This window comes from Lolium rigidum, chromosome 3, assembly GCF_022539505.1.
Source record: "Lolium rigidum isolate FL_2022 chromosome 3, APGP_CSIRO_Lrig_0.1, whole genome shotgun sequence".
Taxonomy (NCBI): domain Eukaryota; kingdom Viridiplantae; phylum Streptophyta; class Magnoliopsida; order Poales; family Poaceae; genus Lolium; species Lolium rigidum.
Window position 1 is genome coordinate 394,928,229 of NC_061510.1, and position 72,089 is coordinate 395,000,317.

Below are 72,089 nucleotides of genomic sequence, written 5' to 3' on the forward strand. Positions count from 1 at the left end.
CGCCGCCTCGTCGCCCTTGGGCTTCCGCTCCACAGCCCGTCGTCGAGCAGCCACGGCCATCGCGCCGGCACATGGAGCCCGACCGCGGTTGAACTCGCGAACGGCGCCGCGCCTGAGAGCCTTTTTCCCGGTGACTCCTCCTTCAAGGACGCCCCAGGCGGGAGTGGCTCTCGTCGCCGATGAGGAATCAGCGCTGCATCAGCGGCACGGAGGGAGCTGCGTGGTGGTCGGCTGGTCGCCGCTGTTCTTGCGTGTGTCCTGGATTGGGGATTCTACCTTATCCTGACCACACCGCTTCTAAAGTGGTTATTTATTTTAGAGCGGTGGAGCAACCCATGACGTCTGTACATGTACAGACTTTGTATTATTAGCAAATCTCCAGTACTAACAGTAGTTTAATTTCTCTTTTAAACTATACCTATTTTAGTACTCCCTCCTTCTCAGTTACTAGTCCTCCCCGTATCTCTAGGTCGCCAATTTGACCTATATAATTTAAATTATATAATGCAAAAATTATATTATTAGAAAATAGAATATCTAAACTTTCTAATGATATAATTTTTATAACATATAATTAATGCTAACTTGATTAAATTTGTGACCTAGATGTACGTGCACGCCTTATAAACTGTGAGAGAGGGAGTACTGTATTTCTGTAGAGTACTTTGGATTCTACATGTGTGATGTAATATATTTCCATGTTTGCCACATGTTGAGATTAATTACGTCCGTTATTTGCAATTGAGATTTTAATTTCTTGCAAATAAGACAATCAATTCATCTTAATTGGCCTACTTTTGGTTCAATACGAGCAAGAATTGATACGTGAAATTCAAAGTGATTTCTTCAAATTGATGTTTTGGGATCACAAGGTAGTGTGTAGATCTACTGCATTGCAGACTATCACCACTACTGTTTAAGCCTATTTTTGTCAGATTTGACATTATGGTTGCTTAACAAAGTGCTATCCCACACATTTTATTAAGTTATGACATAAGGTACTAGAATATGAGCATCTACTGATTTCATCAGATTATGCTCTCTAGTACTAAGAGATGGACCCTGAAATTTCTTTTAGGGAGTATCTATAACGTGTCAAACTTAACAATTTGAAGTTCACACTAATAATTTCAAGTCAACTACTTGAAAATATCATTAATTTTGCAAAGTTCATTCCAACATCACCATGATGGATTTCAATATTCTCTGGTGCGGTGTTGCAATAGAACATAACTATTGTTGTCAGTTATATTGTATCAGCACTTTGATATAATAGAGATTGTATACTATATATTCAAATAAGGTTTTCTCACTGAAAATTCTTCATTTTTATATATAGCTTTCTACGGGGACAATCCGATGGAAGAGGAATTATGCCTTGTGGACAGTGCTACCACAAACTCCATACTGAGGGAGTTAAAATATTTTCAGACTCTGAAAAAGATGAATGGAGATATTTTAACTATCGCCGGACGCGATACGGTAATTGTTGGCACCGGACGTGCCATATTTACCCTCCCAAACGGTACACAAGTGGTAATTGAGGATGCCTTGTTGTATCCCGATTCTTCACGTACCTTAATCAGCTTATCGAGATATCCGTAAGAATGGTTTTCACATCGAAACCCATGAAGACAACAAAGAGGAGTATCTACTCTTCACAAAAGATTACGGATATGGCAAGCAAGTACTTGAAAAGATTCCTTCTCTGTCGTCCGGACTGTACTATACGTACATCAAGCCCGTAGAACATGTTGCTTACAAGGTAATTTTCCAGAATGTTGATGCATTCCAAACCTGGCATGATCGCCTAGGCCATCCTGGTATCGGGATGATGAGGAAGATTACTAGCAATTCCATTGGTCATAATTTGCATGAGTCTAAATTTCCTCAGTCATCGGATTTTGTGTGCACATCATGTGCCACGGGAAAGCTTATTCTGAGGCCTTCGCACCTCAAGATACAAGCTGAACCACTTCAATTTCTTGAACGAATTCAAGGAGACATTTGTGGTCCCATCCAACCATTATCTGGACCATTTCGGTATTTCATGGTTTTGATTGACGGATCTACACGATGGTCACATGTGTGCCTTCTATCCACACGAAACCATGCATTTGCCAAGATAATGAGGGAAGTAATTAAGTTACGGTGCCCATTATCCAGTAAAGTCGAATTAAATCAATTCGCATGGACAACGCTGCAGAATTCTCTTCACGTGCCTTCAATGACTATTGCATGGCCCCGGGGATTGAAGTTCGAGCACTCGTTCCATATGTCCATACTCAAAATGGTTTGGCCGAGTCCCTTATTAAGAGGATCAAACTCATTGCAAGACCTTTGTTAATGAATTGCAGCTTGCCAACCTCGTGTTGGGGTCATGCGGTTTTACACGCTGTCGACTTAATCCAATTGCGACCTACCGCATATCACAAGTACTTCCCTCTCGCAATTGGTACGTGGAAATCCACCCAGCATTTCCCATCCGCGTAAGTTCGGATGTGCTACATACATCCCGATCTCACCACCTCAGCGGACATCCATGGGTCCACATAGGAACCGGGGATCTATGTGGGGTACAAATCGCCGTCGATTATTAAGTACCTGGAACCCCTTACTGGGGACCTATTCACAGCCCGTCACGCTGATTGCATATTTGACGAGGAACACTTTCCGGCATTAGGGGGAGATTTCAAGTACTAGAAAGAATGCCTGGAAATTGATTGGAATGCTCTTGCCATTTCAGCCTCCGATCCACGTACCCAAGAGACCGAACTCCAAGTTCGAAAAATCATAAATTTGCAACATCTTGCAAATAATCTGCCAGATTCATTTACTGATCTAAAAGGTGTCACAAAATCCTTGAATCCGGCCAGAAATGCGCCCGAAAGAGTGGAGGTACCAACTAAAACCACTCAACTGCCCGTTCTAAAAAAGAGGGGGAGTAGTACGGCCTCTGACCAGGATCCTGCTTCTCGCAAGCAGCAAAGGAGCGTGAGGAAAAACTCCTCAAAGTCAGTAAATGCAAGTCAACTCAACGTTGACAAACACCTTATGGGTAGTATACACCCAGTGGAAGGGCAGCCTCCACAACCCAGCTCCAGCTTGCACACACTGGCTGGGACATCGGAACACCTAGACTCACGCGTATTGGGAAATCACGAAGAGTTATCAACGGTGCATGAGATATCCATCAACTATATCGATTCTGGAGAATCATTCAACCGTAAGTCTACGATTGTCGACACTTATTTTTCTGCTACAATTGCAAATACCCTTCTTAATGATCATGATCCAAGGACTATCGTTGAGTGTGAAAAGCGCTCCGACTGGCCTCAATGGAAGGATGCAATACAAGCAGAACTAGCCTCGCTTAACAAAAGGAAGGTATTCACATAAGCAATACCAACACCTCCCAGTGTTTTCCCTGTGGGATTCAAATGGGTTTTCCTCCGGAAACGGAATGAGAACAATGAGGTGGTGAGATACAAGGCAAGGCTCGTAGCACAGGGTTTCACGCAGAGACCCGGCATTGATTTCAATGAGACATATTCTCCAGTTATGAGTGGTATCACTTTCCGATATTTAATATCTTTGGCAGTGCAAAATCGTCTATCTATGCAGTTGATGGACGTCGTGACCGCATATCTTTACGGGTCACTAGATTCGGACATTTACATGAAGGTTCCAGACGGAATCTCTGTCCCGGATGCAAGCGCAAAACGCAACATGTATCGTGTAAAACTGAACAAGTCTCTATACGGCTTGAAACAGTCGGGACGGATGTGGTACAACCGACTTAGTGAGTTCCTTCTTCGCAAGGGTTACTCCAACAGTGATGACTGCCCATGTGTTTTCATCAAGAAGTCCTCTTCAGGATTTTGCATCATTTCGAGTAGTACGTCGATGATCTCAACATCATTGGCAACACACAAGATATTGATGAAGCACGCAATCATCTAAAGACAGAATTTGAGATGAAGGATTTGGGTGAAACCAAATTTTGCTTGGGTCTCCAACTCGAGCACCTTCCCTCAGGAATAATGGTACACCAAGCTGCCTATATCCAGAAAATATTGGAGAAATTCAATATGGACAAATCCTATCCGTCTAAAACTCCCATGGTGGTTCGATCTCTAGACGTAGAGAAAGATCCGTTCAGGCCGAGGGATGATGGAGAAGAGATGTTGGGACCCGAGGTTCCATATCTCAGTGCTATTGGAGCGCTTATGTATCTTGCAAATTGTACGAGACTCGACCTCGCATTTGCAGTGAATCTACTTGCTAGACACAGCGCAACTCCTACCAAACGCCATTGGTCGGGAGTAAAGAATGTCTTTAGATATCTCCAAGGCACAAAGGATCTTGGCCTATTCTTTCAGTTTCAGAGAAATCTGGACACCAATATGATTGGATACACAGATGCTGGCTATTTATCAGATCCCCATAATGCCAGATCCCAGACCGGCTTTGTGTTCCTACATGGTGGAACTGCAATATCATGGAAGTCTTCGAAACAGACTCTGGTTGCAACATCTACCAATCATTCTGAAATAATTGCATTATATGAGGCATCACGTGAATGCGTGTGGCTTCGCAGGATGATAAACCAGATACAACAGTCATGTGGAATTGGTTCTATCGAATCACCTACCATTATCTATGAAGATAATGCGGCTTGTGTTGCACAGATGCAAACAGGATACATCAAGAGCAATATCACTAAACATATTGCACCTAAATTGTTTTATCCCCACGAGCTCCAAAAGAGTGGGGAAATAAACATCTTGCAAGTCAAATCATGCGATAATCTCGCTGATCTATTCACGAAGTCTCTACCAACTTCAACATTCCAGAAATATATTCACGGAATTGGTATGCGACGGCTTCGAGATTTGCAAGAATCAGGGGGAGTATCTTCCTGAGTTGTTCCTGTTCAAAGCATCATATTACACTCTTTTTCCCTTAATGAGTTTACTTTTTAGGTTCCCATTAAGGTTTTTAATGAGGTAATATCAACATAAGATCATATGTCATACTATCCCTTTTCCCCACTGGGGTTTTTAGGAAAGTATATACACGACATATATTGTTCTCTAAACTCTATGGGTTTTCCCTTTTACAAGGTTTTTCTCATATTGAGTTAACAAGGAGGCAATACCAATTATATGTTGTATCATTTTCTCCTTATTTTCCCACCGGGTTTGAAGGAGTTTTAACAACATATCCTACCATACTCCTCACATTTTTCCCACAAGGTTTTTGGAGGAGACTTAATCAAGATGATGGATCCTTATGCAATGAAGCGGTGATTAGGGGGAGTGTTAGAAATAATTAATTCCGTTAATTATGGGATAATCCCCGCATGGTCCCACACTTGTAATCCCACGTATTTGGGAACCGTCGTAGCGGTTAGATCCTGGAGCGTCGCCTCCAGGGAACCGCCTCTGTAAACGACGCATCTGTTCGTGGTGCCTATTCATGTTGTATATAAGAATTCTATCTCTATCAATAAAGCACACTTGATTCAATCATTTGTTCAATCTCTCGTTCTATCGATTTCTACTTTTAACAATCTAGTTAGTGTTCCGAATATCTAACACATCCAAACGAAAATATTGGCATATGCTCTCAATATCAGTATCGTGGGTATTGGACATTCAACCCAATACAATGCCATAGAGATTTCGATATATGAATAGTTACATTATTGTTGAAATTTTTGTTCCACATTGAATAATGAATCATTATTACATTGGTTTTGCAGTTTAAAATAATTAATAGAACATAGATTTTTCACAAAATTTAGATATTTTATCGGAAAGTCATTGGTGACAAGAAAAATATAGAGAGTTTTCAAAGTGGACATATGGATATGTAAGTTTGCCGCTTTAGTCGAATGTGTTATAATGACAAGAGCCACCGCTCATGTTGTGTTTAAAGAGAGAATGGAGAAATGCAACTCCACAAATTGATTAATTTCGGAGAGTATTCTACGCGACAAATGTTACATGAGACATTTCCATGAAAAAATAAAATCAAGCCGTAGCAAGGCACGGGTAAATGAGTGTCTGCCAATGGAGTTAGTTTACCGGCGGGAGGGAGAGCTCAAAGCCCACACCGTCAGATTGGGGAGGAGTGAGGCGTTGTAGCGAGATGAAAGAGAAGAGATCGGCCGGGAGGTCGGGGTCGGGTGCGAGCAGAGAGAGGAGAGGGATTTGGTGGGAGGACTGGATGGAGAGAAAGGGAGGCAGGGATAGAAGCACAAAAAGCTAGGAGGGATTAGTGGCTAGCTGTGACGCCCCGGAACCGGTACCATGAGGATTCCAGCGATCCCGCTAAAATCCGCACGATATCGATTCAAAGACGCCCTCCGACACAACGTGTGCGACAAATCACACACGTGATGCCAGGGGAATTAACACGAGCGGTTACATTACAACAGGATTACAATACAGCCCACAAGAAACATATATTACAACAACGACTCCAACGAGTCAAGATACAAATATATAACTCAAGATCCAAATCATACAGAGATCAAATACATCCGAGTACGGACAAGATACAAATTGGACTAAGAGTCCTGAAAATAAACGATGGCGTCCATAACCCTGCCCAGGCCAAGCCGGAAGGTAACCTTGCTAACGTCGTCTTCATTGAACATATCTTCATACCTGCCCGGTTATGTCTCAAAGCAGCAACAAATACGGATTCGTACTTAACAAGACTTCAAGACGTATAAGCATTCAACCAGTCGTCCTTTGTACTTGAGGCACGCAGGGCACTTAGAGGACGCAAGAGGAACGTCATAGGCAATATGGTGGGGTTAAGCGGCAGCGCGCAAGCACTAAAAACCTATAGAGACACTCTACAACATTCGTCTATCAGAGAAGGTGAGAGAGCGCATAAAACTAACAGTTATATACTCTGCGAACATAACCCGACCGATGTGTTCCCCCCTCGTAAGGAAGTACTTACAAAGGCACTCGCACGGTGGACAAGTTTTATTAAGTAACCGTTGTAGTAATCCTAATTTACTACGCAAGTTATTAGCAATTTATTCGCAGCAACATAAATGTGTAAGTTGTTCTATGATCGAGCTATACAATTCCAAGTCATCCATAACCGCGGACACGGCTTATCGATAAGATGTACACCCTGCAGGGGTTGCCCAAATGTAACCATACGCATGATCAACCACACCGAGCGACAGTGAAGTCTCACAACAAGACCGTTCCTAGTTCAACAAGTAAGTTTAGGGGGGCACCCGGCTAAGCTACACGTATCAAAGTTCGGCCGTGCTCCAAAGCGGACTCAGGGTTTGCGACGGCGGCTAGGCGTGCGAACCACACGCTTCGCTAAACGTCCCGCGGGGTACATTACATAATGTAAACACCCGAAGGCAACATGAATTAAACACCCGAAGGCAACAATAAGTAAAGCATGGCATACATGGCATATGCAAATAAAACCAACGTTGTGGCCCCCTTTTCAACTGACTTGATAAAAGGTAATGGGCGGCGGGGGGGGGGTCCCAGTAGTAATCCTCACGTACGGGTAGAGTGCTCAATCTCGGAACAGATAACAAGAACTCAGGTCCTAGGGGACATTAGCGAGTCAAAGTTCCGATGCTTTCGCAAAGAGGCTCACAGATGCCTCTGCTTACAATTTTAGTTGTTAACAATTAAGTAAAGCATGTGTATCTCCAACAAATATATCCATAAGCCATGTGTCATGATTCCCCAACAGATAACCCGATAAGGTAACAACAACGATAACGAGATATAAACAGCACTAGCATGCACTACGACTCGCAAGGCAGACACGATAACCAAACAACAACTGTAGGAGGGTGGTGGAGGCAATATGGGCTGCTTGAGGTAACAAGTGGATAGGACACGTGACAAGAATGCAATTCGAGGCTAGCATAAGAGAGAAGGCAAAATAAAATAGGTGAGCGACTCCTGCAGAGACAGGAGTTTAGGAAATGCTTGTCTGTTAAAGATTGTCGAAGAACATCCATAGGACTTGTTGTATCTCACATCACCACTTCGCGATCCTATCCGGGAAGAAGCAAATGCTGGAACACACAACGCTTGCAAGTCTTACTACCACGGATAAAGAAGATCCAACATGATCAAGATGATATGCATGACATGGCAGCGATGGTGCAATGCAACTTATTCATATTAATCGGAGTCAGAACCCCAGACAAACAATTAAGGTTGGAGTTGCATTTCTACCGACAAAGTTAAGTGTTGATTAGCATGGTACAACATGGCAGGGGTGCACTATTTCAAAATTAAACGGAGCGGGGAAACCTTAGATGGATATCTGAAAACTCCGCATATATGTGAGGTGGAAATGCGAAACTATCAACGTGCGACATGATGCGAGATGCAAACAGATGAATGGATGTCATATTAATGTTCAACATATTTTTCTGATCAATTTTCATATATAAAACATTTTCATTTGAATTACAGATTAAAAGATATGAATTATCAAAGTTTTATGCATTTTCTGGAATTTCTGAAAAACAGAGAAAAGAGAAGTACTTTTCTCACCCAAGCAGAGGCTAGCCTGAGCAACTGGCGGCGGGCCTCAGGGACGCTGACTAGGCGGAAGCTGCTGACAAGGCAGAAGGGCCGCGGGTTAGGGAAAAGAAAAAGGTAGGGGCCTATCTGCAAAGAGCCAGATCTGGATCTGGGAGCATTTCTCACCCACGCAGAAGCTAGCCGGAGCCGCTGACGGATGGGCCCCACGATGCCAGTGTGGCGATGCATCTGCGGATGCACACCAACTGTTCGATGCCGGGCGCATTCCAGAGGACGGTGGTCACCGCGGCGGTACGGACGCGCGCGGGCAATTGGAGGCATCCCAGGAAGCGCGCGTGTGCTCTTCAGATGCGCCTCATCGGCGCGGACGTGAAGGAGGTGGAGCTATCGTCGGGGAGTCGCCGTAAGATCGCCGGCGTCGTGTACCTGCGGCGGCACCGGTAGGTCACCTCGGTGGAGAAGGAACTAGGAAGCAAACGAGAGGGAAACAACGTCTACAAGATGCGCGGGAATACCCTGAGGCTCGAGGTGAACTCAGAACGGCCGGAGGAGGTCCACGGTGTTCGGAATCGACGAAAAATGACGGGGACCGGCACGCACGAAACGACGAACTGGTGGTGGTAGAAGGCCTCCCGGGGCGATTAACTTGGCGAGGAGGATGAGGAAGGTACGACGCTCCTCCTGGTGGCGTCGGTTGGAGGCGGGGTAGTCGGAGACGACGGGGAACCGGTGAGGAGGCACGGTGGTGCTCTGTGGTGTGCGGGAGTGCTCACACAGAAGAAAGGAGAGGGAGATGGGGCCGGCGGCGCGAGGAGGGAGGATGAGAGGGGGGGCTAGGGTTTGGAGGGGAAGATAAGGAGAAGGGGAAAACAAGTGCGGCGTGGGTGGAGGTGACGTCGACCACGGGAGGGAGGGGGGCTCACGCCTCTTGATACGTCTCCAACGTATCGATAATTTCTTATGTTCCATGCCACTTTATTGATGATACCTACATGTTTTATGCACATTTTATGTCATATTTATGCATTTTCTGGAACTAACCTATTAACAAGATGCCGAAGAGCCGATTCTTTGTTTTCACGCTGTTTTTGGTTTCAGAAATCCTAGTAAGGAAATATTCTCGGAATTGGACGAAATCTTCGCCCAGGGTCCTATTTTTGCACGGAGCTTCCAGAAGACCGAAGAGGGAAGGAAGTGGGGCCACGAGGCGCGCACACCATAGGGCGGCGCGGCCCAGGCCCTGGCCGCGCCGACCTAGGGTGTGGGGCCCTCGTGTGGCCCCCCATGTTGCCCTTCCGCCTACTTAAAGCCCCCGTCGCGAAAACCCCAGTACCGAGAGCCACGATACGGAAAACCTTCCAGAGACGCCGCCGCCGCGAATCCCATCTCGGGGGATTCGGGAGATCGCCTCCGGCACCCTGCCGGAGAGGGGATTCATCTCCCGGAGGACTCTTCATCGCCATGATCGCCTCCGGAGTGATGAGTGAGTAGTTCACCCTTGACCATGGGTCCATAGCAGTAGCTAGATGGTCGTCTTCTCCTTGTTGTGCTTCATTGTTGGATCTTGTGAGCTGCCTAACATGATCAAGATCATCTATTTGTAATTCTATATGTTGTGTTTGTCGGGATCCGATGGATAGAGAATACTATGTTATGGTGATTATCAATCTATTATTTATGTGTTGTTTATGATCTTGCATGCTCTCCGTTATTAGTAGAGGCTCTGGCCAAGTTTTTGCTCTTAACTCCTAGAGGGAGTATTTATGCTCGATAGTGGGTTCATGCCTTCATTGACACCTGGGATCGTGACAGGAGGTTCTAAGGTTGTGATGTGCTGTTGCCACTAGGGATAAAACATTGATGCTATGTCTAAGGATGTAGTTGTTGATTACATTACGCACCATACTTAATGCAATTGTCTGTTGCTTAGCAACTTAATACTGAATGGGGTTCGGATGATAACCTGAAGGTGGACTTTTTAGGCATAGATGCGAGTTGGATGGCGGTCTATGTACTTTGTCGTAATGCCCGGATTAAATCTCACTATATTTATCATATCATGTATATGCATTGTTATGCCTTTCTCTATTTGTCAATTGCCCGACTGTAATTTGTTCACCCAACATGCTTTTATCTTATGGGAGAGACACCTCTAGTGAACTGTGGACCCCGGTCCTATTCTTTACATAGCATACAATCTACTGCAATTGTGTTTACTGTTTTCTTTGCAAACATCTTCCACTCGATACGTTTAATCATTTGTTACAGCAAGCCGGTGAGATTGACAACCTCACTGTTTCGTTGGGGCAAAGTACTTTGGTTTTGTTGTGCAGATTCCACGTTGACGTCGGAATCCCTGTTGTTGCGCCGCATCACATTTCGCCACCATCAACCTTCAACGTGCTTCTTGGCTCCTCCTGGTTCGATCAACCTTGGTTTCTTTCTGAGGGAAAACTTGCCACTGTGCGCATCAAACCTTCCTCTTGGGGTTCCCAACGGACGTGTACATCTACGCGCATCAAGCCTGTTTTCTGGCGCCGTTGCCGGGGAACTGAAGAAAAGCTACACCACAAAGATTTCTAACTCCCACGTCAACTACACGCCAAGCAATCGTTTTACGGCGCCGTTGCCGGGGAGATCAAGACACGCTGCAAGGGGGTCTCCACTTCTCAATCTCTTTACTTTGTTTTTGTCTTGCTTTATTTTATTTACTACTTTGTTTGCTGCACCTAAACAAAACACAAAAAAATTAGTTGCTAGTTTTACTTTATTTACTGTCTTGCTCTCTATATCAAAAACACAAAAAAATTAGTTACTTGCATTTACTTTATCTAGTTTGTTTTATTTACCGTTGCTAAAATGAATACTCCTGAAAATACTAAGTTGTGTGACTTCACAAATGCAAATAATAATGATTTCCTATGCACACCTATTGCTCCACCTGCTACTACAGCAGAATTCTTTGAAATTAAACCTGCTTTACTGAACCTGGTCATGAGAGATCAATTTTCTGGTGTTAGTTCTGATGATGCTGCTGCCCATCTCAATAATTTTGTTGAACTTTGTGAAATGCAAAAGTATAAGGATGTAGATGGTGATATTATTAAATTGAAAGTGTTTCCTTTCTCATTAAGAGGAAGAGCTAAAGATTGGTTGCTATCTTTGCCTAAGAATAGTATTGATTCATGGACTAAATGCAAGGATGCTTTTATTGGTAGATATTATCCTCCCGCTAAAATTATATCTTTGAGAAGTAGCATAATGAATTTTAAGCAATTAGATACTGAACATGTTGCTCAAGCATGGGAGAGAATGAAAACTTTGGTAAAGAATTGCCCAACCCATGGACTGACTACTTGGATGATCATCCAAACCTTCTATGCAGGACTAAATTTTTCTTCGCGGAATTTATTGGATTCAGCTGCTGGAGGTACCTTTATGTCCATCACATTGGGGGCGGCTACAAAACTTCTTGATGATATGATGATAAACTAGCTGTATGCCCGCGCGTTGCAGCGGAACATTAAAAGTACTAACTTGAAATTTTTTTAAAAATAACACATCGAAATATACTTCGCATTTTACCTAGACGCTTGAGACGCTGACATGTTTTTTTGTTTTTGTAATCTGTAATTCTTAGTTTTATCTAAGCCATTTTATAAACTCCTTAATATAAAGTCAAACATGCCTATTCTAGCGTTGTGCAATTCTTCAAATCAATCTAACTCATAACTTTTTCATTCAGAAGATATAACATAGCAAGGTGACACCCATACTAACCATTGAGCTGAAGATATTTAACCATTCACACCTTGATAGCAAGATAAATTGCAATAGAATTTGGCAGTATATACCAGAGAATTGTTACTCCATACTATTTACAACGCCGCACATACATCATTCAGCCAGACCAACATGTACTGACCTAAGCAGAACAGATACCCAACAACAGTAAAAGATTCTGTTATGTATAAATCCAAATTCAGAGCACAATTCATGATTTTGGTGTGAGCAAACTATGTTCCGATTTATATTTCTCCACGTTTTTTGGTCATGTATCGGATTGAGTGGAGGTACCTAATAAACCACTCGTCTCCCCATATGAGAGCAAGAAGGGGAGAATTCTGATCATATGAGACTAAGTTCTCTTTGTTTTTGTTGGAACAAAAGAGATGCTCCTACCCTCCCATGCTCCTCCCCACAATCCTCATTGGTAGGCATCGATGCTGATACTCCCACCCAACGTCGTCTCTGTGGAGGTCGGGAGGAGGTCGTCCAACAGGCTGGAGACGGCCGCAGGTGGAGGTAGTAGTGGTGACCATGAATGAAGCAACCTAATTGTGTGCCCCCGCCATGTTGAGACGGCCCGTCACCTACCTGCCCCGCTCCTCCCGCCGTCCTTGTCGGCGGTCACCGACGCTCACAATCCGTCCCATCGCCGTCTCTATGGAGGTCGCCCGACAGGATGGAGAGGGCCACGGATGGCGGTAGCCAAGAGGGGAAGGTTAGATGGGACACATCGATAGGTTCACCGCCGACACATCCGCAACCGGGAGACTGCAGCGACTGCATGGGGACATCGTAGCCGTGGAGGGCCAGGCCATGCCAGTTGCCTCACCAAGGAAAGCGCGCCGCCAGTTCATCGGCCATAGGCATAGAGGGGAGATCGCATCCAGCCAGCCACTACAGGAGAAAGGCAAAACTTCAGTGGTGCGGCTAGTTTACGTACTACAACCCTGTAATCTGTGAACTCGTAGGACGACACTACACCAATACCAAAAAAACATTGGAAGGCACTGTTGCAGATCGGAAGGCACTGGGAGCCCTGGTTTTTTTGACGGACGAAAATTTGTACGGTCAATTGTCTTCTCCGTCCTTTTAACCGATCGTCTTCTTTTTCTGTCCTATCACACAATCGTTGCTAGAGTCGCCGATTCTAACGCGCAAGCGACCATCCAGGTCTCCACGATGGAGTCAATCACGCCGGCGCTCGGCAAGAGACTGGGTAGGCGAAGTGCCCATCACTGGAAGCGTCCCGGACTCCCAGCTCGATTCCTTCTACGCAAACATGCAACTCAACGAGGCGGAGATGGTCGGTGGTCAGCTGTAACCGGGAACGGCTGGAACGGTGGCGCTACAAAGAGGCCAACGGCGGAACGGCCGACATCCGTCTCGGCGCGGAAGCTGCTCGAGAACACGCATCGCTCCTTTTGTTGGCAAACTCCGGCAATGTCTGAGCCTCACGCGGTGACGCCAGCCGTGGTGATTGAACTAATCCCTTCCCCATCCTCGTGCAGCAACCAGTCGGCGTCGCCTTTTGCCGCTGGCGGGCTCGACCCGGCTGCCGCTTGTTTCACACATAATTTATAGATTGCCTGGGCCAGTTTATATAGAGACATGATGCGTATAGAAACATGGACGATCGTAGCTAGCTAGGCTGGTCTCATACTCTTATCCCGATTGTACTCGTGCGATCAAGGGACTCATGCGGCAACCGGCTCGTAATCAGCAACGCAACGTACATAACCAAACTTCACGTACGAAACCAAACACGGTGGACCAAAACTGACGGTTTATTTGACGGACGAAAAATTAACCGGTTTTTTTGACCTACCAACACCACCGATCCGTAACTTATTAGTAGAGATTACTCTGAATGGCACACGGAAAGAGCTCCACAAGGTAAGAAGGTAAATTCTGTTGAAGAAACCTCTTCCTTGAGTGATAAGATTGATGTGATTATGTCTATGCTTGTGAATGGTAGATCTAATGTAGATCCAAATAATGTTCCTTTAGCTTCATTGGTTGCTCAAGAAGAAAATGTTGATGTGAATTTCATTAAAAATAATAATTTCAACAACAATGCTTATAGGAACAACTCGGTAATAACTATAGGCCATATCCTTCGCTAATGGTAATGGTTATGGTAATTCTTATGGGAATTCTTACAATAATAATAGGAGTGTACCCTCTGGTCTTGAAGCTATGCTTAAAGAATTTATTAGTACACAAACTGCTTTTAACAAATCTGTTGAGGAAAAGCTTGATAAAATTGATACTATTGCTTCTAGAGTTGATAGACTTGCCTCCGATGTTAATCTTTTAAAATTGAAAGTTATGCCTAATAATGATATTGATAATAAGATTACTACTACAGCAAATGCCATCCAAGTTAGAATTAATGAGAATATAAGATTAATGGCTGAGTTGCGTGCTAGGTGGGATAGAGAAGAAAATGAAAAACTAGCTAAAGAGAATAATGTAGCTAAAGTTTGGACTATTACCACCACTAGTAATGTTAATGCTTCACATGTTGCTGCACCTCCTACTATCAATGGTAAAATAATTGGTGTTGGCAATGTTTCTACTCCTAGTGCAAAGCGAACAAAACTGCCTGAAATTGCTAAAACTGCTGAAACTGCTTGTGATAAAACTGCTGAAATTTTTTCCAACCTTGGGAACAATGATCCCATTGCTGTAGCTCATAATGATTTAGATTTTGATGATTGTCACATCTCTGAAGTTATAAAGTTCTTACAAAAACTTGCTAAAAGTCCTAATGCTAGTGCTATAAATTTAGCCTTTACAAAACATATTACAAATGCTCTCATAAAAGCTAGAGAAGAGAAATTAAAACTTGAAACTTCTATTCCTAGAAAGTTAGAAGATGGTTGGGAGCCCATCATTAAAATGAAATTCGATGACTTTGAATGTAATGCTTTATGTGATCTTGGTGCAAGTATTTCTGTTATGCCTAAAAAGATTTATGATATGCTTGACTTGCCACCATTGAAGAATTGTTATTTGGATGTTAATCTTGCCGATAATGTTAAAAAGAAACCTTTGGGGAGGATTGATAATGTGCACATTACGGTTAATAATAACCTTGTCCCCGTTGATTTTGTTGTCTTGGATATTGAATGCAATGCATCTTGTCCTATTGTGTTGGGAAGACCTTTTCTTCGAACCGTTGGTGCTATTATTGATATGAGGGAAGGTAATATTAAATATCAATTTCCTCTCAAGAAAGGTATGGAACACTTCCCTAGAAAGAGAATGAAGTTGCCTTTTGATTCTATTATTAGAACAAGTTATGATGTTGATGCTTCTACTCTCGATGTTACTTGATTTGCACTTTCTGCGCCTAGCTGAAAGGCGTTAAAGAAAAGCGCTTATGGGAGACAACCCATGTTTTTACTACAGCAATTTTTTGTTTTGTTGAGTCTTGGAAGTTGTTTACTACTGTAGCAACCTCTCCTTATCATGTTTTTGTGCCAAGTAAAGTTTCTATGTCAAAGTTGATGTTATATTTGGGATCGCTGCGCAGAAACAGCATTGCTGTCTGTCACGAATCTGGGCACAGGCCTCTGTAGAAAATTCGAAAAAATCTGCCAATTTACGAGCGTGATCCTCAGATATGTACGCAACTTTCATTAGTTTTGAGTTTTTCCATTTGAGCAAGTCTGGTGCCAGCTTTAAATTCGTCTTTACGGACTGTTCTGTTTTTTACAGATTCTGCCTTTTATTTCGCATTGCCTCTTTTGCTATGTTGGATTTATTTCTTTGATCCATTAATGTCCAGTAGCTTTATGCAATGTCCAGAAGTGTAAAGAATGATTGTGTCACCTCTGAATGTGTGAATTATTAATTGTGCACTAACCCTCTAATGAGTTTGCTTGAAGTTTGGTGTGAAGGAAGTTTTCAAGGGTCAAGAGAGGAGAATGATATACTATGATCAAGAGGAGTGAAAGCTCTAAGCTTGGGGATGCCCCCGTGGTTCACCCCTGCATATTTTAACAAGACCCAAGCGTCTAAGCCTGGGGATGCCCAAGGCATCCCCTTCTTCATCGACAACATCATCAGGTTCCTCCCCTGAAACTATATTTTTATTCAATCACATCTTGTGTTCTTTACTTGGAGCGTCGGTTTGTTTTTGTTTTTGTTTTTGTTTGAATAAAATGGATCCTAGCATTCACTTTGTGGGAGAGAGACACGCTCCGCTGTTGCATATGGACACATATGTCCTTAGGCTTTACTCATAATGTTCAAGGCGAAGTTTCTTCTTCGTTAAATTGTTATATGGTTGGAATTGGAAAATGCTACATGTAGTAATTCTAAAATGTCTTGGATAATGTGATACTTGGCAATTGTTGTGCTCATGTTTAAGCTCTTGCATCATATACTTTGCACCCATTAATGAAGAAATACATAGAGCCTGCTAAAATTTGATTTGCATATTTGGCCTCTCTAAGGTCTAGATAATATCTAGTATTGAGTTTTGAACAACAAGGAAGACGGTGTAGAGTCTTATAATGTTTACAATATGTCTTTTATGTGAGTTTTGCTGCACCGGTTCATCCTTGAGTTTGCTTCAAATAACCTTGCTAGCCTAAACCTTGTATCGAGAGGGAATACTTCTCATGCATCCAAAATCCTTGAGCCAACCACTATGCCATTTGTGTCCACCATACCTACCTACTACATGGTATTTCTCCGCCATTCCAAAGTAAATTGCTTGAGTGCTACCTTTAAAATTCCATCATTTACCTTTGCAATATATAGCTCATGGGACAAAATAGCCTTAAAAACTATCGTAGTATTGAATATGTACTTATGTACTTATGAACGCCATCAACTATTGTTGAATATCATGTGAGTTGCTATGCATGTCCGTCTTGTCTGAAGGATCTATCATTTTAGTGGTTGGAGCATGCAAAATTGTTAGAGAAGAACATTGGGCCGCTAACTAAAGCCATGAATCATGGTGGAAGTTTCAGTTTTGGACATATATCCTCAATCTCATATGAGAATAATAATCATTGCTACATGCTTATGCATTTAAGAGGAGTCCATTATCTGTTGTCCATGTTGTCCCGGTATGGATGTCTAAGTTGAGAATAATCAAAAGCGAGAAATCCAAAATGCGAGCTTTCTCCTTAGACCTTTGTACAGGCGGCATGGAGGTACCCCTTTGTGACACTTGGTTGAAACATGGCATGCAAAGATCCGGTAGTCCAAGCTAAGTAGGACGAGGTGCGGGCACTATTAGTATACTATGCATGAGGCTTGCAACTTGTAAGATATAATTTACATAACTCATATGCTTTATTACTACCGTTGAAAAAATTGTTTCATGTTTTCAAAATAAAAGCTCTAGAACAAATACAGCAATCGATGCTTTCCTCTTGAAGGACCATTCTTTTACTTTTATTGTTGAGTCAGTTTACCCATCTCCTTCCACCTTAAGAAGCAAACACTTGTGTGAGCTGTGCATTGATTCCTACATACTTGCATATTGCACTTGTTATACTACTTTATGTTGACAATATCCATGAGATATACATGTTATAAGTTGAAAGCAACCGCTGAAACTTAATCTTCCTTTGTGTTGCTTCAACACCTTTACTTTGATTTATTGCTTTATGAGTTAACTCTTATGCAAGACTTATTGATGCTTGTCTTGAAGTACTATTCATGAAAAGTCTTTGCTATATGATTCACTTGTTTACTCATGTCATTACAAATAGTATGATCAAGATTATGATGGCATGTCACTTCAGAAATTATCTTTGTTATCGTTTTACCTGCTCGGGACGAGCAGAACTAAGCTTGGGGATGCTGATACGTCTCCAACGTATCGATAATTTCTTATGTTCCATGCCACTTTATTGATGATACCTACATGTTTTATGCATATTTTATGTCATATTTATGCATTTTCTGGAACTAACCTATTAACAAGATGCCGAAGAGCCGATTCTTGTTTTCTGCTGTTTTTGGTTTCAGAAATCCTAGTAAGGAAATATTCTCGGAATTGGACGAAATCTTTGCCCAGGGTCCTATTTTTGCACGGAGCTTCCAGAAGACCGAAGAGGGAAGGAAGTGGGGCCACGAGGCGCGCACACCATAGGGCGGCGCGGCCCAGGCCCTGGCCGCGCCGACCTAGGGTGTGGGGCCCTCGTGTGGCCCCCCACGTTGCCCTTCCGCCTACTTAAAGCCTCCGTCGCGAAAACCCCGATCATCGAGAGCCACGATACGGAAAACCTTCCCGGAGACGCCGCCGCCGCGAATCCCATCTCGGGGGATTCGGGAGATCGCCTCCGGCACCCTGCCGGAGAGGGGATTCATCTCCCGGAGGACTCTTCATCGCCATGATCGCCTCCGGAGTGATGAGTGAGTAGTTCACCCCTGGACCATGGGTCCATAGCAGTAGCTAGATGGTCGTCTTCTCCTTGTTGTGCTTCATTGTTGGATCTTGTGAGCTGCCTAACATGATCAAGATCATCTATTTGTAATTCTATATGTTGTGTTTGTCGGGATCCGATGGATAGAGAATACTATGTTATGATGATTATCAATCTATTGTTTATGTGTTGTTTATGATCTTGCATGCTCTCCGTTATTAGTAGAGGCTCTGGCCAAGTTTTTGCTCTTAACTCCAAGAGGGAGTATTTATGCTCGATAGTGGGTTCATGCCTTCATTGACACCTGGGATCGTGACGATGAGGTTCTAAGGTTGTGATGTCTTGTTGCCACTAGGGATAAAACATTGATGCTATGTCTAAGGATGTAGTTGTTGATTACATTACGCACCATACTTAATGCAATTGTACTGTTGCTTAGCAACTTAATACCGAATGGGGTTCGGATGATAACTCTGAAGGTGGACTTTTTAGGCATAGATGCAGTTGGATGGCGGTCTATGTACTTTGTCGTAATGCCCGGATTAAATCTCACTATATTTATCATATCATGTATATGCATTGTTATGCCTTTCTCTATTTGTCAATTGCCCGACTGTAATTTGTTCACCCAACATGCTTTTATCTTATGGGAGAGACACCTCTAGTGAGCTGTGGACCCCGGTCCTATTCTTTACATAGCATACAATCTACGCAATTGTGTTTACTTGTTTTCTTTGCAAACATCTTCCACTCGATACGTTTAATCCTTTGTTACGGCAAGCCGGTGAGATTGACAACCTCATTGTTTCGTTGGGGCAAAGTACTTTGGTTTTGTTGTGCGAGATTCCACGTTGGCGCCGGAATCCTCGTTGTTGCGCCGCATCACATTTCGCCACCATCAACCTTCAACGTGCTTCTTGGCTCCTCCTGGTTCGATCAACCTTGGTTTCTTTCTGAGGGAAAACTTGCCACTGTGCGCATCATACCTTCCTCTTGGGGTTCCCAACGGACGTGTACATCTACGCGCATCACCTCTCTCGTGAGATAGAAGACGACAAGGGGGAGAGAGAAGCTGACGAAGGGGTATCGGGCCGGGTTCTTTGCGCTAGGTGGGCTGCTAGGGAAGCTGAGGCTGAGAGAAGGGAAGAGGAAAAGGGTTCGGCCGCCGGGGGGGGGAAGGGCCAGGGAAGAGCTGGGCCTGGTTAGCTGGTTAGGGTTTTGTTTTTAAAACCTTTTCTTCTTTATTTTGAAAACTGTTTTGAATTTGAAAACAAACCAGGAACCAAACTTGATTTTGAAAAAGAAAACAGTTGAAAACATTGTATTTATTTTGTAAATTTGATTTGGTGGTTTTGTTAAATGAAAAAACATAGAGGAGGTTTATTTTATAAACCATACGAGAGAGGGGGGAACTCAAAATAGTTTTCATTCATAAATAATTTTATTTGATAAAAAATGGTGGATGACATGATGCATACGTGATGGGCTTGGGCTGGCGCTATAGCCCATTAGTATTAGGGTTAATTAGAGATAAGGCTAGTTTGCTTAGGGGTCAAGGTAAACCTCTCTATATAAGGAGAGGAGACGTATCAATCTAATCAAGCAAGAATTAAGAAGGAAATCCCTTCCCTCTTGCCACCGGCCGTGGGCAAGGCCCCTGATCGGCCCTCTCGCGCCATCCCTCTAGCAGCACCATAACACATGATGATGCACAAAAGAAAAGGCACAAACAAATCTAATAGGGTTCCTACCCTGGACCGTTACACTAGCTACGGTTTCGTTTGGGTTGAACTAGGTATGGCCGAGTGGGCTTATAAGTGGGTTTGGCCACTGGGGTGGTTTTTTTGTAATAAAACTTTTTCAGTTAATCTTGCAGAGGAAAATAAAAAAGTGAGGATTTTCAATTTGAGATAAAGAAGTGTCAACGAAAAATTGAAAATATTTTTTTTAACGAGCTACTGATAATCATCCATAGCAACACAAAAACTATGGGATTGATGGGTCGAATATATATTAACTTAGGGGTAGAGAGTAGAGGGGGACAACTGAATCAATCTTTTTTTTAATGATCTGCCTCGCGTGACCCCAAGTGTAGATCTGCCCATCATCATTGTAAGTTTGCGGTATTACAAGTCAACACAGTGAGGGGTCGCAATCTAGGATTGATTATGTTTATTTTGAATAGGAGAAAAGGTGACCACCATCGACAATGGTGACAAAAAGGAGAAGCGTGAACACAAAAAGTTTGTTGAATCGCTTGAGTATTTGTTTTTTCCGGTGGAACGCACGGCCACTTCTGCTAGTATCTATGAGAAATCAAATGCATAGTTTCTGTTATATGGGATTGCAGTAAGTTGGTGCATGCGACAAAATATTAACAAAGGTGTCAGCAAAGAATTATTTTGGGTACACAGATTCTCGGGAATCGAAATTGATGATATTGCCTCGGAGATGGCCTCGGTTAGATACTTGTTCCAACAAATGCCGACAGTAAACATTATTTTGTTCCTTAGGTAATGGAGATTGGACATATAACAACCGTCAACGTCACTTCATCGACGATTTTACCAGTCTTCCTGCTGAACATGTGTTCGGTGATATCCTCAGCTGTGAGGCCCTCCTTCACAGCGGCGCACCGCACGACGAATTCATGATCACTGCGCTCTGTACCACAATCCCATGCTTGCAATGTTACCATGACATCGCAATTGGATCGTGGTGGCACAATACCTCTGCCCGGCTCCATGGAGAACTGCAGCTCGTTTGTCGTTTTGATATCGAAGGCAACCCAATCATCTGTTACGTTGGTTAGCTGAAGTGAGCATGCTGTCTGCTTGTTTATCTTGAAGGAGAAATTAAGCTCTAGCTTGTCAAACTCGAGAAGTTCCCATGGGCAAGGGCTTATCTGCAAGGAAAGATTCAAAGCTTCCATAATTACATATCTAAATAAACAGTAAATATGTTTTTGATCTGTGGTTCATATGCTCCTGCCACGGAAAAACGCATTTTTAAAATGTTAGGAAAATTCTGACTATCTTTTTCATGCGTACGTACCGACATTTTGTGTCATGTACATAAAGACAAGAAAATATCTTGTGGAGAGATTTCTTTTAGCACCGATTTTGTTTTACACATGACATAAAAATTATCAGTTTTTCGTGAAACGACTTTACGAACACATAGAACATCAAGATATATGGGTGAATTTTTTTATCAGAGTATTTTAACATTTTAAAATGTGTTTGGAGCTCATTTCAGAAACAAGGAACATATGCTCATGGGTGCAAAAACGACATGTCCCTAATGTACTCAGATTTATGAGAATGCAAGCTTACATGGACACTTGAAGATTCATCAGCATTCTTCATGTTCTCACTATTACTTTCCAATTCCTTGAGCATGCTGACTATTTTACATGCCTTAGGTCTTTTGTTTGGAGATTTTAACAAACAGCTTGACGCAACGTCAAGACATTTTTTTACTTGTTCATATCCACTGTGCGGGTACTCCGCTGATTTGTTCAACCTGTACCTCCATCTTCTAAGTACCTATCATGTCACAAAGGTAATTCATAATTATCCTCAATATTTTGTCTAGAAAAAATGCATAATTTGCACAACCCCAAACAACATAACCTACATTACAAAAAAATGTCCTATTATGAGTTTCACAAACCAATTGCTCTTATAGGTGATATCGCATTGCTTTACTCCACATGGCATTATGAGCATAGCCAAGAATCCTTTTGAGGGATAAAGGCACACACCGTCTTGGATGTCTAATGCCTTAAAATGTTCTGCTGATTGAAATTTACGCATGATAAGTGACCAAAAGGGTGTTGCGACATGAGCATCCATGCATAATTAATCGAGGTTTTCATCTCTCCATTAAATTTTGTTCAAATATAATTTACCTATCAATTAGCATCACATGTACTCCCTTCATTTCATAATATAAGATGTTATTGCAATCAATATAGTAGTATATTGGTTGTAAGAACATTTTATATTATGGGATGGAGGGAGTAGATTCTAAGATATTGCTAAACACGGTATGTTCATGTATTCTCTCTCGGCTGTTTTCTATTTTTTGTTAGATGCTCTTTTATGGATATGGAATAATTAGTAAATATTTTTGGCCTTAAATGTACCCTTACCACCACTCAAGGGTACGACTATATGAAGCACGGCTATTCCATGCAGATCAATCAAGAGGTGATCATTGAAACACATGTATATGTATCTGTTGTACATGATCTCTAAGTAATCTCCTAGTCCTTAGGTACACCGACTCTATAGGCCATGCATGCACCTATGTCTACCACTAGTTCCATGGTTGTAATAGGAGAAAAAGAAGGCGATCCCAAGGGCCAATGCGGCTACGGATTCTATCTTCTCCATCAGTGCTGCCTCCTCTCCACCCCGCCTCTGATGGTCTTTTAGGCCTTTTAGTTGTGGCGGACCCTGGTCTCTCGCCGGCCAGAACGAGGATAGGCCAGGGAGGACTCTTTGTACTGTTTTGATGATTATTAATAGATATGTGGACTTCTTTTTATATTTTTACATTTTTTTTTGAAAAAATGGTATTAGAGCTCCAAGCTCGTTCATATGTCTGACACATCCCCATCCGCCTCTTTTGGCAATATGGCTTCCCTATTCTTCTGTTGAATCCCCACTCTTTCCCACCTAACCACACCCGAGCGACTGTTCCCACCATCGATGCCATCATTCGCCTTGCCCCGTTATCATCTATCCACAACATCAACACCAACTCAGTTATCACCTTAAACTTGATGTCAATTCCAACAACTAAACGAAGTGGAAAAACTTCATCATATTCCTCCTCATCAAGTACGACACCACCATAATATGGAAGAGGAGATGACTCCCCATCTCATCGATGTGGAATGGTGTCGCACTAACATCATGTGGATCAATTGTCTGGTCTGTGACGAGTTCCTGGCGTGGTCATGGGCACATACAACATGGTATATCCCATGGCACTCCCTGGACATCCTCTTCCACAACAATAAAGTCGTAGTCTTTATGTATACCGAGTCTGTAGCCAAATCATACTAGTATGTGTTTGCCACTAGTCATGTTGGAGACTAGAGCCACGCTTGGCATGATAGGATGTTCTATATATAGATTATAGAACATATACAGTGAAATCAATTCATCCAACTAAGACTACGCGGGGGGGACTACTCCCGCAAAAAAAAGAGTACAACTACACACAGTAGCACAAGAAGCACAGGCATCATAACATCGAAAGTACATCCACACTAACACTGGAAGAACGCATATACAGTACTGAGTATAATTTTCTTCCTCCACTCACGACTAGAAAAGGCCTCCCCTGATTGCTCACCACCGACATGCTATTAAGCCCGAGTCAATGGTTCTGTTCACAACTCATTGGTGGCCCCGTGCCCTTCAGTTACTTCCCTACAAAGTTTTTTCGGACAACTGTGATGGGAACCCATCAATAGTGCGAGGCCCATGTTTCCGTTGGTCAACACACTACTCAGGACTTTTACTCGTTGTTGTGTGGGCTTATGACTTTATTATTTCAAAACTCGAGTGTGTGCTAGATTACGTTCTCCATCCTCCCACAAGTCACTTCAACATCCCCTCCTCAAATCACATTAATATCGCACATCATTTAGACTACTTATAGTGCAAATAACTTCACTAGTAACTAAGTATCCAACTCAGCAAATTTGCTTATGTGGCAGTGAGTTAATGAGGAAAGATGAGGATGGAGTAACATAACTAGTTACTGTAACATCACACTTCACAAGATACAATGAGTCTACAAGTTAATTAATGAAGACATCTATGTTACTAACCACTACTACTCCCTCTCTCACAGTTTATAAGGCACGCGCGTACCTCTAGGTTGCAAATTTGATCAAGTTAACATTAGTTATATGTTATAAAAATTATATCATTAGAAAGTTCAGATGTTCTATTTTCTAATGATATAATTTTTGTATTATATAATTTAAATTATATAGGTTAAATTGATGACCTAGGGCTACGCGCGCGCCTAATAAACTGTGAAGGAGGGAGTACTATAAAGGTAGTAACATAGAGTAGTAACATGTGCATGTTACTACTCTATGTTACTTCCCACTATGACTAGTCTTAGGATTCACGCGAAATAGAATATTCTTCGGTTTGACCCTCACAATGGACTTTAAATATTTATATGATTAAACAATTCTTTTTAGAGGCAGGTTTTGGTTTGCCCAGGTGGCTAATCCCACTAGATCTATCTTTACTATTAAAGGAGAGTTGGTGACTGGTGTGCCTTTTTTATATAGTAATTCAAAGCTAGCTATTCTTAATTTCTTTTTATTATTCTACCTATTTTATGAAAATTTATCTAGGTTTTGTGTTATTTTTACGGTTATGGACTGGAAAGTTAAGATCTAATTCTCGCAAGAAAAACAACAATTATTTGACTAACTTTCGCTAATGAGAAAAATACAAGAAATTTACAAGGGTTATTTGTTGTCTCTGTCCATCGAACATGCCAAAGCCCACATAGAGGAGACCGCCCTGCCATGGCGGTTCCCACACGCGGAAGGCTCTAGGGACGCACTGGCGCAGGACCTATTTAGGTATCTCGACTCCACCCTTTGTAAAAATCACATTTTTGACTCGATAAAAGGCACCATAATTTTCTTGATTTTATGGAGGAAGTAACTAAGCGAAATATTTTATTAAATTGAAGGGGGAAGATTCCACCGTTCTACCAATTCCTCTTGGAGGAGAATTTGTTGCCATTGTCACCAACAACACCTCCTCAATGTGGGGAAAATCATCTTATTCACCTGCAAGAACATCACTGCCAGCATCTTTTTCTTCATCACCCCCTCACAATTTGTGTAGACCAGAACCCTTACTAACTTTCCGGTGTCATATGCATGTTGTTTGAATTTTTTTTATTAGGTGGCAAATTTTTACCTTCCTATTGTATTTCATGTTTCTCATTGTGAGTAGTTCTCTATGTTCCTCAGGACAAGGGAGAAACCCTAGTCATGGGTTCCATATGATTATGCAATAAGATTAGTGTTATGTTTTATCCTTAATATTTTAATCCCACAATGGTAGAATTCGAATATTAACTGCATGCTAATTCACCATAATGGGATAGAGGGTTACACCATGTGGTAATAATTGAGTAAGGAAGACCATAGTAACTAGAATCTGTTTCCGATTCTTCGAATTTAAACGTGGAGGAACTATTGAGACCTCTAAACATAATGTTGTGGTTAGACTTTTGCCCCAATATTTTCCTTACTGAACACATATATGACAAGGGATATAACCATGAATGATATAATTCGAGATGGATAGGCATGTAGAATTGTCTTCATCCACAAAATTAACATGTGTCTTAGAGCAAGTCTAACAGACCCCTTAAATTTCTGCCCCGTATAACACGAGTAGAGGGCCCTGTATTCGATTTCGATCGGCCAAAAATTTGTCCGAGCTAGCAGACCCCGTATCCCTAAACTGTAAAAGAGAATATTCTAGGAATATGCCAAATTAATTTCTTTTCTTTTTTTCCTCTTCTTCCTCCTCCAGCCACTCCCAAACTGTGATGTAGCATCAAATTGAACAGAGAGCAATTGACCGCTAGTAGCAAGCCTCTCGACCCGAGCCCGCGCGGCCGCGCAAGCGACAAGCGCGCGCCGGCCACGTCGTGTCTCCACGGGAGCGCCTGGTGCCGATGCCGATGCCGGCGTGATCTCGGCCCGTGCGGACCAGGCGCGCTGGTCGATGCCGCGACGTCCGTGGTGAGCTGTACGTCGCCGCCCAGCTCCATCGGTTAGATTTGCATGATTCAGCTTTGGATTCTGCCGCTGGTGAGCTCACCTATCAGGGAATAGCCAGACACCCGTGGCATCAGCAGATCGTCCTAGTCTACGCCGCCTCCCGCTCCGCGCCCTGCTCCTGGCGCGGCGTCGCCGGCTCGCCCACCGGCGCTGCCGGCCGCGTCGTCGAGCTGCAGCTCCCGCGCCTCCGCCTCGTGGGCTCGCAGGATCTCGATCCGGCACGATTGGATGCGTGCACGAGAGTCAACTAGGGGAAAGCAGTTGTGATTTTCTGAAACTTCAGCGCGCCACGAGTGGGGGGTTGGCCCTGTATTCAGCCTCCCACCCCGCACAAGTAGGGGGCGAAAGCCCGCCCCGTAATCCAAAACAGCAAAAATTGGAGCGGGGGCCGTTTTTACGGGGTCTGCTAGACGGCCGGGTAGAGCCGAAACCCGTATTCTGGCAGTTATTATACGGGTTTGGCCCTTTTAAGGGGTCTGTTAGACATGCTCTTAAGGTATTATTCTGGAAGTGACTAGTAAAGTACACTCTGTTTTGGGCAACACTTTGTTCTTATTGAGTGCAATTTGTAGCTTGCCATATTCACACTTTGAGAATTGGACCATCTCTGAGCCATATTTCCTTTTATTGTTACATTATTGTTTCACTTATCCCGATTGCTTAAAAGCGCAGCTGTACTCGATCTACGTGTTGAGCGCATGCGCTAGACGACAAAGACACACCAGCCCACACAACCAGATGTGTATAAAACCACGATGAATCAATCGCTCATGCAACCAGACGCTCCTGCGAGAGAAAAAAATATTGCCCCATCCCGAAGCGTCCGCTACCTCGATACGCTCTGCCCCGCTCGCCACTCGCGTGTGGCGCCCCGGTAGCCACCCGCACAGCCGTGGCTTCCCCCACCGCCGGCCAGCCCTCTCGCATCGACGCCGGCACCGGTGACTACAACTATTTCCCGCGGTTCTCGGCGACGCGACCACTCCCTCCCGAATCCCGACATCCGAGCGCTACCCATGGTTTCCACCGAGATCCGCCGGGGCAGCACCACCCATCTTGGCATCCGTATCGGCCATCCTCTCACCTGCCTTGCTACTCTAGCGCCGCCCTGCTCCTTGTACATCGATGGCCACCGGCGCATCTCGGCCCCCCACCATCTGCCTGATTCTCCTCACCATCGACCGGCTCTCCTCCGCCACCCAGTCTCGATCCCAAGCCGCCGGAGGAGCCCCCTTTATCCCTCCGATATGCCCGCTCCATCTAGGTCCATCGGCGCAGCTCCACTGCAGTAGCTTCACGTGTGTGGCTTGTGGCTACGGCAGGCCAAGCTTCAGAAATAATTCTGTGTCCCTTTCACGCGATCAGTTTTTGATGAATGGGCTGTAACGTCGTGTTTGTTCGTTTTCTCTAGATGGCTAGAATGTATTTAATGACTTATTTTCTAAGATTGTTGCATCAACGCACATATTAGTTGCCCCGTTAAGTTGATTTGTTGCTTAACAGTTTTCTCCCTCCGTCTTAAAATAAGAAACTTAACTTTGGAGCAACCTTGATGCCCGCCAAAACAATTTCGGTGTCTAATGGCGCAACTTTGGTGCAGGTCAAAACAACTTCGGTGTCTAACGGTGCAACTTTGGTGCCTAACGGCGCACCTTTGGTATCTGACAAAGCAACTTTGGTACTCATCAGAGTAGTTTTGTTTCCCGTTAGAGCAATTTTGATGCCTCGGGGGAACTTTAGTGCTTAGGCGCAACTTTGGAGCCCGTCAAAACAATTTCAATGTTTAACGGCCCAACTTTAGTGCCCAGCGGCACATGTTTGGTGTAGAGCAACTTTGGTACTCGCCAGAGCAACTTTGATGCCTCGAGGGAACTTTAGTGCCCAGCGGCACATGTTTGGTGTAGAGCAACTTTGGTACTCGCCAGAGCAACTTTGATGCCTCGAGGGAACTTTAGTGCCTAACGCCACAACTTTGGTGCCCGTCAAAACAACTTTGGTGTCTACCCGTGCAATTTTGGTGCCTAACAAAGCACCTTTGGTGCCTGCAAAACCAACTTTGGTGTCTGTCAAAACAATTTCGGTGTCTAACGGCAATTTTGGTGCCTAAAGACGCACCTTTGGTGCCTGCAAAACCAACTTTGGTGTCTGTCAAAACAATTTCGGTGTCTAATGGCGCAATTTTGGTGCCTAACGACGCACCTTTGGTGCCTGGCAAACCAACTTTGGTGCCCGTTAGAGCAACTTTGATGCCTCGGAGGAACTTTAGTTCCTAACAGCGCAACTTTGGAGAAACTTTGGTGCTCGTCAAAACAATTTCGGTGCCTAACAGTGCAACATTGGTACCTGTCAAAATAATTTCGGTGCCTAACAGTGCAACTTTGGTGTCTAACGGAGTAAATTTTGGTGTGTAACAGCCCGTCAAAGCAACTGTGGTGCCTAACGATACAACATTGGTGCCCGACAAACTTTGATGCCCGACACAATTCTAGTGCCCAAAAAATCAACTTTTAGCACCCAGCCATCTTTGGTGCCCGATGACACAACTTTGATGCCCAAAAGCACATTTTTTTGTGCCAAAAGAGCAAATTTGATGTATGGCAAGCAACTTCGATATCTGACGGCCCCAACTTTGATATCTGGCGCCTGCAACTTTGATGTCAAAAGAGCAAATTTGACGCCCATGCGCAACTTTATTGTCTGAAGACACAAGTTTGAGTGTATGGGGAGTCACCAATCGAAAACTCGACTGGTTAGGCAAAACGTTTAGCTACGTCTCTTAGGGTTAGGGCTGGCGACTTGCAGGCGACTGTGCCGCCACCCGGTCGTGACCGGGAGCATCTCCGAGTATGAGAGGATCTGAGGGTTTGGAGTTGGAGTCGAAGGCTAGGAAACCAGGCGTCCGTGTTGGAATCGATCTACCGCGTTGGGAAGGGAAAGTCCGGAAGGAATACGATCGACAGGAGGGCTTCATAAAGGGGGAGCCGCCAGGCTTCGCCCAGATCAAATATCTGCTTTGTTTACCAATCCATTGTTTGATCAAGCTACATCTTCTTTCCCCACGGGTACAGCGATGGCGTCGGCGAACGATGGGGGCGATTATGGGGGATCCGGTGAGGATCCTACCCGCCCGAAGTCGGATTGCAGGCGTCCGCTGTTGCTTGAGGGAGGATCGAGAAGGTCTGATCACTACGTTGTGGAGGAGGTAAGCTCGAGCAATTGGCACCCTCCGGCTATGGAGGGCCTTGGAGCGGACGAGGAAGACCTGCTGGTGGGAGAGGTTGCTATGGAGGATGACGTTTTTTTAGAGGAGGAACCGGAGGAGACTCCAGTGCAGCCTCTGGTGCCCTGGAGGTTGATGGCAAGATATGTTGGACAAGCTTCTCCGTCAGCAGAAACTCTGAAAACACACTTCACAAAGGTCTGGAGGTTGAGGAAAGGAGCGACATTTGCCCCAATAAAGCCTAAGTGGTTCATTGTTACTTTGAATTCAGAGGGGGGTTATGATTTTGTAGTCAATGGAGGTCCCTGGACTCACCTGGGTGATGCGTTCCTTGTGCAACCTTTGAAGGGATCTGAGAGGCCATCAGAGACAGATCTCACAACACTACCAATATGGGTGAAAATGTATGATGTGCCCTGGGATAAACAAACTGAGGAGAATGGGAGGAAGTGGGGTAGCAGATTGGGCAAGGTTGATGAAGTTGATGTGGATGCGTCTAGGAAACAATTCAGAGATTTTTTGCGAGTCCGAATTCAGATCCCAATAAACAAAAGGCTGCAGACCAAATTAACCACAGGTGTCAAAGGTCAACCTGAGACACATTCGACTTTTATCTTGAGGTATGAAAGGGTGCCATATTTCTGTTTCTGGTGCGGCTTTATTAGGCATAATGATAATGTTTGTGAGAAGAAGAGGTTAGGCGTTCCCTCACTTGGTTATGATGCAAGTCTACGATGCTCACCAATGCGTAAGTTCCAGTACAGGCCTGCGGTTGCTCCACCGATGGATGGGATATCTGTGAAGAGAGGACTGGATTTCTCATCAAGTACTGGTCATTCAGATACATTGGGTAAACCTAAAGTGAGAACAAATATCAGATCAGGGATCAACCATGTAGGAGTTGGTGTCCAGAACCTATGGCTGCTAGGGACAGGAATGTAGTTTCAACAGGAGCAAGAACCCCAGCAGATGAGATGGATATATCGATGATGTTGCGTGCCTTGCACGTACAGTACCCAAGGGATACATTAACGGAGCTCCGTGAGCGCATGTACATGCAGCGAGAGGAAGCCCTTGAAACTTCGAGAGCCGTTGTGCCCGTGGTAGAGAAAGTGCAGGAGAAATTACCGACTGAAGCTGTTTTTGTCCACCCCATAGCGATGATGCATGGTCCACTGCCACCACGGAGCTCGGATATGATACCGCCACTGAGAGGCCTGAGTTCGTGGGTTGCTTCGGAAGACAGTGCTGACACAGATATGCCAGAGGTTAATTCTGTTCTTGGTAAGAGATTTGCTGACTTCTCTGAAGTATCAGCTGACTCAGAGGGTGACAGGCGTGCTCTTATAGTGCATGAGAGTCCTGGTGTAGGCTCGGCACAGAAAAGGGGTAAGGTGTGGGATGGTTTAGGAGGTGATCTGGGTGATGTGAGGATGGAAGAAGAATATGTTTTGGAGGCAACCAGCCCAGGGGCCGCAGGTCAACTGACGGGGACGCACGATGCGCCCCGTCAGGAGCAATGAATTGTCTAGGTTGGAACTGTCGGGGAGCGGGGAATAACCCGACAGTTCGAGAAATTGTTGGCCTGGTAAAGTCAACAAATGCGAAGATCGTCTTCCTCTCGGAAACTAGACAGAAAGCTGATAAAATGTGACGACTTCGTGCTCGGTTGGATTTAAGAGGGTTTGAGGGATTTGATAGTAATGGACTGAGTGGTGGCCTAGCCCTTTTCTGGAGTGAACTGATATAGAGGTGGACGTCCTTGAAGTGACTGAGAGATACATTGACGCGCATGTTCGTATGTCCTCACAAGATCCGATGTGGCGTCTCACCTGTGTCTATGGCGAACCAAGAACTGACCAAAGACAATTGTTGTGGGCAAAGTTGCAAGAGTTGAAAGCTCGATCTGACCTCCCGTGGTGTATCCTAGGCGATTTCAATGAAGCAATGTGGTGCTTTGAGCACCAGTCAAATACACCTCGTCCTGAAGGTCAGATGTAAGCCTTCCGTGAGGTTCTGGAGGTGTGTGAATTGGTCGATCTCGGATTTTCAGGTTATGCTTTCACATATGATAACAAGAGGAAGGGGAGAGCCAATGTGCAAGTGCGGTTAGACTAAGGATGACAATGGGCAGGGTATGGGCAGGGTAGTGCAATACCATACCCTACCCGTATAGTCAATGGGTACAAACTTATGCCCATACCCGTACCCATGGGCATGAAACTTTACCCATACCCATACCCGGCGGGTACCCGTACCCATTGGGTACCCGTTTGGTAGGTTACATTGTAAACAAGTCAATCATAATTTTACATTTATCGATAAGAAATTTTATTAAAAAAATTAATTATCTCAACTCAATAACAGGTAGTTGAGTACATAACAATAAACATAATATAAAAATAACATTCTCATATTCTAACTCATAAGTAAAAAAAAAAGGCGTGTCACGTATGAATTTGACAATAAATGGGCATGGTATGGGTATACCCGCGGGTACGAGGCTATACCCATGCCCTGCCCATGACTTAACGGGCAGGGTATGGGTACTACCCATGGGCATAAAAGTGTACCCATACCCTGCCCATGCGGGTACGGTACCCGCGGGTACCCGTACCCATGGGTAAAATTGCCATCCTGAGGTTAGACAGAGCTGTGGCGGATAATTCTTGGCGCAATATCTTCGCAGAGGCTAGGGTTGTTCACAAAGTGTCACCATGTTCTGACCACTCACCGATCGTTTTGGAGTGTGTGAAGGAAGATCACCAAGGTCCCAGGCCTGCTCGGCGGCAATATGAGGTGATGTGGGAACGGGATCCGAGCCTGGCAGAGAGAGTTGCGGATGCTTGGTCTGATGCTGGACCGAAGGAAAACCTTGCTGGTATTCAGAAGGGGCTTGGATGTGTCATGGGACAGCTGTAGAGGTGGAGCAAAAATAAGTTCGGCTCGATTAACAGAGAGCTGGAGAGAGCGAGAAATAAACTGGACGAACTGATGCATATGAATGCCGATCGTATGGAGATCCGAGCGGTGACGGATAACATGAATGAACTGCTATATCGTGAAAAGATGATGTGGATGCAGCGATCACGTGTTGACTGGCTACGCGAAGGCGACCGTAATACCTGTTTCTTCCATAATAAGGCAGTGTGGCGAGCGAGGAAAAACAAAGTGAAAAAATTAAAAGATGATACATCGGTTTTTCAATCTGATCAGAGGGTTTTGGGGCAGATGGCTACTGATTATTTTCGTGATTTGTTCACTGCAGATGCCACCATTAATCCTGAGCCGGTGCTTAACCTTTTTGAAGGGAAGATTACGGCAGAAATGAATGAAAAGCTGTGTGTGGAGTTCAAAGATAAGGAGATAGGAGACGCTCTTTTCCAAATTGGTCCCCTAAAAGCCCCGGGGTCTGATGGTTTCCCAGTCAGGTTTTTCCAGCATAATTGGGGTGTTCTGAAGGAAGAGATAATTGCTGCAGTTAAATAATTCTTTACGACCAGGGTAATGCCTGAGGGAATAAATGATACCGCCATTGTTCTTATACCCAAGGTGGATGAACCAGAGGTTATCTCACAGTTTAGGCCTATAAGTCTTTGTAATGTCATTTATAAGGTGCTTTTGAAATGTCTAGTAAATAGGCTACGCCCACAGTTGGATGCTATTATCTCGGAAGCTCAAAGTGTGTTTGTCCCTGGTCGCCTCATCACGGACAATGCGCTCCTGGCCTTTGAATGCATGCATTATATTCAGCAGGAACTGAATCCGGGAAAAAACTTTTGTGCTTACAAATTGGACCTATCGAAGGCATATGATCGTGTGGATTGGGTTTTCTTGGAGCAAATGATGATTAAGTTGGGCTTCTCTCATTGTTGGGTAAAGTGGATTATGACATGTGTTACCTCAGTGAGATACTTTGTAAAATTTAACGGAGTCCTTAGGCATCGTTTGCACCGTCACGTGGACTTCGGCAAGGCGACCCACTCTCCCCGTTCCTATTCCTTTTTGTGGCTGATGGTTTGGCGGCTCTACTGAAACAAGGGGTGGATGCAAATGCCATTAAGCCAGTAAAAGTGTGTCGACGAGCTCCTGGTGTGTCTCACTTATTATTTGCAGATGACACTCTCCTCTTCTTCAAGGCCACACAGCAACATGCGTCGACTATAGCGATATTATTGATGCATATTCAGCAGCGACAGGGCAACTTATTAACCGTGCCAAGTGCTCAATCTTCTTCGGTAATAGCTGTCCTAGAGGGTTGCAGCAGGAAGTCATGTAACTGCTGCAAGTGCAAGAGGGGGAGTTTGAAGAGAAGTACCTAGGGTTGTCTACACCAGAAGGGAGAATGCATAAGGGGGGATTTCAGAATTTGCAGCAACACCTAACAAAGAGAATTATGATGGGTAGCGATGGTCTGCACTCTCAAGGCGGAAAGGAGGTCCTGATCAAAGTTGTAGCTCAGTCCATCCCCACTTATATTATGAGTGTATTCAAGCTCCCTATGTCAGTCTGTGATGATCTTACCCGTATGGCCTGCAACTAATAGTGGGGTGCGAGTAATGGGAAGAGGAAAACACATTGGAGGGTCTGGGACAAGATCACTCCCCAAATCCCAGGGTGGTATTGGGTTTCGTGACTATAGAGTGTTCAATCAAGCTTTGCTAGCAAGACAAGCGTGGAGGCTCCTCACTAATCCAGACAGCTTATGCGCTAGAGTCCTAAAAGCTAAGTATTATCCGAATGGTGAGTTGCAGGACACCGTATTCTCAGCAAATGCATCGCCCGGATGGCAAGGAGTGCAGCATGGTCTGGAACTCCTTAAGAAGGGGCTAATAAAGAGAATAGGGAATGGTGTGAGCACAAGAATTTGGCGTGGTCCATGGATACCGAGGCTTCATTCCTACAAGCTAGTGTCAGTGCAAGGGAGGTGCAGGTTACGTCGAGTTTCCCAACTCCTGGACGGCCAAGGTCATTGGGATGTAACAAAATTACACAGATTCTTTCGGCAGGCGGACATTGACGCTATCAGGCTTATCAAACCCAGCTCCCGAAACCTGGATGATGTTATTGCATGGGCGCCGTCGCCGTCAGGCGTCTTCTCCGTCCGCAGTGCGTATTGGCTTAGCATGGAAGTGCTGAGTCGGCCCTACGGTGGCGCCACTAGCAGGGCACCGAATGGCCAGCGGGCCATTTGGAAGGCTCTTTGGGGGTGCCCTGCCCCTCCTAAGGTACGCGTCTTTGCCTGGAGAATTGCTACAAACTCTCTGCCCACTTGGGAGAATAAATATCGGTGTAAGGTGGAATTGTTTAACACTTGTACCGTATGTGGTGTTGAATGTGAGGATACATTCCATACATTCTGCAGGTGCCCTTCGACGCGTGCACTTTGGAGTGCCATGGAGGAGGTCTGGACCTTACCGAGTCTAGATGATGTGACGTGCTCGGACCCTGAATGGCTGCTACATATGCTTGATCATAAATCTGAAGTGGAGCGCATGATGATCCTCATGACACTATGGAGAATATGGCATGGTAGGAACGAAGTGGTGCACCATAAGCCCTTGCCGTCCATTGAGAGTTCGAAGCGCTTCCTCTGCAGCTACATGGATTCGCTGCTGATAATTCAACAAGACCCGGGTGCTGACCCTGTAAAAGGAAAATTTGTTGCTTCATATGGTCGTAGGGTCAAGGAGAAGAGTGTGCAGAGGGAGAAAGCATGTGTTCAGCAGCCTCAAAAATGGACCATTCTAGGGAGTGGAAAAAATGAAGTTGAATGTAGATGGACCGTTATGTGCATCTAATAATACGGGAGGCACAGGGATGATACTCCGTGATGAGAACGGATCGATTGTGGTTTCCACTTGCAGCTTTCTGAGTTCATGCATTAGTCCTCTGCATGCTGAAGTCGAATCCTGCCGTAGGGCATTGCCATGGCGTTGGAGTGGTGTACACTCCCCTGCTTGATTGAGATGGATTGCGTGGAGGCAGTCAGGATGATCAAGGAGCCAGGCATCGACCGTTCGCCGTTCATGGGCATCGTCCAGGAAATAAAAGAGCAAGTTGCTGCGGGGTTGATCTTAATCTTAGCCTTATTAGTCGTGATCCGAATAGAGCTAGTCATATCTTAGGAAACATTGGCCGATCTTTGTCTAGTTCTAGGCTGTGGCCAAATTCTGGTCCTGATGAAGTCCTGGAAGTTTGCCGGGCAGATTGTAATATTATGGGCTAAGTAATATAAACCCCCCTTTTGGTCGCAAAAAAAAAAGTTTGAGTGTATGGACTGCAAAAAATGTAGCTACACCGTCTAGTGAAAGTATTGATATGAAGTTTTACCTCTATTTAAAATGAATTTTCCATAAAGAGGAAATATATTAATATCAAAAGATACCAATTATATCAAGCCTCTGCAACAACGAACATCCTAATGGCAGTACGGATGCACACAACCAAAAAATAGAAAAGAAAACTAAGAAATAAAAGTCCCGCTACAACATCTCTAGCCTAGCAATAACAATACATCCACCACCAAGACAACACATGAAATACAAACTCTCCAAAACAACACCTCCAAGAAGGGAACGGTGCACCAGCGTCGTCGTCACCCGACTAAAGATCTTAGGTTTTCACCGTGAAGATAGTCCCCACTCTCAAAAATATATTTCCAACAAGGTCATTGTCGTTCACAACCAGTTAAGGACGGACCTTGGGGTTTCACCCTAAAAGGAAGGACTCTGAACTTCACCTTGCTGCCGCCTCCACTTTCATACCACTGCTATGGAGCCAGGAACACCAAACAAGTCCCTCAACAACGTGGAGACGTGAACCTCCCTTATGTAGTCCTCCAATCTGGCCTTCATGATATTCCCTTCTTCCGACTTCACCATGGACCAAAATGTCACTTGATGTCAACACATAACAGAGCTTCGCGCCACTCCCTCCAGAACCAAATGGTCGGAATAAAAGCATGGGTGCACACGACCGAATACCACCCGATCCAGCAAACTCCAGACAAAATTAAGATGCACTGTTCCATTCGCCGGCGGAGCTTTCCGGAACTCATCACTCCAGCCAGATTTAGATGGACAAGCCTCAGACAGGTCTTCATCTTCGCACAAGAGAGACCCTAGGACCACCACCATTATTCAGGTCGGGCCTCGATGTCGCCGACCATCCCAGACCAGCCGTGGCAAAGCGGTCACCAAGCGAATGGGCAACGCCTTGCAGCCGGTCGGCCCTCCACCGGTGACATCAGGATGCTCATGCCTTCCTCACCCATCACCGGCTTCCACGCATCCCCACCTCGCCACCGGGACACGGTGACAGATCAAAAGACCCACCACCATCATCCGCAGGCCGACCATCTCCAGCGAAAAAGAGGGCCGCCTCCGCCATCCAACCTAGGGTTGCTGCCCCGGGCGACCTCGTGCCACAGGAGAAGCCCAGGAGCACCACGTCGCACCGACGGCAGGCGGGGAGATGCAGCAGCGCAGATCAAGGACCTGGCCGCCACCCACTACCACCCACCACCGGCGTGTCGCAGCGTCGAGGAGCCAACGAGAGGCAGGGAGGCAGTAGCGCAGATCAAGGACCTGGCCGCCGCCCACCACCTGCCACCACCGGCGTGCCGCATCGTCGAGGAGGGTCTTGGTCACCGCCACCCAGCACAACAGGAGGAAGATCCGCCGCTGCCGTCACGCCCCACGGGCTTTGCCTGGCAGCACCACCGGCGGCGGCGGGGAGATGGGTTAGGGTTGGGGGTGCGGGAGGGGGTGCGGGAGGGAGATCTGTTTAAAATAAATGTCACAGTTTTATCTTGATTCGGATGTATGTAGACATATTATAGTGAATAGATATCCGTATATAGAAAAAATAAATGACACTTATTTTGAAAAGAAGGAAGTACGGAGTATTACTAATCTGTCTATATTCAACTAGTTAATCTGTTGACTAGCTAAACTGGTTCTAAGAGATACCCTTGCAACGTGCTAGTCAGATGTAAGAGCATCTCTAGCCGCGTTCCCCAATACGGTCTCCAAAAGGATTTGGGGCGTCTTTGGACAAAAAATCGTTCCCAGCCGCGCGCCTCAAAGGCCCTTTTTGTTTGGCGCGGCCCAATAAGGTGTCCAACGCTCCGAGCCCGTCCCCGCTACACAGGGGACGCTCCGGACATGCCGGACACAACGAAATGAGAGGCGAGGAGGCGCGGGCCTAACACGTCAGCGGCTCGGACGCTCAACTGCCGCCTACGTAGGGACGGTGCAGTTGCCGGGAAGGGGAACATAGCATTGGCAACCGCGTTGATCGACGCGCGTACCGCCGGAATGGAGCGCGAACTCGGCGGAAGGGCAACCGCCGCTCTCTTCGACTTCTGCGCCGACGTTCATCCGCGCTCAATAAGACCCCTACATAGGCGCTTTCGGATCTACCACCGGCCGCCATTCATCCAAACCTCTCACGATGAGCGACCTCTCTCAGCTTCCATCAGACACCGACAGCGAGAGCAAGCCTCCGGGATGGCACCATTGGTGGGACAGAGTTGCGACGCCTAGCAGCGGCGATGATTCCCCGCCGCCGCTAGACAGCTCGGAGGAATGGGAGGCCGTGGAGGAGGAGGCGGAGGAGGAAGGATCTGAGGAGGCGACGGCGGCGGCGGCCCGGGCGAAGGCGGAGGCGAAAGCGAAGGCCAATGCGAAGGCGAAGGCGCAGCCGGCGAGCACTGTCGACGACAAGGAGGACACAAGTTCCTCTGACGCGTCGACCGACACCGCTTCTTCGGAAGAGGTGACGAGGAGGAAGCGCCACCATGAGGATGACGAGGCGGGGCCATCAAAGTATAGTTTAATTTTTTTATGTAATTTGTTTATGTTTTTTCAAAGTTTTTATATGTAATTTGTTTATGTTGCACCGATTTGAGTATTAGTACATCAATATTAGTACATATTTTTCTTCTATCTATTAAAATAAAAATACAGTGTTTTAAAGTTTTGGGGACGCGTTTGGGGGACACGGCTGGGAAGCGACGTCCCCAAAGCGCGGTAGAAAGGAAACACGTCCCCCCAAACGATAAATCCAGCGCACTTTAAAAACCGCTTTAGAGAACGTGGCTGCAGATGCTCTAAAGCCGAGCTAATCCATCGTAACAAAATGGTGCGGCCAAAAAAGTACCGAAGTGCGAGCAGCGATCGGCGGGGAGCTGGCATGCAGAAAATCACAGCCGGACAGCCCCTGCTATTTTTGGAAACCGCGGCGTGCGACGCGTCTGACATTTCCGGTTTTGGCTGAGCGCTCGACTCGTCGGCTGGGCGCACGGGCGCCCGCTAGACTTGCCCGTTTACTTATATATCTAAAAACATATACTACTCACTAATCTCTGCGGGATTTACACTTGCCTCCACGTCGATTTCGAACACCAGCTTGGAGCTCTTCATTCGTTTTGACACTCTTATTTATCGAAACATGCTATAATCAGTCCCCTATACTTGTAGGTAACAATGGCGGTTGATCAGTCTGTGCGTTGCAGTGTCCCGACGACCATCATCGACGTGGGACCAAAGTCACAGTTTGGCACGATGATGGAGGGGTGCAACGCCAAAGACCCCATGTGCATCACGCTCCCGGTAATGCATTTGCATGGTATAAGGTCTTGCCATGTTTCTACACGTCTTTTCTTTTGAAGTAACATGATGACTATCTTTCCTTTCCGTGGCAATACACATATTAAGCTAGTACATACCTAAATGTAAAAAATAACTTCATCTAAAGCAACAAATTTTAGTAGAAATTATGCGGGTTGAACGTACACATTGAAGACTGACAATATGAAAAGCATCATCTATTTGTGATCACCAGAAAAAAAATCTTCACGAGGAAGTGCAGCATGTAATTTATGTAGAGTATTTGACTGTTCCGTATGCTTACTTGACTAAGAAACATGATTGTTTTCTGGAGTAATACTAAATCTCAATGTAGAAGTAGAAGTAGAAGTAGAGTATATCACAATTTTGAAGAAAGATCTAACTATAGAAATCTAATGAACAATTAACAGTGCATTATAACGTACTATATAAAGTACATAGAAAATAACAACAGTATGAGAAGGTACGTAACATTGACCATGGTCAATCTAGAACGTGGAGTTAAGTCATTCTTACATGGTTAATATCTGGTTTGCTCCTAAATCCAGTCAGAAGCTCTTTCATTATAACGCCCAGGCTGTATATGTCCGTCTTGAATGATACGATACCACGCTCCAAGAATTCTGGGGCGCAGTATCCACTGCATTAAAGTATGATATACCATTACATTATCTGTGGTATTGCACGCAGAGAACATTGTAAATGTTACATAAAATTGGGTTCTCCGTAAGAAATCTTACATTGTCCCTGCAAGGTTAGTCGTGACAGCATGTGTTGCTCCTTGAAGGAGTTTTGATATACCAAAATCTGTAATTTTTGGTATCATAAGATCATCAAGCAGTATGTTCGCGGGCTTCATATCCCTATGAACAATACCCTTTTCCGTGTGAAGATAAGCCAAACCGTCGCAAATTCCTTGAATTATTTTGTAGCGTGTATGCCATTCAAGTCCCCGTAGTTCATCTACATAAGTAGAAAATGTGTAAAGTCAAGAAAATGGAAAAAAAAATGCAGGAGAAAGAAACTTCACCCATGAGTTCTCATACCAGTAATATAATTGTCGAGGCTTCCATTATTCATGTACTCGAAACAAAGTAACCTTTCTTTTATATCAGCAAAAACAACTTTTTTGTTTCCTCCCGATTCTATTTGTACCACTTTTTTCTCCGTATTAGCACAGTAGCCCAGAAACCGTACTATATTTGGGTGGTTTACATCGATTAGAGATTTAGCCTCGTGATTAAATGGCCCATCTTCAATAATATGGCTATTTAAAAGCCTTTTAATAGCAACACTCCTCTTTGCTAGATCTCCCTGTAGTTTAACTTGTCTTGTTAGCACAATCCAGGGCTTTTAGAACAACACTTCAGCTCTGCTGTGAGAAAGATTGTACAACTTAATGTTACCTTGTAAACGACCCCGAATCCACCACTACCAACTTTTCTTTTATCAGCGAAATTATCGGTGATGCGTTGTAGAAGTGCCAAAGGAAGATTTGTAGGCTTCACACTTTCATCAAGTATTAGATGCTCTAGGGCACTGGAGGCAGATCCTATGTCCTCCCTAATTACAGCATGCACTTCCATTATAAAAACATAAATAAATTAATCTGTTTCTTAAACACAGCATGTTCACTGATACGCTAAGAACAAATACTTGCTTTGGTTCTTAGTTGTGAGTTGTGACTAGTTTATTCACTAAACCATACACTATTATTAGCACATATTAATAGTTTTGTTAATAACATACATTGTGGTCAATATGTATCATTACTAGCTAAGGGCATCACGTATGTATGCAAGCTGGGACCCCACTGAGCATGCTTGTGGCAAACAAAGTTCACCACTATATATGTTGCAAAAGCACACGTTAATGTAGACCCCGCGAGTCATAAAAAATAGCACATAGATTTGTAATGAAGAATACTATTTTATCACTTTGTGTACTATTCTTGGAAAGCAGTATTATTTTATTACTTGAGAGTAATCTACAAGTTTGTGAGCTGCCCACAAATCGTTTGAGCCTGTGAATTGCTTGTAGATAGACTTCACTATGTATGTTGCCATTCTTGTGGACTATTTTTTTGCTTGAGAATAGCCCTGTGGTTGACATAGGGGATGCTCTAATACCTCTTCCGCTTTGGCACACCCTCCTTCTCAAACTTAAATAGACCAATGGCTAAGATTGCTTCATACCCCTGCACGACTAATTAAGTGCATGATGGCCATTAACAAGTTCTTACTTAATTATTAACTAGCAAATTTTCCCGTGCACTTCGATGGGTTATTTTTATAGAATATAGTTTACCAATGTATGTTGAATTTCCGTTATTGAAAATTATTTTTATTACGGGACAAAGTGTTTTGGCTAGTGTCAAGAAGTACAATTAATTCTATGCTATCGTAAAGAAATGATTGTTTGGTGGCGTCTAAAATTTCGGTAGGTCGTGATCTCGTCTATCATTTGACACATATTATGTTTGTTGGTACCCGAGCGGACAGGTAAAAACACTTGACCCGCTTTCTATATGTGTGGGTGTTGCTATGGATAGGTGAAAAAAGAATCTTTTGTCTCTTTTTTCTTCATGACAACATTGGCCACTTCACTAAACCTTTTGATGAAGTCTCCAAATATCACTCTAGATTCCATCAATCTGTATTTCATCCCCTCTTGTCGCCGCCCTACGTCGCCTTGCTGGTGCAGTACAATGCACACGACGCCAACGTCTGCTAGTCGCGAGTGCCCGTCAAGACGCACATCGCCTCTGCTGATGGGCTAATCGAGCACAAAGATAGAGAAGAGGCTGAGGAGGGCCAGGAACCGACCCAGGCCAGCCTAGAGCTGATCTCGCCGATTCAGCGACGACTCGATCAGTCTGTGGAGTCCACGGATGGTGGCGCGCCGGTACCGGTGCACCTACAGACAGATCTTGGCGACGGGGCTCGGGGAGAATCGGCCGTGGAGGATCCCACGGCTGCGGGAAAGCAGAGGAACGCGGAGCTGGGAGATCATCTCGGGCTCCCGGCGGCGCAGCAGAGGCATGCCGGGCGCATGGCAGCGAAGCTCCGGCGAGTCTGCTTCACCCGATGGCCTTACAGTGTGTAGTTTTGTAGTAGTATGTAAATTGGTGGGAGGGTAAAAACGTAAAAAAACACCTGACAAAATGCACGTGCGTTGTTACGGCTTTCCAAATAATTTTGCTTTTCACATGTAAATATAATGACATACGAGGCACTCATTTTTTACTGGGCATTTGACATGGTGTTTTACTTGTGTGAAAGTGTGATTATTTTCTTGAAATCTGTCTACATTCTTTATTGGTAGGCTCGTAGGACATCCACTCGGTTAAATCTGGCAGTCAGATATCTTGGAGCTGACGCGAGAAATAGGGTGTACATGCATCATTGCATCCTATCTTTCGCTGCAGATCAATCGGGTCAGGAGAATGGAGAAATAGAGTAGCTAGCTTGGGATGCTGACGAGAGCAACAGTTGAACTGATTGATCGATGAAGTACTCGACCAGCTAGTATTTCTTTGGTCGATCATTTTTTGCAAACCACTTAACATAGGTGCCCCTGTCTCTATACGTTTGACGGAGACAGTATTTAGCTAACTTGTGCAAGCTTGTTGTGTGTCAATTTAGTCGCTACTCGCCGACCACGAAGATGCATGTCCAGTCGCGTTTAAATGCATCATCTATCAACAGGCAACCATTGTATTTAGAAACTCTTTTTGTATCATATTGTCTCAGTAAAGGAGCTGCAGACATCAATATGACCGTACAGCTAGTAAATCAATCAACATAACAAAGCAGCCGATTGAAATCAGCAAAGCAACAGCCGTAGAGATCTACGTCTCTCCCCAAAGCATCAGACATCCTCCTTTCGTCCCCGTCTGCAGTTCTGAACTATATCTGCCCACCCAAGCGATCCCCGTTCCTCTCTCTCAAATCACAGTCCACAGTGGACTCCTTCCATCCCATCCCCACGGACTTCGTCCGAAGCAGCGGCAGCAGCGCCGTTGTGCACACGCCTACTGCACCCGTCTCCTCTGCCTCCTCCCCTCTCTCCTTCGTGGCCCTCCACGACACCAGGCCAGAGACGCGCTGGCATGTCACCTTGCGCGCGCGACGGGCCTGAAGCTCCTCCGGTAATTCCTTGTAAGACAAAGTATATTTGGGGGAACCGGCACAACCCTCTAGGGGTGGCCTATCTCATATATATATGGGGTGTATACAAGATACAATACAAATCTAATACCAATATGGTATGAACACATATACAGCTACGTTACATGTCTAACACCCTCCCTCAATCTTAGCCACTTTGTAAAGCTTTCAAAAGTGTAAGATTGCGCCTGCAAGCCTCAAACTGTGGAAGAGGCAATGGCTTCGTGAAGATGTCTGCAAGTTGATCTTTAGAAGAGATGAACTTGATCCATAGATGTCGTCGTGCAACACGTTCCCTCACAAAATGATAATCCACCTCAATGTGTTTAGTCCTAGCATGAAATACTGGATTGGCTGAAAGATATGTAGCGCCAATATTATCACACCACAGGACCGGAGATCGTGGATCGAGAGACCCGCAATTCGCGAAGCAAAGATCGTACCCATATGAGCTCAGCAGGTGGCATTGGCAACAGCCTTGTATTCAGCCTCGCACTACTACGAGATACGGTGGCTTGTTTCCGAGCACTCCAGGCGATCAGATTAGAGCCAAAGAATACAGCATAGCCCCCCGTGGATCGTCTGTCATCCGGACTACCAGCCCAGTCCGCATCAGAGTAGACAGAAAGGACCCCAGAAGGATTCGGCCGGATATGAAGACCAAACGACAAGGTAGACTGCACATAGCGAAGAATGCGCTTAACCGCAGCCCAATGAGTGTCGCGTGGTGTATGGAGATACTGACAAACCCTGTTGACAGCATAAGAAATATCCGGTCGAGTAATGGTCAAATACTGAAGACCACCAACAATACTCCTGTACTCAGTAGCCTCATCAGAAGTCAGCAAGGTACCATCAACCGCTGTAATCTTCTCAGTAGAGGACATAGGTGTAGCCGTGGGTTTACACTTAAGCATACCAGCTCGGCGCAAAATATCCAGGGAGTACTTCTTCTGAGTCATGAGCAAACCAGAACCATGTGTCGCCACTTCCAAGCCAAGAAAGTAATGAAGAGTACCCAGGTCCTTGACAGCTAAATCTTTCCCAAGCGAAGCAATGAGAGCATCCGCAGCCAAGGTAGAGAGCTGATTAAGATAATATCATCAACATAGACCAAAAAATACATAGTAACCTTGGTCGTCTGGAGAAGAAATAGAGATGAATCAGCTGTAGAGGGCACAAAACCATGAGCACGAAGAGCTGAACCAAGACGAGCATGCCAAGCACGAGGCGCTTGCTTCAGACCATAGAGAGCTTTAGTGAGGCGACATATGTGAGAGGGACGATCAGGATCAACAAAACCAGGAGGCTGGCGCATATAAACCTCTTCCTCTAGCAAACCATGAAGAAAGGCATTCTGTACATCAAGCTGACGAAGAGACCAACCACGAGTAACTGCAATCGACAGAAGAAGGCGAATAGTAGTAGGTTTGACCACAGGGCTGAAGGTGTCTTCATAGTCAAGACCAAACCGCTGGCGAAATCCTCTAGCCACAAGTCGTGCTTTGTAGCGCTCAATGGATCCATCGGAATGCTTCTTCACTTTGAACACCCATTTGGAATCAATGATATTAACACGAGGTGGCGGAGGAACAAGGGTCCAGGTGTCGTTACGCAGCCAAGGCCTCGATATTCCTGTTCCATAGCCTCGTCGCCAATGTGGGATGCTCATGGCAGCTTGATATGTACGTGGCTCAGCGAGATGGATCAGCTAGTGCAGCAGACATACGAGCAAGCATACCAGGCGACAGTCCCATCAGTGCGCTCCAAGGGTCGAAAGATACCACTGTGACTGCGCGTATGAGGCCGCGAAACCGACGGAGCAACAGGTGCAGTGGATGTCGGTGGAGGAGCCGGAGCAGGGCTGGGCGACGGCGAAGGACTAGGCGACGGGCTGTGCGATGCCGGCGAGGCTGGTGAGGCGCGAGGCGACGCCGGCGAGGCCGGTGAGGCGCGAGGCGACGCAGGGGCAGACGACGGCGGAGACTGCGTGGCCACACGGTCAGGCTCTGCATGGGCATGTGCAGCAGTATCTATGGCATGATCAGCAGGAGGCGGGGACACTGGCGAGCGCGGGCGCCCAGTAGCCAGGGACGGGGCGGGCGGGCGATCGTCGTGTGCATGGCGGGCACGAGCGTCGAGGCCATGCACGGGCGCGTGATCGACGTCGGGCGAGGGCGAGCACGAACGATCGTCATCAGGGGAAGCACGGCGTGCACGGGCATCGAGGCCAGGCACACGATCGTCATCAGGGGAATCCTCAAGAAGTTCCAAGCGAGCTCCACGACCAACACCTGTACCATGGTTAGGCAACAACAAGGGAGAATATGCAACATCCCCAAATTGGTCAGCAGTGACAGAAGATGAATGCAGCGGTGGTATAGTGGACACTGGGAGGCTTAAAAAGGGAAAAGAATTCTCATCGAAAATAACATCCCGAGATATGTAGACACGATTCGTGGGAACATGAAGGCATTTGTACCCTTTGTGAAGAGCACTATAGCCAAGAAAAACACATTTTTTAGAGCGATACTCCAACTTACGTTTATTGTATGGGCGCAAATGGGGCCAACACGCACAGCCAAAGACCTTAAAGAAGGTGTAATCTGGCAGTTCGTTAAGAAGGAGCTCAAGTGGAGTTTTCATGTTTAACACACGAGTAGGAGTACGATTGATGAGAAAGCAAGCGGTAGAAAAAGCATCACTCCAGAATCTAAAGGGGACAGATGCATGGGCCAAAAGGGTAAGACCAGTTTCAACGATATGCCTATGCTTACGGTCAACGGAACCATTCTGCACGATGAGTATGAGGGCATGATAAACGATGAGAAATCCCAAGCTTCTGAAAGAAAGAGTTGAGGTTGCGATACTCGCCCCCCCAATCCGACTGAACATGAACTATTTTGTGCTTGAGAAGACGTTCAACATGCGTCTGAAATTGAGTGAAAATACTAAACACATCAGATTTGCGCTTAATAAGATAAAGCCAAGTAAAGCGACTATAAGCATCGATGAAACTGACATAATATCTGTGACCCTAACAGAGGTTTGAGCAGGACCCCATACATCTGAAAACACAAGTTCTAGAGGACTATTAATTTCTCGAGTAGACTCAGAAAAAGGAAGCTGATGACTTTTGCCTTGCTGACAGGCATCACACACTGCTAAATCTTTATTGCTAGACAAGCTAGGTAACTCATGACGACTCAAGACATGGCGAACGATAGGAGTGGCAGGATGCCCAAGGCGAGCATGCCACTGCGACGGAGAGACTCTGACTCCACTGAACACCTGGGGAGCGCCCGGAGGATCCACACGATATAGTCCATGACACAGCTGCCCACTAAGAAGAACGTCCCTCGTAGCTCGGTCCTTAACAAAAAGATCAAACGGGTGAAACTCACAGAAAACATTATTATCATAGGTGAGCTTGGGAACAGAGAGCAAATTGCGTGTGACGAAGGAACATGAAGAACATTGTTGAGATGAAGGTGTCTGGATGGATGACGAGTGAGAAGGGATGCTTGACCAATATGAGAGATATGCATACCTGCTCCGTTTGCTGTGTGGACCTTGTCAGAGCCATGGTAGGTGTCGCGAGTGTGAAGCTTGTTCAGCTCGCTGGTGAGATGATCCGTAGCCCCGGTGTCCATGTACCAGGAAGGGTCGACGGAGTAGGACTGGGTCTGTCCTTGCTGGCCCGAAGGAGAGGGCCGATCGGCCATGGCGGCCTGGCGCGCATTGTTGCGCGTATCCTTGCCATCGTTCCCAATGCCAAGGAAACTCCGCTGAAAGCGGCGGTGGCACTTAGACGCAAGGTGACCATCACGGCCACAGAGCTGACAGGTGCGCTGGTTACGCCCGCCTCCATAGCCAGGGGACGATGCAGGGGCCGGAGGCGAGGGTGCAGGGGGCTTGCCCTGGGTGGGCGTCGACGGGTTGCGCGCACCTCCTTTGTGCGCGACATTCGCCGATGGGTCAGAGTGGGCGCCGCCACTCCGACGGCCAGGACGAGCCTCGACGCGCTGCTCAGTGCGGAGAAGCTTCGCATAAAGCACATGAGCGGGGCATGGGTGTGGTGCGATCTTCCATCACTTCGACCAAGCCATCATACTCCTCATCGAGTCCGTTCACAATGTAGGAGTTGAACTCTGAATCGGAGAGGGGCTGACCGATGGAAGCAAGCGTGTCAGCGAGCCCGCGCACTTTGTTGTAGTAGTCCTTGGCGCTCATGTCTAGCTTCTCGCACTCGCCGAGTTCACGACGAAGAGAGTTGGCACGCGCCCGGGATTGAGCGAGAAGCTCGCCTCCAAAGTCTTCCGTGCCTCGCACGAGGTAGCGGCAAAAACCACCATCCCAGCGACGGACGGCGAGATAGACCCCTGGATGGAGGAGAGGTTAGCTTGATCCTGCGCTGTCCACACACGGTGAGCCGGATTCACCACCGGGCCGTGCACGCTATCAATGAGCGCGGGAGGGCAGGGTAGGGTACCATCAACGTAACCCATCAAGTAGTGGCTCCGGAGTAGCGGAAGAACCTGCGCACGCCAAAAAATATAATTGTCGGGCGTGAGCTTGATGGTGATATGATTGCCGAAGTGGTAGGGCGGCGGCAGCGTGGCGAGCACATCCATGGCAGAGGGCGCCGAGGGTGGCGGCACGAAGGCAGGCACCGGTGGCGCGACAGCCGTGGTCGCAGTGGTGGCACCGGTCGTGACTGCTGGGGCCACAGCGGCGGCACCGGTCGAGGCGGTGTGCTGGACGAGCTGCTGCGAGGTGGAGATGGGCGCCGTGATGAAGGAGCCGACACTGACCGTCCCGATCGGAGACGTAGAGGCAGCGGCGGCGTGGTCGAGCGGCTTGTTGAGGAGGGCCGCCAGACTGGCCGGGAGATGCCCGGCGGAGGAGGAGGAGAGGCCTGCGGAGGCACTCGTGTCCATGGCGCCGGCGATGGCGGAAGCGAGGTAGCAGCAGGCGACGGCTGCGAGGAGGCAGACGACGGCGGCGGCTAGGTTTAGGGTTTGGGATCGACTCGGCGTGATACCATGTAAGACAAAGTATATTTGGGGGAACCGGCACAACCCTCTAGGGGTGGCCTATCTCATATATATATATGGGGTGTATACAAGATACAATACAACTCTAATACCAATATGGTATGAACACATATACAGCTACGTTACATGTCTAACATTCCTTATCTCCCCCGGCCTCACCTGCTTCACCACATCCCTGCAGCACCCGGCTCCATCCCTGCCGCCACTCAACGGATTACGACAGAAGGTTTGAGAGGAGGGTTCTGGGCAGCGGCGCCGCGCCGAAGAAGACATTGCCGGGCTTGATTTGGTCCTACTCCGGCGCGCTGGTGTCCAAATCCAGGAGATGGGGATCAGGCGGCATCATACGGGAGACGTCATCGAGATCGCGGTCGGCGTGTCTGGTAAAATCGGACAAGTTCGGGAACGGGGCGGACGACGTATAATAAGGACTGCGGGTTCGTTTCTAGATTTATGAGGGCCCAAAGTAAAAAACTGCCGACGACCTACGACCTACCAAACCGAGCATAGTAGGACTCAGTAGGTGGGGGCTAGCAGTATCAATCCACGGCCGCCAGAGCATAGTTTTGCAGGGATGGCGTATATAGGGCTTGGATACGGGCTAGGTGGGAGTGGGACAACGTAATTAGTGAATTAATCTAAAGACCATCTTATTCTTCTAAATTTTGGGGAGGGTGTGTACCTAGCAGGGCTCGATGCAATGCTAATACTAGAGTGCACTTGCACCAGGACAATTATGCATCAGAAATTCAACACAAGAGGCCATCTTACCTTTCTATGGAAGCCATACCAACTAAAATATCAGAACATCCTTCCTCCTACACAGAAAAGATCTATCAACAATTAGTTCTTTTAAATTATCTGTAGCATGAGAGAGCTTATCATATTTTTTTCGATAAAGGATGGGAGAGCTTATCATATAAATGTTTATCTTTAATGTCCTAATAAGCCAGATATCAATAATCCTAAGAGCATGTACAATGGTTCATACGGAAAATATTAGTACAAATGAATTCGTGTGAACTTGCTGGGCTTTATTAATTTAAAGTCAGGCACCTAGTGCCTTTTATCTAAAAAAAATATGAGTAGAAGAAACTTGTTATATAACATAGTAACTTGTAGTGGGGAGTGGTGTTTTGGCACCCGGGAGCATATGCTCCCGGTTTCAAAACTTCGTTTTTCTCCGGTGCAAGGAGCATATGCTCCCATGTGCTGAATTGAATTTCTACTTGTAGTGCTATTTCTATCGGGCTTTCTCCTTTTCAAGAGACAACTTTCTTAATCCGTTACTAATTTTTTTTGTAGTACCATTTTATAGTATTTGGTCTGGTAGTATACGTCTCGTGCTGCTAGAGATGCTCTTACGTAGTGTGCACATATAATTCATGGGTAACACATAGTAAATTCGTACCTCTTTGATTTCGTCTCCCTTAGGCCGGAAATAGACACCGATTGCGTCAATCACGTCTCCAGCATTGACAAAGAAACCAACAATACTACCATCGTTCCGCAACGGACTTCGGAAACGAGTCCCCCCTCCATTTCCAAATGGTCCATAGCTACGGGTATTGGTGACAAATAGAAGTGATGTTACAACGTCGGAATAGTTGGAGTTCCGACCAATTGTTCCAGAAACTTCACGCAAAAATTCTGATCGGCCAAGAAGAATCTACAAGTGAAGAAAATTTATTATAAACTAGATATTTGGACAAAGTGGTAGTCTGAACATTGATAAACAAAATAAATATAAATGACATCCATATGTGCTGCATTTTTTTTGACTTAAAACAATGTTTGAATTGAGTTTGAGTTGAATACAATGCATCACCACATTAAAATGCTAGTCATACGATTCAGCAAAAACCATAGAACGATGGTAGCACCAACAGGGAAGTATATATTTCAGAAGGGCTCATTAAACCACATATACTGTTCTCATGGAAATATGTCTCCTTATATAATGTTAGTTTGGTTTCAAAACAGAGTGCATCCTACGAAAGAATGCCCACTACTTCTTTCTTGCAAAGGAGAAAGCAGAAAGTTAATTGTCTCACTTAGACCTGAAACATAAAATATATTTACATTGGCGATGAACATGCTGTATTTTTCATAATTTTTTTCTACAATATCGATATATTATAAAATTTTAGTTCAAATCAATTACAATAATTGATGGTTATGCTAACTAGTTACTCATAAATATGTAATAGTGTAATGGGACGTACATATGTACATACATGGTTGACAAAAAAAAATAGTAATAATTATACTCACTGTATGTGGGTTCCCGTCGAGTGGCTCACCGGACCCTCCCCATGGACCGGCGGTCTGCTGTTGTCCATCACAATCATTGTATGTAAACGTTAGTGAATTGATTACCATACTACTATGAACTACCACACTTATCAACCGGCAGGGTAACACATCCACGTCACTAGGGCTCCCAGAATCACCACCCCATGGTCCAATTTTTGTAATCGAATCCTGAATGCAATTTTCGTTATCGAAGTCAGAAAATATATAGTCTGCAGACAAATAAAACAAACAAAATTCATTTCAAACATATTGGCACCTGTTCTTTCATTGTTTCCCTCTCGGGTCTCACATAAATACCAATTGCGTAGACCACACTCTCCGCACGGGCGAAAAACCCAACAATGCTGCCATTGCTAATCACTGGACTACGGAAATGATTTCCTCCTCCTCCTCCAAAAGGTCCATATCGACGAGCATTTGTGATAAATGTAACAGACATTACAACGTCTGAAGAATATTGGGTAGAGAAACCAGTAGTTCCTGAAACTTCGGTCAGAAACTCTGAGGGCCCTAGCTGAATCTATAAGGGAAGGATAAAAAAAGATTTCAGTCCATATATTCTTATACCCAGAATTCGCTAGGCACATGCATGCCTCCTTCCATGAAATATAATTTGAGTTACATTTACAAACCGTGTCAAAACTCCCATAAGAAAAGCCTTTGGAAGCTCCCCATGGACCTGCATGGTGCTGCTTTCCATGGTCGCCACTGTATGAAAACGCAAGTGAATGTATCACCTCTCCACTACGTACTGTGATGCTATTCAGGCGTAGAGGTGGTGATACCATAATGTCCTTAGAGTTTCCCTTATGTCCACCCCATGGCCCTATCTTTGTAATACATGCCTAGTAAAAAAACGCATTGGGGCATAACATTAGAAGGAGAAATAAAAGTTCAATATGTATATGTAGTAGTCATTAAAGCATGTTTAGATTTAATTTAACTAAGTAATTCCTTCATTCCTAAATAGAAAACATGAGGGATTCCAGTTTAAACTCTAAAAACATCTTATATTTAGGAATAGTTACATCTACCTTAGAATCTGATTGGTTGGTTATTTGGTGGAAAACATCACGATCATTAAATTATGCAACATTCAGCATATGTTTGGACATTAAGATTTCGTAAAAGAACTCTCTATACTTATTCATTTTTGTAAGGAAAATGGCAAATCACTAAGATAGAAAAGACAAAACAAGTGTGTTTTAGGTGCAAAAGAAATATGTCAGCAATTAAATTTCAGTCTAAGTAAGCTACTAAGCTCACCCCATCAAGCTCCATTATACCACCTTCCATGTTCACCTCATCAACCTCCTTTATATCACCTTCCACGTTTTGACGAGCAGCCACATCGTTGTCCTGCAAATTCCAACCATCAGTAACATGATAGTAAACATGTTCAAAAACAGGCTAGCTAGAAGTTATGGTTTCCGTTTTATATGATTTGAGTAAATAAGGCAAAGCTCAGCATATGTTGGACATTAAGCGTTGGTAAAAAACCTCTCTCTATTTATATATTTTTGCGGAAAAAGTGACAGTTGTTGTCCCAAATCACTTACACAGAAAAAGGCAAAACAAATATGTTTTTTGTACAAACGGCAATATGTTAGCAATTAAATTTCGGTGGCATAAGCTACTAAACTCACCTCATCAACCTTCTTTATATCACCTTCCACGTTCACCTCATCAACATCCTTTCTATCACGTTCCACGTTTGGGCGAGCAGCCCCATCGTTGTCCTGAAAAGTCCAACCATGCATCCGTACAATCACATTAAACGTGTTCAAAGGCAAGCCAGCTATCAGTATTGGTTTCCGTTTTATATGATTTGTATAAATTATGCAAAGCTAGTATATGTTGGACATTAAGCTAAGGTAAAACAACTCTCTCTGTTTATATATTTTTGCAGGGAAAATGCAGTGCTGTCCCAAATCACTTAGATATAAAAAGGCAAAACAAGTATGTTTTATGTACAAATGGCAATATGTTAGCAACTAAATTTAGGTCTCATAAGCTACTAAACTCACCTCATCATCCTCCTTTATATCACCTTCAACGTTCACCTCATCAACCTTCTTTATATCACGTTCCATGATGGGGCGGGGCCCATCGTTGTCCTGCAAAGTCCAACCATCAGTATCATCACAGTAAACATGTTCAAAAACAAGCCAGCTATCAGTTATAATTTCCGGTTTATTTGATTTGTATAAATTATGCAAAGCTCGTCATATGTTGGACATTAAGCATAGGAAAAACAACTCTATATATATTCATTTTCGCGGTAAAAATGACACCGCTATTCCAAATTACTAAGATAGTAAGGAAAAACAAGTATGTTTTATGTACAAAGGGCAATATGTTAGCAACTAAATTTTGGTCTCATATAAGCTACTAAACTCACCTCATCAACCTCCCTTATATCACCTTCCACGTTCACCTCATCAACCTCCTTTATATCATGTTCCATGACGGTGCGGGGCCCATCGTTGTCCTGCAAAGTCCAACAATCAGTATCATCACAGTAAATATGTTCAAAAACAAGCCAGCTATCAGTTATAATTTCGGGTTTATATGATTTGTATAAATTATGCAAAGCTTAGCATATGTTGGACATTAAGCATAGGTAAAACAACTCTATATAAATTTATTTTCGCGGTAAAAATGACGCTGCTATTCCAAATCACTAAGATAGAAAAAGGCAAAACAAGTATGTTTTATGTACAAATGGAAATATGCTAGCAATCAAATTTCGGTCTCATAAGCTACTAAGCTCACCTCATCAAGCTCCTTTATATCACCTTCCATGTTGACCTCATCAAGCTCGTTTATATCCCCTTCCACATTTGGGCGAGCAGCCGCATTGTAATCCTGTAAAGTCCAACCATCCGTATGATCACAGTAAATGTTGGTGCTAGCTCTCTCTCTCACGGAACAAGGTGGAAAAAGAAGAAACGGAGGAAACAGCAAAGAAATTTTCTCCAGCGACGAACGCATCCGGCCGCGCATACGGCGTTCTTTTCTTCAGCTCAAACTTCTCCCTGTGTTACAATCAATACAAGGAGCTTTATAGGCCGAGCAAGGCACATACGAAGCTCCTGCCCAAGCACACCACGCGCCCTCACGCCTCCACGATCCGCTAGCTTGTCCTGGCCACACGCACGACGCGCACATATGCGTTTGAGGCGGCTGCTCCAACAGCTCTAAACGGCCCCCTACTGCATGCTACATACAGAAACTACACAAGCACATACTCACACACACGCGACACACGCGCTGGTCGACGTCCACGTGGCTTATTTCTAACATTTTTCCCCTAAGCCACAACCTCGCCGCCCATCCTGACGTACAGGACACCGGCTACTCATTGACCGTCGCGGGGAATGCTCCTCTTTGTCCCCAGCGACACAAGTCGAAGCTTGTTATCCAGCGACGCAAGCCATCTTCTTCCTTAACGACACACGCCGAGCTCCTCCGGCGACACACGCCGCAGCTTCTTATCCAGCGACACATGCCATCTTCTTCCTCAACGACACACGCCGAGTTCCTCCAGAGACACACGCCGAACCGGCCCTCCGGGAACACCGTCTTCTTCACAATCATCCTGCGGCCGTACGCATGAAGATCAGATCTTCTTGTACGGGAGCCACATGCTCATCCGTGAGACCTGGACGCCGGTGAGCACATCACACCCGGCCATAGCTAGGGCCCAGCCTCCGCATCCGTCCGACACGCCTCCATAGCCGCCTCACCATGGTCGTCGTGCCGCACCTCTGCGGCTGCTGCGCCCACCGCACGAATGGCGTCACAGCATGTCACGGCCGCGTCCGCCTTGCTCGCCACGGAATTACCGCGCACCATGGCCACCATCGCCTTGAGGCTCTGATACCAATTGTTGGCGTTAGCTCTAGCTAGCTCTCTCTCACACATGGACCAAGGTGGAAGAAAAGGAAACATATGAGACAACAAAGAAATTTTCTCCAGCGCGCCTCCGGCCGCGCATACGGCCTCCCTCCTTACAAGTAATACAAAGAAGACACAGCAACACACTACGCGCACTCACGCGTCCACAATCCGCTCATCCTGGCCGCACGCAGGACCCGCACATACGCGTTTGACACGCTGCTGCTCCAACAGCTCCAAACGGCCCCCTACTGCATGGTACATACAAAAACTACACGAGCACAGACTCACACACACGCGACGCCCGCGCTGGTCAACGCCGACGTGGCATATTTCTAACAGTAAATATGTTCAAAAAACAAGCCAGCTATTAGTTATGATTTCCGTTTAATATGATTTTAATTTGATTCCGATCAACCAAGATTCGAAAATGTATGTTGTTCCAACGAACTCGTGGGTGCATGGACCTAGTGTAATTGGAATTTTCTTTATATTAATATATTTCACCGCACATAGATAAAATTATAAGAAAACAGTGTAAAGATAAAACAACGTAGTGCAGAATGTAATGTTGTTGATAAGAAAGCAAATCGCTGAAAGCAGAAGACATACCACTGCTCCTGTTATGTCCACATAGAGACCAACTGAATATATGATATAATTAGTGGCATTCACAAAGAAGCCAACGATGCTACCATTAGTTTGGACTGGACTGCAGAAATGATTCCCTAATATTTCTCCAAAAGGTCCATAATTACCAGTATTGGTGACAAAGGAAAGTGACATCAGAATTTCTCCATAATATGTGTGCATGGCTACTGTTCCAGAAATTTGCTTAAGAAATTCCGAAGGGCCAAATTCAATCTGTAAATGAACATAAGACAATTATGTAGCAAGCAACAAGTATTAACATGCATGGGTCAGTAGAAGATATGGGAACGAAACATTTCTGCATTTATGTGTTGGGGAAATAATTTAGGGAAGTCGGATATGCACCGTATGCACGCTGTCATCTCTGTATTCATCTGATATTCCCCATGGACCGGTACTGCGTTGTTGCCCGTTGCAGTCAATATATTTAAAGGCGAGTGCAAAAATTGCAAATCCACTACGAACTGCGACGCCTGTCAAACGCCTGGGTAAGACATCCATGTCCTGAGTATGTCCAGAACTACCACCCCAGTGCCCAACCTTTGTAATCAAAGCCTGGGTGGAAATAGATAAACACAACAACAAATAATCAAAGAAGCAACATAGATTTTAAAAACCTGGGTGATATGAATAGAACAAGTTGCATATAAATCCGTACCCTCCTTTTCATCGGTTCCCCCTCAGAGTTCACATAGCAGCCAATCGCATCAACAGATTCCATAGATCTGACAAAGAAACCAACAATACTACCATTTCTGATCGGTGGAGTGTGGAAACAAATTCCTACTACTCGTCCAAAAGGGCCATAGGAACGGACATTGGTGGTAAAAACAATTGAAGTTACGACATTCACATTATGTGTGTTACACGGACCAATTGTTCCAGAAACTTCCATTAAAAACTCCAAAGGGGCAAGCTGAATCTACAAAAGGGCGGTGGAGAAGAATTATCAGCCTTAATGGGCTTCAGAGCTTAGCTAGGTTGAATAAATTATTTGTACTCACCGTGTGAAAACTTGCAACAGCATGGTGGCCTACGTGAGCTCCCCATGGACCTGTATGATGTTGGTTTCCATCTTTGTCACTATATGAAAACGCAATCGATTGTATGGTATTGCCACTACGGATCGTTATGCTATTTAGACTCACGGGAGCCACCTCGATTTCTCTAAGTTTGCCGCCAGATCCACCCCATGGTCCAATCTTGGTAATGGATTCCTAAGGCCAAATCAACGAAAAGTAAAAAATTAAAAGGATCAATATATAAAAGATACAACTGAAATATATAAACCGATCCAATGCCTGCATGGGACTTCAGGTTGAATTCTACTTGTCATTTGCGAGAAATATTCATGCTTGGTAAATATGAAAGGCTCTTTTTTGCTAGTTGGTAAATATGAAGGGCTTGGTGTACTGTCGATATGAAATCTCGGCCAGAAAATCGTGGCCACATAATTTTTTTTGTCAGATTGGTGTGACAGTTTCACTCCAATTTGGACGCTTTATTAGCCTCTTTTATATCACTCTCCAAATCGTATTGGTTTGAAGCTAAAGTAAATCAACCATGAATCATGATTATATGATTTCCTAGAATAATAGATGACAGGATTAGGTTATCTCACATTGTTAAAGCAATAAGGTGAACACTCAAAGTATCCAACCACATGAGGTCAAGTCCTCGTGGATGCAAATATAAATTGACGCAATTACACCCCTATCCCAAAAACTTGCGTTTTTGGTTCATTTTAGTCAACAATTTTGCGAAGTGCAATGATCCACTATCACAAATATGTTGTACGAATGCAAATACTTTAGTCAAAATAACTCTGAATCGGTCCTAATCACTATGTATTTCAAAAACTATAATTAAGCTAAACAATTTAGAAGTTGATCGACATATTCTACTTCTGAATCTGATTGGTAGGGATTTTGGTGGAAAACTTCATGATCAATAAATATGCAAAGAGCATCATATGTTTCACATTAAGTTTTGGTGAAACTGACTCTCCATATTTATTTATTTTTGGGAGGTAAATGACAACAATCTGCCCATTCAATAAGATAGAAAAAGGTAAACAGGTTTTTTTATGTACAAAAAGAAATATGTCAGCAATTAAATTTTAGTCTCAACAAGCTATTAAGCTCCCTGCATCAAGCTCCTTTATATCATCTTAGATGTTTGGGTGAGTAGCCCCATCGTTGTGTAGCAAAATACAACAATCAGTACAATCATAGTAAACATTTTCAAAAACAAGGCAGCTATCAGTTATGGATTCCGTTTATATGATTTGAATTAATTCTGGTCAATCGAGATTCAAAAATATATGTTGTTTTTGACATATTTCACCGTCCAAAGATAAAATTGTAATATGGAAAATGAAAAAACATTCTCATAATAAAACAACAGGAGATGTGTTCATTAAGGTGTGTGGTAATAGAAAACCAGACTGCAAATGAATAAAGCTAAGCTTTCATGAAATATGACAAAACAAAAATTATGATTCAGCCTGAACAGATGGTTGTTAAGAAAATAAATCGCCGAAAGTAGAAGACATACCACTGCCCCTGTTATGTCCACGTAGAGACCAACTGAATAGATGATATAATTAGTGGCATTGACAAAGAAGCCAACGATGCTACCATTGTTTTGGACGGGACTGCAGAAATGATTCCCTAATGTTTCTCCAAAAGGTCCATAATTACCCGTATTGGTGACAAAGGAAAGTGACGTCAGAATTTCTCCATAATACGTGTGCATGGCTGTTGTTCCAGAAATTTGCTTTAGAAATTCCGAAGGGCCAAATTCAATCTGTAAATGAACATAAGACATTTATGTATCGAGCTATTAGTATTAACATGCATGTGTCAGTAGAAGATACGGGTAACACATTTCTGCATTTGTTTATTAGGTAAATAATTTAGCGAAGTCTGATATGCACCGTGTGGATGCTGTCATCTGCGTATTCATGTGATATTCCCCATGGACCGGTACTGCGCTGACGCCCATTGCAGTCAATATATTTAAATGCAAGTGCGAAAATTGCAAATCCACTACGAACTACGATGCTTGTCAAACGCCGGGGTAAGACATCCACGTCCTGAGTATGCCCAGTACTACCACCCCAGTGCCCAACTTTTCTAATCAATGCCTGGGTGGAAACAAATAAACACAACAACAAATAATCAGAAAAATAAATATATAAATAACGGTACTCTCTCCAATCCAAATTATTTGACTCCATTTTTTTCTGGATACAGATGTATCTAGTCAACAAAGACATCAGGGTACAACCATATCAAGACAAAATAGAGTCAACTAATTTGGATCGGAGGGAGTAGTATGAATAGAACAAGTTGATTATAAATCCGTACCTGCCTTTCCATCGGTTCCCCCTCAAAGTTCACATAGCAGCCAATCGCATCAACAGATTCCATAGCTCTCACAAAGAAGCCAACAATACTACCATTTCTCATCGGTGGACTGTGGAAACGAATTCCCACTACTCGTCCAAAAGGACCATATGAACGGACATTGGTGGTAAACATAATTGAAGTTACGACATCCACATTATGTGTGTTACATGGACCAATTGTTCCAGAAATTTCCATTAAAAACTCTACAGGGGCAAGTTGAATCTACAAAAGGCCGGCGAAGAAGAATTATCGGCCTTAGTGGGCTTCAGAGCTTAGCTAGGTTGAATAAATTATTTGTACTCACCGTGTGAAAACTTGCAACAGCATGGTGGCCTACGTGAGCTCCCCATGGACCAGTATCATGTTGGTTTCCATCTTTGTCACTATATGAAAACGCAATCGATTGTATGGTATTGCCACTACGGATCGTTATGCTATTTAGACACACGGGAGCCACCTCGATTTCTCTAAGTTTGCCACCAGATCCACCCCATGGTCCAATCTTGGTAATGGATTCCTAGGGCCAAATCAATGAAAAATGAAAATTAAAAGGATCAGTATATAAAAGATTACAACTGAAATATATAAACGGATCCGATGCCTGCTTGGGACTTCAGTTTGACTTCTATTTGTCATTTAGAGAAATATTCATGCCCAATAAATATGAAAGGCTCTTTTTTGCTACTTGGTAAATATGAAGGGCTTGGTGTACTTTCGATATGAAATCTCGGCCAGAAAATTATGGCTACATAATTTTTTTGGTCAGATTGGTGCGATAATTTCACTCCAATTCGGACGCTTTATTGACCTCTTTTATATCACTCACCAAATCGTATTTTGTTGGAAGCTAAAGTAAATCAACCAAGAAACATGTTGATATGATTTTTTAGAATAATAGATGACATGATTAGGCTATCTCACATTGTTAAAGCAATAAGGTGCACACTCAAAGTATCCAACCACATGAGGTCAAGTCCTCGTGGATGCAAATATAAATTTAGGTAATTACACCCCTAGCCCCAAAACCTCGCGTCGTTGGTTTATTTTAGTCCAAAAAACGAAGTGAAATGATCCACTGTCACAAATCAGCTATACGATTGCAAACAATTTAGTCCAAATAACTCCAAATCAGTCCTATTCACTCTCTATTTCAAAAACCGTAATTAAGCTAAACATTTTAGAAGTAGACAGATATATTGTACTTCTGAATCTGATTGGTTGGCCTTTTGATGGAAAAGTTCATGATCAATAAATATGTAAAGCTCTTCATGTGTTTGACATTATGTTTTGGTGAAACGGACTATCCATATTTATTTATTTTTGCAAGGTAAATGACAACGATCTACCCATTCAATGAGATAGAAAAATGAAATATGTCATCAATTAAATTGAAGTCTCAGCAAGCTATTAAGCTCACCGCATCAAGCTCCTTTATATCATCTTCAACGTTTGGGCGAGCAGCCCATCGTTGTCCAGAAAGTCCAACAATCAGTACCATCACAGTAAACATTTTAAAAAACAAGGCACCTATCATTTATGGTTTCTGTTTATATGATTTGAATTTAATTCCGGTCAACTGATTCGAAAATGTATGTCGTCTCAACCAACTCTCTATATCATGTGGGTGCACGGACCTAGTGTAATTGATATTTTTTCTTGATATTAATATCACTGCACGAAGATAAAAATTATAATATGGAAAGTGATAAAAAAAAGTGTCAAGATAAAACAATGGGAGATGTATTCGATTAATCAGTTCTTGCTAATAGAAAACCAGAGTGCAAATGAATAAAAATAAGCTTTCGATGAAATATGTCAAAAAATAATAAATTATGATTAAGCCAAAAAAGTTGTTGTTAAGAAAACAACTTGCTGAAAGTAGAAGACATACCGCTGCTCCTGTTATGTCCACGTAGAGACCAAGTGAATAGATGATAAAATTAGTGGCATTGAGAAAGAAGCCAACGATGCTACCATTGTTTTGGACGGGACTGGAGAAATGATTCCCTAATTTTTCTCCAAAAGGTCCATAATTACCACTATTGGTGACAAAGGAAAGTGACGTCAGAATTTCTCCATAATATGTGTGCATTGCTATTGTTCCAGAAATTTGCTTAAGAAATTCTGAAGGGGCGAATTCAATCTGTAAATGAACATAAGAAAATTATGTACCAAGCAATAAGTATGAACAAGAATGGGTTAGTAGAAGATATGGAAACGACACATTTCTGCATTTATGTATTGGGGAAATAATTTAGAGAGGTATGATATATGCACCGTATGGACGCTGTCATCTCCGTGTTCATCTGATATTCCCCATGGACCGGTACTGCGCTGCTGACCATTGCAGTCAATATATTTAAATGCGAGTGCAAAAATTGCAAAGCCACTACGAACTACGATGCTGGTCAAACGTCGGGGTAAGACATCCACGTCTTGAGTATGCCCAGAACTACCACCCCAGTGCCCAACTTTTCTAATCAAAGCCTGGGTGAAACAGATAAACACAACAAGAAATTATCAGAAAAATAAAATAAATTAAAAATGGTAAGTATGAATAGAACAAGTTGAGTATAAATTCGTACCCGCCTTTCCATCTGTTCCCCCTGAGAGTTCACGTAGCAGCCAATTGCATTAACATATTCCATAGATCTGACAAAGAAGCCAACAATACTACCATATCTCATGGGTGGAGTTTGGAAACGAATTCCCACTACTGTTCCAAAAGGACCATAGGAACTGACATTGGTGGTAAACACAATTGAAGTTACGACATCCACATTATGTGTGTTACATGGACCAACTGTTCCAGAAACTTCCATCAAAAGCTCCAATGGGGCAAGCTGAATCTACAAGAGGCCGGCAAAAAAGAATTATCAGCCTTAATGGCTTCAGAGCTTAGCTAAGTTTAATAAATTATTTGTACTCACCGTGTGGAAACTTGCAACAGCATGGTGGCCTACGTGAGCTCCCCATGCACCTGTATCATGTTGGTTTCCATCTATGTCGCTATATGAAAACGCAATCGATTGTATGGTATTGCCGCTACGGATTGTTATGCTATTTAGACACACGGGAGCCACCTCAATTTCGCTAAGCTTGCCACCAGATCCACCCCACGGTCCAATCTTGGTAATGGATGCCTAATGCCAAATCAATGAAAAACAAAAATCAAAAGGACAGATAAATAAAACATACAAATAAAATATATAAATGAACCGACGCCTGTTTGAGACTTTAGGTGGACTTTTTTTGCGGTAAAAAGGAAGTAATATTATAGCCTCGATCTTACAGAAAGGTCCAGTACAAGATTGAAATTACACCCAGGTCCACAGGACCATGAACCCCTAGACCCCGATGACGATGACGAAGACCACAAAGCCGCCGTTGCTCCTCTCGATGGCTTGGAACAGGAGCACCCCTTCCGTGGACGGGAAGTCGCCGGTCGCCGGCTCCATAGAGCCTACCCCATGGCCACCCATCTTCACCGCGAGGCCACACAACACCTCCTCCTTATTCGTCTTCAAGATCCAGTGCAGCCGCCACACCAGCGCCGGAGAAGGGGAACCGAGCCAGACCCAACCGGACCAAAACAAACACTTACCATGTCCAAAATAGGTCGGGTTGGTGGAGATGCCTAGCGGCCTGACAGATTTCAGACACAATTTGTGTCCGGTTCTGGTCTTTTGAGTCGGGTCAAGGACACTAAAATCATGCTCTCAGTGCCTTTTTCCCGTTTGGGTCGGGGCCTTCCTAGCGGCCCGACGCAGATTTTGTTTTTGTACATTTTCATTCATAGAAACCATAATTTATATATATTTAAAAAATACAAGAAACATTGGAAACTAACGGGCCTAGACCCTGGCCTATTAATTCTACTGGTCATCTTCGTCATCCTGCATTAGGTTCACGAACTCCGGTGTAGGCCACAGCTAGTTGGGAGTGGGCACGGGTAGGTGGTGGATCGGGGGTGGAGGAGGAGGGACTGTTGATGTGGGCATTACCCTTCGGGTACCCGACATTAGTCTATCTTCTTTAGCCCAATAAGGGCCCATGAAGATTGCCATAATACAAGGTGGATACGTACGTCGGTTACTACAGAGAAGACTTATAAGGAGATGGATTCTTGACAAACAAGACAAGAAGATGTCGATAAAGGAAAGGATAGATTAGGTCTCAATATAACCTAGTCGAGTTCGGACAGGACTCTCTAGACTTGGCCTGCTACATAAAGGCCAGGAGAGGGCTGCCGAACAGGAACACACACAAAACCCCACAATCTAGCATACACAAACCGTGGAAACCTTGCCTCCCGACGAGATCACCATAGCAGTCTGTCGGCTGCCTCATTGTAACCTATTTTACTTGATAAATCAAGATCAGACAAGCAGGAAGTAAGGATTTTACCTCACAGAGGGCCCCGAACCTGGGTAAATCTCACTGCATGTTCGTTTGGTATCCAATGTCTTGTGTTAGCCTGCAGGATTCTGTCAACCCCAAGCCCCTCATGGGGGGCATTGCCGAGGAGCTCCCTCGTCAACTGTAGCTAGTGGTTGTTTCTCCTAGGGATAGTTGGGCTCACATGAAGGTAGCAGGTATGTCGGTGAAGGAGGAGGAGCTGGAGGAGGAGTGGCCCACTGATCCCACAACGAGGTTGGGGGCGGTGCGTTGAGGCATGCACTGCTAGCCTGACTGCCTCATCCTCGGAGTTGCCTACTGAGATGTGCGCACTCGCATGCCGGGGCTGCCTACATTATCACCTCCTCTTCGTCGAGATTGTCTTGTTGGACGGGGAGCAAATCCAGCATGCCCTCCGCCTTGCTTTCTCCACCATGTAGGCGAGATATCCCATGTTGTCATTGTTGTCTCCCACGGACCCTCACCCGGGATGTCCTCGCCGTAGAAGAGCTCTCTCTCGATTTCATGCAGCTCCTCCACCTTCTCTACCTTCACGTTGGCTGCCGGTGGTGGGCCATAGACAAACTCGTCACCGCCAAGAAGTAGGAGCGACGTCTCAGGTTGAACTCGATGAGGAAGAAGTTTTCCCACATGTGTGAGTCGGCATTGTACGCTAGGTCGGCCAGGAGGTCTGAAGGAAGAAGGGACCAACAACACGTGACCTCCCGACGGTGCTCCCAGTCCTTTTCGTGGCACCGGTAGCGTGAACATCCTCTGGCGGCTGAGAAGCCAACCCTCGGGAAGGTGGACATTGTCCCATCTTACACATGGGATCCTCCTCTCGTAGATTTCCCGCGCGGCAAGGACAATGACGGTCACGCGGTTGCGTGACTTCTCTGTCTTTACCGACAACGACCTGACCTCATCGTCATGCTTCTTTGACTTCCTATGTGGAAAGGCCTTCTTGTCCATGGTGTCTCCTCAAAGTTTTTGGTGTACTTCGAAGAAGGAAGTGTTGGATGTGGCAATGGCGCAATGTAGGGGACGATGGCACAGGGCGGCTGATGGGAGCAGCGGCATTTAGTTGCGGCATGAGACTCCAAGCGTGTGCCATTAATGGTGGCGCAAAAGATGAGCCGTCGTGCGTCAGTCCTAGCACCGCCGCTGAAGTCGAAGCGCACCATCAATGGTGGTTAGCGTGGCAGCGATGCGGCTTCCGCAGGTGTGGAAGCGATGCATGCCTCTCACCCAATGCCATACGGCCCCGTAGTGGTAGGATGCGGAGACGCATTACGTCTGTGACGCATCCGCGCTGACGCATTTGCGGCCCAAATTTGGTTCGGGAATGTGTGGAGGCGGACATGCCGATCACTTTGCATCCGATCGGTGGGCTAGGGTTTTTTCCTAACACATTTGGTCTGCTTGAGATGGGCCGCTGCATATGCCCTTAGAGGATCTACGAGAAGTGGGTGGCAAGCTTTCTGAGGTCAAACTCTTACGGGTCACTGTCGATTCACGGCAACAGTCACTGTTGCCGAGCCGAGCGACCACGAGAAATTGATGTCGCGGCAGCCGGTGACTTGCGTTGCTTGCGTAACACAACAAGCCTTATTGACCTCTCTGGCATGATCTCCAATGCGATTTTTCTAGTGTTACTCCTCTCGTGGGTCGGAGGGAACTTTGGGAGCCCATCCCTCTTTTATGCCTCGCAACTCAATTTGGCAATGGGGCCCATTCCCCGATCCCTGGTGGTTAATTCACCTATTAGGGGACGGTTTTGGTTAGCACTTCATCCCCGTGGGGGTCCTATTGGAGGCAAACTCTCCATGTTAGGCAAGGTGGGGATGGGTCTGTGTTACCACTATCCATACCCGATAACCGTGAAATTCGCGTTAGGCACATGACATGTGGCACTAGGGTACAAGATATGTATGTATAGATACCAGAAAACCCTAATCATATTGTGCTCACATTTCCCCTCCCGTCCCCAACCGCCCGTAGCCCCCAAATCCCAACTCTCTAATGCTCGCCTCTCCTTTCTAAACTCCTGATCCAGCCAGCCCCATCATCCTACTATGTTATCATTTTTATTTTGGGCGCATAGTTACTAGCTAAAGCAGTGATGGTTAACCGATGGTTATTTGTTTACCCGATGAAGATGGGGATGGTAAAAGAACTGCCCCCATGACAGTTAGTGGGGATGGGGACGGAGAAAATTTTCGATGTTCCCCGTTGCCATATAGACTCGCAACTAGCGCGCCCATACCCAACATCTTCAAAGTCAGTCGGCATCATCAGCCACCGTTGCCTTTCCTACTCTATTAGCATCTTCTTGGGGCCAGCTAGGGTGTTAATTGTTATCTGCATGGATGCCAACCAGGTTTTGTAAATTTTGGCTTCCTTGGAAGCTTAGAGGCCAACACGAAGCGCAAAGCAGTGCGACTAGCTAGGAACAACCAAATGTGTAGTTTTCGTGGAGCTAGGCCTGCGAGAGTACACACGACACACACAAGATTGGAGACGCCTCGCTCCACTTGGATCATGCGCCATAAATCCCCTTACCGCTCATTCTCCCCTCTCGATCACTCTACATCATCACTCTCATCTCTCATTTTTGTCGACGGTTCCTCTACCATAGGCACATCCTCATCTTTGTTGCCACCATCGGACATAAATATCCGAACAACGTCATCTCTGCCTCGACCGTCTAGATGCGTTACATCACCACACTACAAAAAATCCCCCTTACCCGGTGTATTATTTTGGACGGTCACCTGCAAAAATGTTTTGGACGACGGATGGGCTTTCCCGGTGCCCAGCAAAGTCGCCGCACAAATTTTCGTCATGGTTGAAGATTATTGGCACCAATTAATTGCCGTGGATTAAGGGGGCCGCATACTTGTACGCCCTAGATTATGAGCACCATTAATTATGTGTCCTATGCTAGGGAATGGCCAAGTGCATCCCGTTGACAGCTCACGCATGTCGCAATGACTGGTCTAACCCACCATCTCTTGGCCGAGCCTTACTTTGCCTTGCCTTGCCTTAAATCTATATCTCATAGTATTTTTCTAGACCTTCCTGAGCGGTGCGCGGCGGCGACGGAGACACCAATGCTGAATCAAATATGCAACAACATCGGATGGGGTTGTTATGTAAATTAATTTTATTTTGTCTCGATCCGATTGTTTCTTCGATCTAATGAACGTGTATTTTGGGTTTTCTTCTATCAAATTCCCAGGAAGACGTTGTGCCCCAGTTAATCTATAACTTAGAGTGGAATGGTGTCTCTATGGCTTATCGCTACAAAATAAGATCTTTGTGTAACAGATTTCCTCGCAAACTCATCGCGTTTGAGGGAAACACACTAGTAGGTTCTACGGCTGTCACTTCTTAACACCGAGCTGCCCGTACTGTTATGGATTGATCTGCTACACTCGAATCAACTATAGCGAGCGTTGGTCCAACCGTGGAAGGAAACAGAAGAAGTGGGCGATTACTCCGACCATCACGTTCTAGGGGGTATTCTAGTGGGAATTAACTCAGATACACTTCAGGTGTTAAAGGTTAGCACAGGAGATTTTTGTGTCAAGCTGCATATTAAATGCAAGAGAGATTGTTTTGAATGGATTTTGGTGCCGGTCTATGGGGCTGCCGAAGATACGCACAAATTTGAATTGGTGAGAACTTGTGAATCCGAAACACTACCTATGTTGATAGGGGTGATTTCAATATTATACGGAAAAGGGAAGAAAAAAAATAATGACAATTTCAGGGCGCGTTGGCCTTTGGTCTTTAATGCAATTATTGAGCACCTGAATTTACGTGAAATAGCACTTACGGGGAGACAATTTACGTGAGCGAGTTGTCGTGATGAACCTACATATGAGAAGCTTGATAGAGTTCTAGCATCCATCTCTTGAGAACAGAAATTTCCTTTAGTAACAGTTAGAGCTTTGACTAAAGCTGATTCAGATCATACCCCAATACTTATTGATTCAGGGGTAAAGCACATCTGGGTAATAAGTCAAAATTCTCTTTTGAGCTACATTGGTTGCGACAAGAGGTTTTTTTTTATATGATAGTAAAGAAATGTAAATCAGTTTTGGTGGGAGCGAATCCAATGGAGACTTGGTTGAATAAGTTGAGACATATAAGAAGATTTCTTAAGGGATGGGGAAAAATCAAAGTGGAAAGTATAAACAACAAAAAGAGAGATTGCTACATATCATTTACCAATTAGATTTGAAAGCGGAAATAAATCCATTGAGTTCAAATGAAAAAGAACAATTAAAGAAAGCAAATGAGAGCCTAAATAAACTAAGAAGGGATGAGGAGTCTAAATGGGCTCAAAGAGCAAAAGTCAAACATATCCAGGAGGGGGGCAATAATACGAGATACTTTCATTTGATAGAAAATGGTAAACATCAAAAGAAGAAAATCTTCCAATTGGAGCAACAAGAGGGAACTATTGTTGGGGAAGATAATATGAAATCTATATCACTGAGTTTTATATTATTTGGGACACCGGTGCCAAGTAATATATCTTTAATGGAGGAGGTGGTACATGATATTCCACAAATTTCAGCGGATGAAATGAGATCTTGACAGCTCCTTTTACTAAAGAGGAGGTCTTTGAGGCGATCTCACAGATGGATCTCAATAAAGCTCCTGGACCGGATGGTTTTCCGGTGGAGTTTTATCAAAAGTTTTGGGAAGTAATAAAAGAGTGGCGTTATTTGTTCAGTTTAGTAATGGGGAGATGCCCTTATACAAGCTGAATTTTGGCGCTATAACACTTCTACCACTTCTACCCAAAAAGGAGGATGCGGCCCAAATACAACAATATAGACCTATTTGTTTATTAAATGTATGTTTCAAAATATTCACTAAGGCTGGTATAAATCACATATCTGGAATTGCCCCAAGAGTTATAAAACCGACTCAATCAGCCTTTATGCCCGGAAGAAATATTTTAGAAGGGGTGGTCATTTTACATGAAACAATTCATGAGCTTCATAATAAGAAGAGATAGATGGGGTGTTGTTTAAAATAGATTTTGAAAAGGCTTATGACAAAGTGAAATGGCCCTTTTTGCAACAAACCTTGAGAATGAAAGGTTTTGCTGCAGAGTGGGGGAACATAGTCCAACAGTTTGTTCAAGGAGGGAGTGTCGATGTTAAGGTAAATGATGATATTGGTCATTATTTCCAGACAAAAAAAAAGGATTGCGGCAAGGGGACCCTTTGTATCCAATGTTGTTCAATATTGTAGTTGACATGCTTGCCATTTTAATTGAGAGAACAAAAGAGGATGGTCAGATAGGAGGACTCATTCCCCATCTTGTTGAGGGTGGTATTTCTATACTACAATATGCTCATGATATGATCATTTTTTGGAACATGACCTCCAGAAAGCAGTTAATATGAAATTAATTCTTTGTTTGTTTGAAGAACTATCAGGACTTAAGATTAATTTTCATAAAAGTGAAATTTTCTGCTTTGGAAAGGCCAAGGAGGAGGAAGACCAGTACAGGCAGATCTTTGGGTGTGACGCTGGAATACTTCCCTTTAGATACTTGGGTATTCCTATCCATTACAGAAAACTTAGGAATTCTGATAGGTATCCGGTGGAAACCCGATTTGAGAGTAAATTGGGATGCTGGAAAGGGAAATTACTATCCTATGATGATAGGTTAGTTCTTATTAATTCAGTCTTAACTAGCTTACCTATGTTTATGTTGTACTTCCTACAAATACCTGTTGGGGTAAGGAAACGTCTAGAGGTACTCGAAATTAAGAAGAAATGCTTATTGAGTGAATGAAGAAGGGGTGTGGCAAGAGTTGCTACATAATAAATACCTACGAAAAAAGACATTATCTGGGGTGCAGGTTAAGCCTACTGACTCTCCCTTTTGGAAGGGATTGATGGGAGTCAAGAGGGAGTTTTTTTCTAGAGGTTCCTTCCAAGTGGGAAATGGGAGGAGTACCCGTTTTTGGAAAGATGCTTGGTTAAGAAAAACTTCGTTAGCTCAACAGTATCTGTCTTTGTATGATATTGTTTATCGCAAGAATGTTACAGTTGCTCATGTGTTAGCACAAACCCCTCTGAACATTACTTTTCGAGGGTGCTGAATGGTAATAAGTGGATTTCATGGTTACAATTATGTTGAATATTGATCAGGGTAAATTTGAATGAAGATAATGATGCTTTTAAGTGGGATTTGGCATCTAATGGGTTATTTACGGTTAAGTCTATGTATGAGAATCTTATGAATGACCATACCCCTTTTTTGAGAAACTATCTCTGGAAGGTTAAAGTTCCCCTAAATATAAAGATTTTCATGTGGTTTTTGAGCAACAAGGTTCTGTTTACTAAAGATAATTTAGCAAAGAGGAACTGGAATGGATGTCCGAGATGTGTTTTTTGCGGGGATCACGAGACCATCCAACATCTTTTTATTGATTGCCCTTTAGCTAAACTTCTTTGGCGTACGGTTAATTTCACTTATGATCTTCCGCCTCCATCCAATATTACTAATTTGTTTGGTAATTGGTTAAATGGAGTAGATAGACAATCCAAAGCTTTTATACGGATTGGGGTGTCGGCCTTATGTTGGTCTATATGGAGGGTCAGAAATGATATTATATTTAACAAGAAACATTCTTTTCACTTTTTGCAGGTTATCCATATGGTGCACATTGGGTCTAGCTTTGGTCCCTCCTTTCGCCACATGAACAACGGGATGGCATGGCTTCTGGATGCATACGGCTCCAGATGGTCGCTCAGGATATCTTGTGTCAGCCTAGCTGGCGACATGCTAGGAGGCTAGTTTGATGTGTAGTCATTCTATGTCTTGTTTTTTCGCTGGTTGATTTTTGTAGCAATTCTTGGCGATGTGTGAGTTGTAAACCTTAAAGATCTTGAATTTTATTTAATAAAATGCCGCGTGCATCATCTTGATGCAGAAGCCGGGGTACATCCCCATTTCAAAAAAAAAAACTCCGACCATCAGGAGTTGGAGATGAAAGCAAGCACTACTAGGAAAAAGCCTACCGCCGGAGGACCTAAAAAGGTTACCGCCAGCGCACCAGCGCCCGCTGATGGTAACCGGCCAGTGGTAAGGGCTTATTGCCAGCGCACCAGCATGGACGGCGGTATTTTTTCGAAAAAAAAACTCTAGATCTAGATCTAGCCATCGCTCAGGAACCGTGGCAAGGCGTCGCGTAGGAGGTTGCCGCCAGAGCAGGGAGGGCATGGTCGCCAGAGCATGGAGGAGGTGGTCACCACAGCATGGAGGACGTGGCCGGTGCCAAAGCATGGAGGAGGTGGTCGCCGGAGCATGGAGGACGTGGCTGGTGCCGGAGCATGGAGGAGGTTGTCGCCAGGGTGTCACTGGAGGGAGAGAGAGGATGGGTCATCGGAGGGAGGAAGGGGAAGGAGGAGAGAGGAGAAGGTAGAGAAGTGGAGGATGAGGAGGAGGGAGAAGGGGAAGAGAATGAGGGAAATAGGAGAGAGTAGAAGGTAGAGAAGTGGAGGATGAGGAGGAGGGAGAAGGGGAAGAGAAGGAGGGAAATAGGAGGAGGGGAAAGTGAGAAAGGAGAAGGTGTTGTGGCTCCTTATAGTGAGGTTAGCGCCGATACACCAATATGGTGGTACGCCGACAGTAAAATATTGAACTTTTTCAGCAAAATCTAAAACCTCAGAAAATTCCTAAATCCTTTTTTGATTTTGAGGAATCTAAAAATCAGTAAACTCCGAAGGCCATTGCAATCGGATGTAACTTTTATTTCATATAAAAAGCTTTTTCATCGAAGGTCCTATGCAATCTCCAAAGCAATTTTACCGAAACATGGCGCCATTTTGCATAATACGTCAAAAATCATGTTTTTCAATTTTTGTAACAACTAGAACACATAACACATGGACTTCTCGAAGGATTTTATATAGTGTTGCGCCGATGCTAATCAATATACCACCGGCGGCCCACTATAGTGGCGCACCGGCAGTACGTGGGGGTCAAATTTTTCCATGGCCTAGACCCAGACGACCCCTACCCCTGGCGAGCCAAGTTTTCGTTGTGCCGCCGCTATTTCAATGGCACCGGCGCATCAATATATGGAGCGCCGGAGGTAGATGGACCAATTTCTTGGTGAGCCGGCCATAGTTGGGTCCTCTAAGCCTTTTCGTAGTGAATGGAGGAAGCCACAATAGGACTTCAGGGTTCACTAGAGGCAATTTGGAGAACCTGCAGAAAGGTTGTCTGAATAGAGGAAATTAGGGCTATGTTAAATGACATATCTATTGGCATTATTGATGATTAACAAGTGTACTCTTTTAACTAGTAAGGGCCTATCTGTTGTTATAAATATTTTTATTTTTCTGTGAAATAACAATTTGGAGCACCTTCATGGGCCATTTGTGTAAACATGGCCCACTTTTGCAAGAGCCCATATAACAAACCCTAGACCCTACTCCCATTTTCTATTTAACAACTACTCGAAACAAGCCCACACCGCCGCACTCACAAATGTGACTCACACTCGGACCCTAAATTTTCCAATTCCCCTCACCACTTCTCCTTCTGATTCCCGCAAAAGGCGTTAGAGTTCTGTCCTCATTAGGTTATTAGGCGCGGTTTTTCTTCTCAAGCCGTGCCTGGGTGGTTCCTCCGCCGGCATCCCTAATCAGCATGTGTGTTCCGCATCCTATCTACAAGCCGTTCCTGTTCCCGGT

The 72,089-nt window shown here is 44.6% G+C and overlaps 1 pseudogene; it reads right to left on the reverse strand.

Moving 5' to 3' along the window:
- Positions 1–21,254: 21,254 nt before the first annotated feature.
- On the reverse strand, positions 21,255–54,858 carry LOC124697699 (annotated as a pseudogene).
- Positions 54,859–72,089: the final 17,231 nt, after the last annotated feature.